Below are 71695 nucleotides of genomic sequence, written 5' to 3' on the forward strand. Positions count from 1 at the left end.
TATTTACATGTACTGCCAATACCCATCTAATTCATCATTACAGGGTTCGAATCCCGGTTCGCCCCGATTATGTTTGTTATATAAGGTTTGTCAGCACCATACCCGGGCTCGTGGGTTTTAACTGAAGTGGCAAACGTCTGAGACCTGCATCACTTTGGACTTTCCTCCCACATTAAGCTGACACGCCGTGATATAACTGGAATACTGTTAAAAGCAGCGTTAAACCCAACTCACTCACTCACTCGTCTTTACATATTGCACCCGATAATCCTATAGTTAATCTTTGCGTACCCTGGCTGATATTTGTGTCGTCTATAAGCCCTGTTTATACAGCGACATTTGCACACGTGTGTATTTTTTGCATATGTGCAAATTCGCTTATGTGAGCAAATTTGACCGTATGGACGCACTTACTCATGTGAGTAAATTTACACCTCGTTGGGACTAGGTGCAAATTTGCTACAACCTGTGAGTATATGCAGTTTAGTTGCGTATTTTTTGCTACCGTGAGCAAATTTGGTCGTATGGACACATAGCAAATTTACATACAGTAAGTATATTTCCCAACTGATTCCCAACTATTGATACTCAACAACAAAAGTTCCTGTGACACCAATATTTTAGTGTATTTTTCAAACAAGTAAAGTTTGGTTTTCAATATTGTAGTACATGCATGGAATCAAGTCACAAAAACGCAACTGCTACAGAAAAGCGTGCATTCCATGCAAAAGTTGACTTTTATGCAAGCCCATGCATTTCACTACCCAAGGATGGGTATAAAAATATGTGCGTTAAAGGGATTCCAATTGCATTGTTTAGCATCTTGCTGACAACAACCACTCAGAAAAACAACAAAATTACGCAATTATTCAACATTACGAGATGCCAAGCCTGTCCGAAAATGAGCCTCTGCGAGCGATTGGTATGCTTGAAGCAGGATCGAGTCAACGTGATGTTGCAAGACAATTTAACGTCCACAGAAACACCATTTGGTGTTTATGGCAACGTTGGCAACAGACGAATGCAGCCAGAGACCATCCTCGGAGTGGCAGGCAGTGTAACCAATAATCGACAAGACAGCTGGATTCGAACAACACAGCTACGAAATCGATTCCAGCCAGCAACAGTGGCTGCAAGAAGCATCCCTGGCCTTCGACGAATATCTTCACAAACCGTACGTCGTCGCCTTGGATGTGCAGGGATTGTCGCCAGAAGACCCGCCAGACGTCCCATTTTGACAGGAAACCACCGTCAAGCACGTCTACAGTGGTGCAGACAGCGTCTACGCTGGACGGCCATACAGTGGGGACAAGTTCTATTCACTGACGAGTCTCGTTTTCACCTCTGCCACAGCGATCGACGGATTCGAGTGTACCGTTCGAGGTGAACGTTCCGTCAATCATTGTGTCATGGAAGAAGATCGGTTCAGGGGCGGCAGCCTTATGGTATGGGGTGGGATTACAGCAAGACAGACGTTTGATAGTGGTAGAGGGAAATCTCAATGGACAGCGCTACCGCGAAGAGATCATCGGTCCTGTTGTTCTACCGTTTTGCGTCGTCATGGCCCAGGCATTACCTTTCAACGTGACAACGCCTGGCCTCATATTGCTCGACTTATTCAGGATTCTCTTCAACAAAACAACGTGAATGTCATCCCCTTGCCGGCTCGCTCCCCTGATCTCTCACCAATCGAGTATATGTGGGATGAGATGGATCGGCGCCTTCGACGTCAACCACGTGTTCCACAGGCCCTCCAGGAACTTCGAAACATGCTCCAGCAGATTCAGGATTCTCTTCAACAAAACAACGTGAATGTCATCCCCTTGCCGGCTCGCTCCCCTGATCTCTCACCAATCGAATACATGTGGGATGAGATGGATCGGCGCCTTCGACGTCAACCACGTGTTCCACAAGCCCTCCAGGAACTTCGAAACATGCTCCAGCAGATATGGACAGATATCCCACAGGACTTTGTGCGACGCCTGGTCCATTCCTTGAGACGAAGATGTGTTGCTTGTTAGCATGAGTCCTATGCCCCCTGGTGAAGGTCAAGTTTACAGAGGTCAAGGTCCTTCCTCACTCTTGTATTCAAGTCATGGTCAGTCGTCTGGCTGTACCTTAATGGCCATCTACAGACACGGATAAGCAGGAAGAAGGCACTTTTTCCCAATTTGTGAACTGTATTCCTGTGAAGAATTAAGGACACAGCATGCATTTACATGCTGAACAGTAAAGAAACAAATTTTATTTTAATTTGTGAAAACGTTTGATATTTGTTGATTTACACTTCGCGTTCGAAGTCAAGAGATATAATTCACTCAAGCAAACAATTTTAAAACTTTAATTTTTTTACGGTTTCTTTAATTGCACAAGGCTGTGCGAGATGATCATGTCAAAATTACATGAAAGCAAATACAATTAAAAAGGTTGAAAACGTGTAACTCTCTGTCATTCTATTTGTTAGACGTAACTTTGAAATGTTTTAGGCAATAAACAAATTAAAGAAAGAATCTGTTCAGTTGAATAAAATATTATTTCCTTCAGTTAAGTAGCTAAAATGGCTGCCAAGTTTAATGTTTCACACACAACAAATTGCTCAAAGTTCGTTGTTCAAGAAAGTCTGTGCAGTATCATCCCTAAGGGTCTTTGCACACGGAAAGGTTCGTCACCTCCATCCTGTATGCCCACTTGTTCATCATCTGTGTCATCATCTGTGTCTTCATTCCACTCATCCCTGTAGGTTTCATTGACACTCTCACATATGTTATGCAAGACAATGCAACAACCAATCACTATGCAAGCAAACTACACATCGACATGTTCACGTCGGTAAACATGTATCGATGGTCACAAACTCCCTGTAGGATCAGTGAATAAAAACCCTTCCTGTTCGAGTACATGTAATCACCATGTGACTGTTTGGGGGCGATGATGGGAATGTGACAACCATCAATGGACCCTGCACAGTTAGGAAAATCCCATCTTTCCTCATATCCTCTTATCACATCCTTCAGGGCTTCCCCCTCAGGGAATTTGACATACTCATCCAATAGGACTTTCAAAATTGCCTCACACACCTGATGGACACAAACACACACAGTAGCCTTCCCAACACCAAAGCGATTACCGACTGTCCTGTACTCTGACGAAGATGCAAACCAGTACAATTGCTACCTTCTTTTGGACACCCAATGGTTCTTCAACGGTGTCTTGGGAAGGAGAGAGTTCATCTTCAAGTCTTCTGCAAATGAAATCCAATATTTCCTTCCTCATTCTGAAGCTTTCTAGCCAGTCTGTCTCTTCAAAGTGCTGCAGAACAACCATGTCATACCACCCCTTTGACCGGGGTTTTCTTATTTCTCTAACATTTGAACAACCCAGAGCTAGAGCTACACAAAGGAAATAAGGAAATTTTCTGCGCTTGCGGAAACTTTCCAGTCTGATCTGTTCCATTGATATGACAGAAATGGATGGTTTTGACAATTTACTCCAAATTTACTTTATGGGATTTATACTTCGTATTAATGCACAGCAAATATACTCTTGCTCACATGTGTAAATTTGCATATGTGTGCAAATTTGCAAATATGCCATTTTTTGCCATATAAACAGAGTTTATATATAGTTTTATCCTTGACATCATTTAGTGATGTTGAAGTAAATTTCACTTTGTGTCATCATGTCATAGCTAAAGTACTGCAGAACAACCATGTCATACCCCCCTTTCGACCGGGGTTTTCTTCTTATTTCTCTAACATTTGAACAACTCAGAGCTAGAGCTACACTAAGGAAATAGGAAAATTTTCTGCGCTTGCGGAAACTTTCCAGTCAGATCTTTTTTTTTTATGACAGAATTTACTTATGGGATTTATACTTCGTATTAATGCACAGCGAATATACTTTTGCTCACGTGTGTAAATTTGCATATGTGTGCAAATTTGCAAATATGCAATTTTTTGCCGTATGAACAGAGTTTTAGACGACTGGTCCACCCGTGCCCCCTAATCACCTTTTACGACAAGCATGGTCGCCTCTTACGGCAACCATGGGTTGCTGAAGACCTATTCTAACCCGGTTGTTGGAAGACTGTTATGCTTCTTTCCCTAATGGTGCCAGTAGTATTGCATGCATCAACTACGACAGCGAGCCTGACCATCGGACCCCGTAAGTCGCTTCACAAGTGTGGATGGCAGTAGACCAGTTCTAACCCGGATTTTCAAGGGTTAAGAGAAAAAAAAGCAGTCTCGTTATATAGGTGAATCACTAACATATGGTACTTTTGAAGATCCGGGTCAGAACAGGTCTTCAGCAACCCATGCTTGCCTTAAAAGGCGACCATGCTTGTCGTATGAGGTGACAAACGGGATCGGGTAGTCAGGCTTGGAAGTCGCTTCACAAGTATGGATGGCAGTAGACCAGTTCTAACCCGGATTTTCAAGGGTTAAGAGAAAAAAAAGCAGTCTCGTTATATATGTGAATCACTAACATATGGTACCTTTGAAGATCCGGGTCAGAACAGGTCTTCAGCAACCCATGCTTGCCTTAAAAGGCGACCATGCTTGTCGTATGAGGTGACAAACGGGATCGGGTAGTCAGGCTTGTAAGTCGCTTCACAAGTGTGGATGGCAGTAGACCAGTTCTAACCCGGATTTTCAAGGGTTAAGAGAAAAAAAAGCAGTCTCGTTATATATGTGAATCACTAACATATGGTACCTTTGAAGATCCGGGTCAGAACAGGTCTTCAGCAACCCATGCTTGCCTTAAAAGGCGACCATGCTTGTCGTATGAGGTGACAAACGGGATCGGGTAGTCAAGCTTGCTGACTTGATTGATGCATGTCATCGTATCCCACTTGCGTAGATCGATGCTCATGATGACAATCTCTGGATGGTCTTGTCCAGGCTCAAGTTTATAAAGACCGCCGTTATATAGCTGGAATATTGCTGAGTGCGGCGTCAAACAAGAAACAAACAAAGAACTAATATTTGGTTCGTGATATATTTATTGACAATTGTATAGACAAGATGATAAACTATAACTGTAAAATGTAACAACTGTTGGCTATTTCTATTAATACAACATCGTTAGTTGTTCCTCAAGTTGTTCCTCAAGTACTATTCCAACAGCTGACATTACTTTGAACGTATGATTTTTCAAAAAAAGATACATTAGAAAATGACATAATAAATCCTTAAGTTTTAAGGTTTTATATTTACCCCGTGAGAGTGAGTGAGTGAGTTGGGTTTAACGCCGCTTTTAACATTATTCCAGTTTTATCACGGCGTGTAAGCTTAATGTGGGAGGAAAGCCAGAAGTGATGCAGGTCTCAGACGTTTACCACTTCGGTGAAACCCACGAGCACGGGTATAGAGTGCTGACAAACCTAGAAACATAATCGGGGCGAACCGGGATTCGGACCCACAATCATAGGTTTCTGGCATATCCAAGGGACGCAACTCTGCACAGCGAATCGCGGCGCCTCAGACGACTGGGCCACCCGTGCCCCCACCCCGTGAGAGAAGGGTTGGGTGTTGGTGGGGTGCAGAGGTGAAACATACATATCATTTTTCATGTCTTTGAATGGCATTTAGAAGTGATACGCATAAGGAAAAGAAGACAACTTCTTTATTATGAAACACAACGTTTCGGAGTATATGCTTACCCCTGCATCAACTCTACCTTAGCATTTATTATGTTCATACATTGGATGTCATTCTAGAGATCGGATTCACTGAATGTAAAGGTGCTGTGTTTATAAAATGTCGAAAAGACATGATTTTTTTCTCGGTCAGCCATTTATGCATTCACAATCAAGAAAGGGATCGGCAATAAAATAACCTTACATTATAGGTTGGTGTTTGTGTTAAACTGGTTCCATTGTTACAATGTTAGGTAGAGAGGTGCCCAGTCAATGTTTGTGTCCGCAAAGCGCTAAGCTTGCGGCGCGTACAAGCAGTGGAACCAGTTTCGCATTACTTCCCACCGTCAACCCATCTACGCATGCGCGAAGCGGACATTTCAAAACTAAATTGGGGGTAATGGTATTACGAAAGTAAAGTCTGTAAACTTGATATTTGGTACTTGTGGCCTTGTGTAGTCAGGCATTTAACAATGAATCACACAGAGGAATATTCTGATGAATGGGAACTGAGCAAAGAAAATGTGAGACCGCGGAAACAAGGTCGCAATGTCTCCTCGCTGTCAGCTGCACTTCAACCGCAAGATGATCAAATGATGATCATCAAACAACAAAAACAGTAAGTATAAACTATATACATTTATCTTAGACTACATCTGTTGGTACAGTTTTCAGGCTGCCAGCTGTCGGAATGATAGTCAAGGTCCGATCAACCCATGGCTGCCTTTGATCGATGTTTATATATAGAACAAAGTAGTGCTAGTCAAAGGAAAATGTGTCATTTTGAGGGCCTCGTTTTGAGCATCCGCTGAAGCTTAGAGCCATTAACATGATACATGTTTGACTATGTTTATAATCAAGATTTATGATACTGCTTCACATATCTTACGTACCTCTTCGATCTTTGGGGTTAGTTGTGCTTGGGGTAAAGTAGGTTATCCCAAACTCTATCCTTAGGCTTTGAACCCCCCTTTCCAATCAAGCACCCTTTTGTGATCATTAGGGTTTGGTACACCTTTCCAATCAAATGCCCCTTCGCAATCCTTTATTCCTTTACCATCCTTAGGGTTAGCTGTGAGGTAGGGTATGGATTAGCTATCTGTTTTAAAAAAATAATTCAATGTAATTTGAGGAAACTGCATTATCAACTTTTGAGGTTTACAGAGATGGCTACTGCGCATGTGCATAAACGTAAACAATCAGGTGCTGATTACTTGGTAAATGAGAACTAATTATTTGTGACAGCACCCGTGGTGAGGTGTTGGCTAATATTAGATAAACTCAGTTGCCTACCTTAGCTTCAAGCTGTCATCACGAGTTCAATCCGAAATCCGAAAACGTGTGTCAGGTTAAGTGCACTACTCCTGATTTAACAATGTTAATAACATTCCTGGTGATCTTTTGAAAACTATATATACTAAATTGTAATGTCTTTCCTAATTACAGAGTATTTGAAAGTGAGTTGCGGACATATGCAGGTCCTGATCCACTTGACACCTGGGACAGGTAAGCAGCAGCAATTTGATCATGTACATCATTGTACATCATTTTCCGCATCTTTTTGCCATCTCGCATAGCTAGAACATCATGAATCGATAAATTATGCTAACATTTTATAAATGATTAGTTCTGCATCATCTTGGACATGTTGAATGTGATATGGTTTATCAACTGATCAACAATGCTGCATGAAGACGTTGACTCCTTCAGTTTATCATGTCAGAGTATATTTGTCTGTTACTAGTGTTAGCCATGTTTACAAGTTTGTTATCTTATGCTTATCATGCTTATGTTTGTTTTCCATTCAGGTACATTCGCTGGACAGATGAAGTATATCCTAAGGGTGGCAAAGTTGGCAAACTAAGAGCCTTGCTAGAGCGATGTGTTACAATTTTTAAAGATGAAGAGAAATACAAGAATGATCACAGATATGTTGACGCTTGGATAAAATTTGTGAGTTTTTACTATTTTTGTGGTCACGACTCCTTTCCCATCTTTAGTTCACCTTACAGTAATCTTGATTTGTGGAAGGTCTCTGTGGTTGTTAAAATGGTCAGTATTTGAATAGATATAAGTCTTGACCTTGATCATTTTAAAGCACAAATTTGTTGTATCCTTTCTTGATGAATTGATGCAGCTTTAGGCTTGTCATCCCCTGATGTCTAAATGGTAACCTGTGAAGATCAGGGTAGATAATAGGTCTTCAGCAACCCATGCTTGTCGTAAGAGACGTCTAACAGGATTGGGCGGTTCTGCTTGCTGACTTTGTTGATGCATGTCATCATATCCCAATTGCGTAGATCAATAATGCTCATGATGTAAATCACTGGTTTGTCTGGTCCAGGCCCGATTATTTACAGACCGCTTTCAAAGCTGGAATATTACTGAGTGTGGCGTTAAACAACAAACAAACAATGCTAACATGATTTGTAATAACTGACCACTGCAAAACTCATCTACTCAACACTTACATTGAATTATATCTGAACTCTGAATTCCAGGCCAACTTCTGCAATGATCCAGCAGAGATGTTTGCCTTCATGTTTGACCAGAGCATTGGTTGTGAGGTGTCTTTCCTGTACGATGCCTGGGCTACAGTGCTAGAGGATACAGGGAATACAAAGAAGGCAGATGCTATCTATCAAGAAGGGCTGCGAAGAAATGCTCAACCGGCTGAGTTCTTGATAAGAAAACACCAGTAAGTTACACTGATACAACTTAGTAATATACTTGTATGGGAAACAGACTTATTCAACAACAATGTTTTTGGTTAGTTAACAAAGGTAAACTATTTTGCTTGCCATTAAAACTGTTTTCAATATGTTAAAGTGAGTAAGTTGGGTTTAACACCATTTTTAACAGCATTCCTGTTTTATCATGGCATGTCAGCTTTATATGGGAGGAGATCCCGAAGTGATGCAGGTCTCAGATCTTTACCACTTTGGTGAAACCCACAGTCATAGGTTTCTGACATGCCCAAGGGATGCAACTCATCAAAGCGTATTGTGGCACCTTAAATGACTGGGCCAAATATGTATAGAATGCTCATATTCCAATGTAGTTTGGCAGACATTCAAAACCATTTACCCATGGATATTCTGTTGCCAAGTCTCCAGGGTCCGGTTCCACAAATCGATATTAGCACTTCAGCTGTAATAACTCTAGATATTTATCTAGACCTGCTCAGAGACTGTTGTTCTTCCCCAAGGCTGCTGTAAATGTCAGTAAAAATTCCCAACTTAGTCCAGCTAATGTCATTGACTGCCTCTCTAGCTTTGTTCACAGTACATCCAGGTACAAGCAGTTGCTGTGTTTAAGTGCTAACATTTGCACTTAATTGCCAGTTATCACATCACTATTTGCTTAGGTAATCTGCTTATATTTGTTTGGGTAGGTGGATGTTATCAATTTTGTACGACATTGTAATATTTTGAGGTAGTGAATTTTTCCTGTGTTTTATTCAGAGAGTTTCAGGCTCGTGTTGCTCGTGGCCTGATGAGATCAGAGGTGATGGAAACAGAAGATGACCTCCTGGAAGAGGAACAGCGCACAGCTCTAGGCCCACTGAGAACTGTAGGAAGGCGTCACCAAGTTGGCACAGCCAGAACAGGAACTGCCAAGAAATGTTAGTATGGGAATAGGGGCAGTTGGGTAGCCCGGTGGTTAAAGTGTTCGCTCGTCACGCCGAAGACATGGGTTCGATTCCCAACATGGGTACAATGTGTCAAACCCCTTTCTGGTGTCCCCCTTCGTGATATTGCTGGAATATTGCTAAAAGTGGCGTTAAGCCATACTCACTCACTCACTAGTATGGGATTACCAGTATACATCATGCTGTGTTGTCATATGTCCTTCAGAGAGGCTCTCAGCGTAGAATTTAGTTTAAGCATGAGCCGACTAGAAAGGGGACACTCTATTTATTTAATCATATATTTAGAGAGCATGATATTGGTGGCTCGATCATTGTCTACGGAGGATGTGAGAAGATGGTACAGTTATTGTTGTTACACTGCTTGGCTCATGGCAATAGGGGCTAAAACAAGGACAGGCTGGCTCAGAGTCAGTATGCTGTGTATGAGTGTGGAAGCCATGTAGAACTGCGGCATGGTATCTCACTGGGCTAGCAGTATAAAACTGTCATTAATCTGAAGTTGTACAAGCAGCCACACACACATGCATGCATGCACATTGTTATATTAGTGCAATAATCGTGACGTTAAACTCCATTCCATCTTGCCTCATATTTGTAGAAGTGAACACTGTTTGGGACCTTTTCAGCTTCGCATGGAGGTGTGGTAAAGTGTGACGCAAACAAGCCGAAACAGACAAGTGGTTCAGGCTTCCAGATCTACACTGATGAGAATGCAGAGATAGCCTGTAACCCCCAGCAGACAGGGGAGTGGGAGACTGTCCCCAAGACAGGCACCACCAACAGGGAGAATGAGCAGAAACCTGGTGTCTGGACAAAAGCTAGGGTAGGTGTCCTGATCTCATTAACCATTGTTGGAATATGTAGGCAGAATAGGTGACTCGATGCTTGTAGTAAACCTGTATAAAAACCTGTCTCGGAACTCCTCCTCTCCCCCCGTCCCCCACCCCAGGGATGCTACACACTAATATCCCCCAGGTGGTGGCTCTTAGTTGGAGGAACCTGGCTGTGCCTCTTCCTGTCTGGCTATTCCTGACCCCCAGCGGAACTCTGCAGCTGATTCTGCAGATGTATGGCATTCGACACCATGACATCTCGCCAGACACTCATCTCCTATGGCTGACAGGCGATCAGAGCAGGAAGGGCGCTTGAAGCGTGACATGCACTCAGAAGAGGAAGGGCACTTGATGTGTGACAGGCTCTCGGCATTGGGCAAGCTTTACCCAACTGAGAGGCTGTACGATGCTGATCGGGATGTTTGTGTCCTGTTGTGTCCCACGGGCCTGAGGTTGAACCCCAGATGGTACTATCAGTGAAGGATAAATTATCCCCACTCATCTGGGATCACATGCGGTTTTTGAACCACTGCGCTTCAAGAAAGGTTTACCTCCCATCCATGGCATGGAACATGCCACCCATGCTCTACCAGGTTTCTCTGCCCAACGGCTGACAAGTTCTCCTTGGACTTCTGACGTCAACTCAAGAGCTCACCATCAGATGGAGACTCCATGATTGCAAGGTCATCTTCCAGAAGATATGAAAGTCCAGTTTCAACCCTTGTTGAACTTGGCTGGAATTTCGGAGTTATATTTTGGCAGGAATAACAAGTCAATGCATAGTCCAATCAAAATCTCATAACTGCATGGACTGCCATGCAGATTTCGGTTGACTGCGGGGTTTACAAAATGTGTACCACGTGTAGTCATCTGGGCGTGGACAGATATATTCTCAGAAATAATCGAGGGATATTTTTGGAGTTCGAACATTGGGTTCGCCAGCCTTTATCTATGCAACATAGCTGCTGAAGCTCAGTTGGACATATAAGATAACTACGCAATAAATCCCAAGGAACAAAGGAGAATGAGGCATGGTTCGTTTCACAAAAAAAACCCTTGTTCTTTCATGACGTCTTTTCTGGAGATTTGAACATATGCTCGAAACTTGGCTTACAAAACAGAAATAAACTTACTTACTTACACCTGCCTTATTTATTTCTGAAGTACATTGGGGCCATTCTGCCAATGAAATAAAGTAACCATGTCCTAATAAAATCTGTTTACATTTACTATTCAAGTCTGATCATTGTCCACGAAAGGTCTTGACACAGATGTGATAAGGTCTTACATTTGGTGCTCGAGTTTTCCATGAACAATGTTCATAGTGTCAATGAATGTTTTTATCTAGCTCATCTGATATGTTCAGAAGTTTTTACATACTATACTTACCCGTGAAAATCCAGGTTAGAATAGGTCTTCAGCATCCCATACATGTCGTAAGTTGTGACAAACAGGATCGGGTGGTCAGACTCGCTGACTTAGTTGATGCATGTCATCTTTTCCCAGTTTCGTGAATTGATGCTCATGATATCAATCACTGGATTGTCTAGCCCAGACTTGATTATGTACAGTCCGCTGTCATATAGCTGGAATATTGCAGGGTGTGGCTTTAAACAACAAACAAACAAAACATACTAACTTAACAGTATTATCTGTGTGACCCAACATGCCCACTCAGGTTCTGTGAATGTTTATGCTCTTCTTGAAACAGGTTCCCATGAAGAATGCAGCCCTGCTTGCAGCCAATGCCACCCCCAGTTTCACAGTCCATGTTGATGATTGTGTGGACCAACCTATGGTGTAAGCTTGGAACTTTTCCTCTATCCACTATCCACTATCAGAAATCCCCAGAGAAAACATGTTTAGTAAACTATTACTGGTACTGATAAACTAACAATTGCTAAATTATGCTTTAAAACAACCATGTGATAACTAACATGTGTACCATTGTAAAATATTCAACTGCATCTAAATCAAGTTCATGACTAGAAGTACATCCTCTAAGATCATTTTCCCCTATGATGACATAATGTTCTCCTGGGCTATTTCAGGACACCACAGAAAGGATCAGTCCTTGACCCACAGGTGTTGAGGTATGTATAGTGCCTCTAGCTGTTGTGATTGAACTGTCCAAATGTTACCAAGAGACACACGGATATCATGGGATTATTTTCCATGCTTATGAAATTTACTACTCAAAAGAAGTTACAGACTACCTGATTCTTACATATTACTAAGTCTGACAGATTAACTTTAGTAACATGAAGGAATCAGGTGATCTTAACTTCTTTTGAGGAGTGTAGTCGGGATTTATAAAGATCCAGGTTAGAATGCTTGCTGTAACAGGCAACTATGCTTGTCTTAAGAGGCGACTAACAGGATCGGGCGGCCAGGGTTGTTGGCTTGGTTGATGCATGTCATCGTATCCCAACTGCGTAGATCAATGCTCACATTATCATTGGATTGATTATTTACAGACCACCATCATATAGCTGTTATACTGCTGAGTGTGGTGTTAAACAACAAACAAATAGTAGGGATTTCTTATGATTATGGAAATGGTTATGTCGCTGTACTTTGTATAATGTAACTACTTGCATTGTGTTGGTGTATACTGTATCTGCTTGTACTGTGTTGGTGTAGTGCTCGGAAGCCTGAGAAGCATGTCAACCCCCTAGCCCCCATGCAGCAGACCGCTCCGGCAGGGGGCCTGGAGATGAGGCCCATGTACAATAAGGGCAAGATCTACCGCGGCCTGGAGGAGTTCTCCTTCGAGGAGCTGCGAGGTGCACGCTGGCTGACCAAACAGAAGGCGAAGGAAGACCAGGACAGAAAGCTAGCAGAGGAGAGACAGAAAATAGAAGGTAAGACAGCTTGAACTCAGTAATACAGTGTGTGCTAGGACTTTTCTATTGTTTCTGCAATTATTGACAATGAAGGGTTGAAAGTGGAGAAGTGTTTTTAACATATGATAATATACTATGGGTAACTATCACTGACAAATGTTGAAGCTGACTTTAGCATTAATCTTCGCTCTCAAAATGATGCACTACACCTAAATGGGCAATCATTATCTGGGAAATGGCAAGTTTGTCCCTCATACCAGTTTCAGTATTCAGGGGTAACACATTTTCAAAGCCTTTTGTCATACTGATCAGTGGATTTTACTTGTAGAGGAGGCCATTCGTCTGAAGCAAGCAAGGGAAGAGCTGGTGAATTATCATCGCTCTATCCGTGAACAGCTACAGGCGGAGAAAGAGAAGATGATGGAGGATCTACGCAAGCAGATGGCATTGCAGCAGGAGCACCTAGAGAACCAGAGGTGGGGGATATTTCCTCCTTATACATGTGTTTAAACATACATGATGAAGCTGTTAAGAAAATTTAAGTCATGTCAATTATTAGTTCTTGAAATTTGTTTCCAATACATAGGATGATTTTATTGCAGGGATTTACCTGGGTTATTTATTTTGGGGATCCTGGGGACACAAAGCCTTTAATTGTAGGGTCCCAAGTCCCAGAGAAATGTAAAAACTTTGAATACAGTACTCTACCACAAGTGACGTAAGATTGTGCATCCTGTGAGGCTATTAATAAGAAATAGATATGGAGTTAACCAACTGAAACAAATTTACAGACCCGTGAAGATCCGGGGTAGAATAGGTCTTCAGCAACCCATGTTTGCTGTAAAAGGCAATTATGCTTGTTGTAAGAGGCGACGAACGGGATGGGGTTGTCAGCCTCAATGACTTGGTTGATGCATGTCATCAATCCCAATTGCATGGATCGATGCTCATGATATCAATCACTGGATTGTCTGGTCCAGACTTGATTATTTACAGACTGCCGTCATATAGCTGGAATATTGCCGAGTGCGGCGTAAAACAACCAAACAACAAATTTACAAGTACTTGTGCTAGAAGATCGTGAAGTATTCAACTGTGTGTTTTATTTTTATATGATTACAGACGGAAATAGATTTAAATGGTATCAAATAATGAAATAGCAGCATTCATTCCTACTCATGCTTACAAATTTCCTGCATCCTGTGGCTGCAATTTTTATTTAGGACGGACTAATTCTATTGTTTTCTGTTTTTAAAGTTCTGGCCAGAGGCAAAAACTGGGTTCTGTGTTTTCTTGGTATGCAGAATTCTGTAACACAGCTCTTGATCCTAAAGCAATGTTAATGTAATAACATGTATCAATTTGGATTTCCACCAAACTTCAGTTGATATGCTGTGATATAACTGAAATATTGTTCGAAGCAATGATAAATCCAACTCGTTCATTCACTTATGCTTTGTGTAGGCTCACACAGACGCAGCAGGCCCAGTGTGCCGTGGATCAGGATATTCAGCAGCATCTGCAGAGACAACTCAATATTAGCCACACACCAGATACACAGGAGAACAGCAGGTAAATACTGACACTCACGACAGATACACGGGACAACAGCAGGTAAATACTGACACTCACGACAGATACACAGGAGAACAGCAGGTAAATACTGACACTCACGACAGATACACACGAGAACAGCAGGTAAATGTCCCCCTCACACACAAAAAATACACAGAACAACAGCAGGTAAATATACCCCTCACACTCAGCAGCTATTTACTGCCCTCACAGACAAGATGCACAAAACAGCAGGTAAATACTGCCCCTCACACTCCAGATACACAGGACAACAGCAGGTAAATGCTGCCACTCACCCTCCAGATACACAGGACAACAGCAGGTAAATCCTGCCACTCACACTCCAGATACACAGGACAACAGCAGGTAAATCCTGCCACTCACACTCCAGATACACACGAGAACAGCAGGTAAATGTCCCCCTCACACACAAAAAATACACAGAACAACAGCAGGTAAATATACCCCTCACACTCAGCAGCTATTTACTGCCCTCACAGACAAGATGCACAAAACAGCAGGTAAATACTGCCCCTCACACTCCAGATACACAGGACAACAGCAGGTAAATGCTGCCACTCACCCTCCAGATACACAGGACAACAGCAGGTAAATCCTGCCACTCACACTCCAGATACACAAGACAACAGCAGGTAAATGCTGCCCCTCACGCTCCAGATACACAGGACAACAGCAGGTAAATGCTGCCCCTCACGCTCCAGATACACAGGACAACAGCAGGTAAATGCTGCCCCTCACGCTCCAGATACACAGGACAACAGCAGGTAAATCCTGCCACTCACACTCCAGATACACAGGACAACAGCAGGTAAATGCTGCCCCTCACGCTCCAGATACACAGGACAACAGCAGGTAAATCCTGCCCCTCACGCTCCAGATACACAGGACAACAGCAGGTAAATGCTGCCCCTCACACTCCAGATACACAGGACAACAGCAGGTAAATGCTGCCCCTCACGCTCCAGATACATAGGACAACAGCAGGTAAATCCTGCCCCTCACGCTCCAGATACACAGGACAACAGCAGGTAAATGCTGCCCCTCACGCTCCAGATACACAGGACAACAGCAGGTAAATGCTGCCCCTCACACTCCAGATACACAGGACAACAGCAGGTAAATGCTGCCCCTCACGCTCCAGATACATAGGACAACAGCAGGTAAATGCTGCCCCTCACACTCCAGATACACAGGACAACAGCAGGTAAATGCTGCCCCTCACGCTCCAGATACATAGGACAACAGCAGGTAAATGCTGCCCCTCACACTCCAGATGCACAGGACAACAGCAGGTAAATCCTGCCCCTCACACTCCAGATACACAGGACAACAGCAGGTAAATGCTGCCCCTCACACTCCAGATACACAGGACAACAGCAGGTAAATGCTGCCCCTCACGCTCCAGATACACAGGACAACAGCAGGTAAATGCTGCCACTCACACTCCAGATACACAAGACAACAGCAGGTAAATGCTGCCCCTCACACTCCAGATACACAGGACAACAGCAGGTAAATGCTGCCCCTCACACTCCAGATACACAGGACAACAGCAGGTAAATGCTGCCCCTCACGCTCCAGATACACAGGACAACAGCAGGTAAATGCTGCCCCTCACGCTCCAGATGCACAAGACAACAGCAGGTAAATCCTGCCCCACACAAATTAGTTTATATCTAGACAAAAGCAGATATTGAGATCCAAAATCGACTTTCCAGTGAACGACTGACTCGCCAGCTCACCTTTGATGACATGACTTCCCATGGCAACACAGAGAATGTGCCCCCTGGTCTGTCAGCACAGTTGCTGGCATCGCGAGATGCATGGAGGAAGAAGGAAGCCCACACGGACCCCTCCACCAGTCTCAACTCCAGCCAGAGGACACCAGTCTTCAATACTTCAGTCAGCTCCTGTCACTCTTCCTCGGGGGCCAGGCCCAAGTCTCGGGGACCCACGCCAGACAGCAACAGTTTTTCACATGGACGGGGGGTCAGTGGTCTTGCAAAACTGTTATTCATCATGATGCTCAAAAATTCATCAAATGCACAAATGTTTGGAACATTTTGGAACAAGTTTGTCTGAAACTATGTGTATGTGTACCCTTGATAATTTCTATTGGTTTCTTGCCCCCAAATCTTTTCTTTCATATTTACAGAGTCACAATAAACTTATGGTCAATAAATTAATGTGAGTGACGACCCATGGCCTAAAATGTTTATGAAATTAATGTGAGTAGATTACCTTTGAACTTGAAAACCTACTAAGCAAACAATAACATCAAGACTGCAGAATTAGAATACCACGATATAGTGTGAGAACTTCAACTGCTTGACATGTGATCCAAATCAATTAAATAAATAAAAACAATTTCAAGTAAGGCATTTTTGAATGGGATAGATGAGAACGACTAAGCTACATGTCCGAAGAGTTGTTTCATGAGTTAGCCTAATACTTTGAGCATCTTGAGCAATGTTATGTATTCACGACTGCTGTTACAGTGCTGTTTTCACTTCGTGGGTGAGCAGTGTTTTTTCTTGTAATCATAAGATTTTTTTATAGGTTTCCAAAGACGCTGTCATACACTGTTGGCAACTGTTGGCAACTGACATAACTGCTTGATCAACTTGTGTGAAAGAAATGAACACACTTGCCACTGAACTTTGTTGGAAGCACCTTCTAAATCTGGCTCTATTACCTCTTTTGTATTGTCATTGTTTCAGTCCATGTGTAGTGAATATGACTTGACAGTGTACTCCAATATTTCCAGATAAAAATGTGTCACTTTATTATGCAATAAAGGCACACACATCTTTTGCATTAATTTCATGAATCATGAATTACATTACAGGATTTTTTTCTTTATGTGCAAATTCTAATGTCCATTTGCTTGTTTCCATGATGAACGTTGCTGTTTCAGAGTTTAGTTGCCCCATCTCCTACTGTGAACACACAGGAAGCGCTGAAGGTTGTCCGGGGAATGTTCAACGCCTCTCTGGACTGTGAGAAACAGTATGGCTGGCCTGGTGAGGAACCCATGGGAGAAGTCAGTGGAGGTGAGATAGATCCTGCCTTGTCATGGGGATCTGGGGCAGATAAGGTCCAGAGTACCATGCTTGTCATTCGACTAAACTGACGATTCAGTGTTTACAATACATGGCCTGGTTTAATGTCATTGGATATAGGTTGTTGGTCTTGCAGTTAAAGTTTGATATGTATATTTATCATTTAACTTAAGCATTTATCCATGACATAAGCTTATGACATAAAAACATGTATGTTATACCCCAATGACATAAGTATGCAAATTAGATATGCAAATTAGATAACCGGAAGAGGGAGCGGTTTGATTTGAAACTATATATTAGTGAAGTTACACCAGAGATATAATCAGATTACACAGAATCGTTGTTGTTACCGTTATTAAAGTTTCAATTATTCTGCAAAAGTCTGTTCAAGTATTTTGTTTAAAATAATCCGAGGAACTTTTTTTCTCAGCGAATTGTTTATTTTGGTTTACATGGCTATGGAAAACATGTATCACTACGCACGATCTATATGTAAGATTTCGACAAGTTGCTGATGTTAATGTTTAATGCAATTATTCCTTAATTTGGAAGCAAAAATGTGAAAATGATAAATAGAATTCATCACTCGTGTTTTTTAATATGGGAAATATCAAACTCGTCCCGTTAATCGGTATTTGCCTCGCCAAAGGCTCGGCAAATACCGATTAACTAAGACTCGGTTGATATTTCCCATATTAAAAAACACTCGTGATGAATCCTCTATATATGTATCATGTGTCATTTGTTATACCTCTAAAAAGAATCTTGCAATTCCATTTGTTAATTCATACAACATAATGAAACAATACATTTCAATGTGGACACCAAATTGGGTGACTGACACTGCCCTCAAATATTGACTCATCACAATATCAATATTGTCCTGTCATGCGTCTGCTAGAAAACAAGATGGCGTCTGGTACTAACATTTCATGGTTCACAGCTAAGTTACTGTTATGAAACAGAGACTTCATGAACTTTAAAATGAATTTTTAAATAACAAAATAAAAGATTACTATTTACAAGGTTAATAAGCGATAACAAGGACCCTCGGGACGCCTTTGGCGGTCAGACTGACTCAGGGGTCGGGACCTTGTTTTCATATAAATATTTGTAGTATCATGTATCGCAATACAGGTGTGTATGTAACGTGTATTGTAAAGAAGGCCACATATTGTAGTGCATCAGATTTTGTGTATCGTTTCACCCTTATTACTTACTGTGACTTAAAACAACATTCTCTTACCAATTTTCTCGGAATTCATCTTCTGGTTCAGAACATGTATGGGTTTATACAGTCAGTGTTTATGTTTTTTTTAGCTCCTGCTGCAGTGATAGCCCCTGTTGGCAGTCAGCCCTTCGCCATCTATGATGAATCAGAAGAGCAAGCTGTGCCAATGATTGCTCAACAGGATCCAGCTGTTGACAAAGAGAACACGTGAGTGATTGTCAGTTTGTAATGACTTGGCCTCCCTCTTGTTGACCCTTCACATTTTGATATATCTGATGCAACACTTGGCTGATCAAGTTTCATTGATAATCCAATCAATGTTTTGTTTAAGCAGTGAAGAATATACATGAAAGGTACACTGTTGTGACAAGATTTAATGGGCTGAAAGGGTAGCCTTGAGGTTAAAGCGTTTGCTTTTCATGCCCGAAGACTCGAGTTCGATTACCCACATAGGTACAATGTAGGAATCCTGAAAACCATGAAATCATGTAAAACCATACTCACTCAATCACTCACTTGAGAATGGTAGTGATATTGTTTGATGTTAACTTCCAGGCCCCCAAAAGATTACAGACCTGCTCCTCGGCGCCACAACTTGTCTGGTTACCTGCAGCCATCAAAAGGTCTCCCTGTTGACCCTGAGGGGGAGCAGGATATAGTCATGGTGGAAACTGTCAAGGTAGGCACATCTCTCCACCCCTCAGTGAAGCCATCTCTGTCTTCATCCCCAGCGACCGATATGAAAGGGAATAGGTTGTTCTGATGGCTTGGCTTGCTGACATGAAACAACATTCACTCAGCCCTACCATGTTCAACGAAGGGCTCTCTTCAAAGTCCATTTACACTGTGCCAAATCCCATCACCAAGTGAATGCTCATGGTGCTACACTATCATTACCCCGATCAATGGATCAATGTGCTGTCAATTTTCATTCTCAGACCCCAGGAATAGACAACCCAAGCTGCCTGTGAGGCGCTAGAATGTTAACAGTTACCTTACAATCCCATCCTACTTTTACCTTCCCTAGCTTGAACTTATTTCTGAAGCAATAAATGTTTCACACTATGCATTTGTCTTTCTTCTTCGATCCTAAGAAAACGTGCTTCAAGTTAAATGAAGGTTCTAAACAACAATTCACCCGAACATACCTCCCATCACCATGGTCACCTCTCAACAACCTAGGTCATACACATCTGTATGCTGATTGACCAACACACGCTGAACACGTGATTTCCCCGGCCAACTCATTCTCTTCCTAACTGCCACTTAGGATAGAAGAAGGAGAAATGCATAGTGTGAGATAAGATAAGTGTATGAATATACAATTTATTGTAAAATTAACTGAAAATGTCTCTAACTCGTGTTGGAGGTCCAAAACCCAAAATTAAGAAAGTCTGTTTGTTCAGGTTATGTCAGGAGACGATTCTCCCGAAGACTACATCGAACACATGCCCATGACTGACATGACACTGGCGACCGTTGGATCTAGTGAGAGCTTTGCTTCTGCTGCCTGTCTTGCATCCACCCCTTATTTTTCAATGGGGAAGTTACCACAGCTGCCGAACCCCCCACTCAGCCAGATCAAGGCACCCCAGGAACATCCTGACGACAGGTCACCTAAGACTCTGCAGAACACACAGCAGCCAAGCTTTGATGTTAGTATTGCACCACCATCTAAAACGTCTCTCAGGTGAGTACTCAGCATTAGTCCTAAACTGGAACAATATAGAATTATTTTGTTACACCTCTATTAAGAATCTTTCAGTTCAATTGGTCAATCTGTGTTACAGGACGAAACAATACATTTCAATGTAGACCCCGAAATCATTGATTCGTCACATGAGTGGTATTGACCTGTCATTTGATGAATATTGACTTGTCTGCTGGAAAACAAGATGGCATCTGGTACAAACATTTCACTGTTTGCAGCTGAGTTACTGTTATGAGGATGGTTTAAAGACTTCATAAAGTTAAAAGTGAATTTCAATATAACAAAACGAATGATTACTCTTGACGAGGTAAATATGCGAAAACAAGGACCCTCGGACCCGACCCCTGCTGCAGTCAGACTTGATCTCGGCCAGCAGACTAAGTCCGGTCAGAACACCTCAGGGGTGGGGTCCTCAGGACCTTGTTTTCACATATTGACCTCGTCAAGAGTAATTATATTTAAAATGATGTGTGTATGCCAATAGTAAAGTATGTTAGCCTTTGTAGTGAAGCATGTCAGTTCAGAAACTGTCTTTGTTTTAGTCCTATCTTTGAGGGGAGTACCGAGGGCAGTGGGGAAGAGTCCAGGTGTCATCCCAGCCACCTCACCTCTAAACACCATGTGACCACCACAGAACTTTGTCCCGGCACCATCTCGGACAATCACATGCATCACGAAATTGACATTGCTGACTATGTGGCACCTGAGCCGGATGAGAAGACAGAAGCACTGCTGTCTATGTCCATAATGATCAACCCTCATGACCCTTTTGACCAAGCCGAGATTGATGAAGTCTTGTCCAGCCTGGAACGCCCTTTAGAAGAATACAGGAACTACTATCGTATCAATGCACCCTTGCCTCATATGATCACTTCATTTGTTCTTCTAGGTAAGCGTTCCTGGGATTTAATATTTACCTATCTCACAAATAATGTACCCTGTTATTAAAGGTTTCTTTGAGAGTGAAACTACTTAAGTCACGAAGAACAATTTCAACATGCACTCAAGTTGATATGTCAAGTCCAGACTAGCATTTTCCCCCAAAATATATGTGTGATAGCAAGTGATAACGGCATGAATCGTTAGAAACTCTGCACTGTTGACAATAGATTTGAATGAGCGAATGATTTGTCTCTTTCCAGGAACAGAGACCTACAACATCTCAAAATGTATTGGTGAAGGTGGTTTTGGCAGTGTGTACAGGGGAAGATTATTTGACATGGACAACTTGGATGATTTATGTGACATGGAGGGGGAGGAAAAAGCTCTCAAGGTAGGCAATAGCTCTCAAGGTAGGCAATACAATGAGGTCTTAACCTTGGTTCAACATAAGCAATACATTAACTTTCTGTCAGCATAAGCAATTCAATGAGGTCATAACCTGTCAAAATAAGCAATTCAATGAGGTCATAACCTTCTGTCAACATAAGCAATACAATAAGATCTTAACCTTCTGTCAGCATAAGCAATACAATGAGGTCATAACCTTTTGTCAACATAAGCAATACAATAAGATCTTAACCTGTCATCATAAGTGATACAATGAGGTCATAAACTGTCAAAATAAGCAATACAATGAGGTCATAACCTTCTGTCAACATACGCAATACAATGAGATCATAACCTTCTGTCATCATAAGCAATACAATGTCATACCTTCTGGCAACATAAGAAATACAATGAGGTCTTAACCTGTCAATATTGCAATACAATGAGGTCATAACTTTTCAATGTAAGCAATACATAGAGGATATTTAATGTGTTTTCTCAAATACCACTTTTTATCTCATCGAGTGAAGTGGGGAGAGTCTCATATTTACGCAGTCACTCGTGAAAATATTAGACTCTCCCCACTTCACTCGATGAGATAAAAGTGGTATTTGAGAAAACACATTGAATTTTCTATTTATTATATACATGTTTTATTTTTATTACTTGCAATTTATATATTTTTTCGAAAACAGTGTCTGATAAATTACTAAGTTCTCCCTGTCGCCCCTTTACCACCGCCGTATATAGGGGGTTTGCGAAAAGAATATAGTTCGTGAATAAAACTAGCCCTGTTAATATATGTTATGCGAAATATATTATTTCATATCAAGTATTAAGTTCCGTGGACATTTTTGTTTGTCATAATTAAACATTCCTGTTTAAAATGAAAACAGAAAATGAGAAATCATTTTCAAACAGCTATTATTTTAATGGCGTAGGAATACATAAACATTTAGTACTGTGACCATGTCAAACGATCAGCTGAGCGCTCTCCAGGCTTACAAAATCCGCCAAATTTGATCAAATTTTCTCACAGATAAGTATGAAAGTTGACATAAACACATTTATAGAACCCCAAACATTTTAACTGAAACATTGTTGCTTGCTGTCATGAATTAAATTAGGATATTCAATTCTCAGAAAATTCAAGCAGGCGCTTCTCCCCTCGGCGGTACGTCCGCACCTTGTTTATATCAGTCACTAGTGACTGATAACTTGATCTATCGTCACTTATAAATTCCAGTATTTCATTCATATGTATATAATAAAAAGAGATCTTAACCTTCTTTCAGTGTAAGCAAAAGCATGAGGTCATAACCTTCTGTCCATGTAAGCAAAACAATGAGGCCATAATATCCACTTAGTCCATGTAAGCAATATTGTGAGGCCCCAATTACCACTTCTCTCAATTTAAGCAATATCATATATATAGCAATATTTGTCTTGGTCTCCTTTTTATCCCCTGCCAGGCCAGAATGGCCGAAGGGGGATAATGTCGTGGCACAGTCCGTCCGTCTGTCAGTCTGTCCGTCAGTCCGTCCCACAGAGGGTACTAAGCTTGTGAAATGAACTCATCCTACAGTTTCCAGAGAATATCCCTGAAACTCTACACACAAGATGTCGACACGTTGATGATACGCATATCGCAGTCCCGTTTCATTTTGACTAATTTTGACAGAGTTACTGCCCGTTTTACGGAGCTTCATTTGCCTTATTGTGAGAGAGGTACTAAGCTTGTGAAATCAACTCCTCCTCCAGCTTTTAGAGAATATCCCTGACACTCTACACACAAGATGTCGACATGTTGATGATACCGTATCGCAGTCCCGTTTCATTTCAACAAATTTTGACAGAGTTACTGCCCCTGTTTTACGGAGCTTCATTTGCCTAATTGTGAGAGAGGTACTAAGCTTGTGAAATCAACTCCTCCACCAACTTTTAGAGAATATCCCTGACACTCTACACACAAGATGTCGACATGTTGATGATACCGTATCGCAGTCCCGTTTCATTTCGACAAATTTTGACAGAGTTACTGCCCCTGTTTTACGGAGCTTCATTTGCCTAATTGTGAGAGAGGTACTAAGCTTGTGAAATCAACTCCTCCACCAGCTTTTAGAGAATATCCCTGACACTCTACACACAAGATGTCGACATGTTGATGATACGCATATCGCTGTAGTGTTCTTTCAATAACCAAGAGACAACCTGCCAACTTCCCACTTCGTTTATTTCTCAGACGACAAGTGACAATCGGTAGCCAAGCCTGAGCACGCATTGCACGTGCGTTATGTAACAACGTTTTCCGAACCACTGATTACATTACATGAACGACTTCTGTTTACCATCAGAATTTATCAAACAAAACCCTAATATTTTACACTTTTCCCCCTGAAAAATATACAAACATAACGTAACCTGAAATAATAGTACGATCTTACTGCCGTTTCATAAGCAAAGTATCCAAATCAATGTTTATCGTTGAAACACAAATGTCACACTGACCTAAAATGTGGTCAGTAGGTCAATTCCTCAATCCAGTGTCAACACACGAATTCACTATACGAGGTCACTATGACAGGAATGGTACAAGGTCTGTGATTCAGGTATGTAAGATCCCAGCAGTGTTAAGGTAACACTAACTATTCAATAAGACAGTCTATCTGGTTTCTTCCTCTCCCTAACAGGATATCTTCGGGTCGCTGTTTCTGTAACAGGTACAATGTCAGCCTCCGGGGGCCTTGTCCCAGGTGGAACACTCTCCACCCCGATTTCCCAAGGAAATGACCCCTTGGTACTTTCAACTGGAATCTTCTCTACCCCAGACATTGGCGCACTTTCAGACCTATCAGGGATTGTTATGTCCTCAGTGGTGGATGTTACTGATAGATCAGGCGTACCTGGCATAGTTATCAGCTGATCAACATGGCGCTTCCACTCAAAGTTCTCTACCTGAACCTTGTAAGTCACAGGACCTAATGCTTTTAGTACAACCCCCTGGAGCCATTGTTCGGTACGTCCCCTGTAGTCCCTCACCAGGACTGGGTCGCCAACTTCAAAACGCCTCCCAGCATCCACTTTCGGAGACACTTTTCTTTGAACTGAAGAAGCAAGATCTGGTCTCAGCAAGTCGAGTCGAGTACGAATACGCCTCCCCATGAACAGTTCTGCAGGGGTCGTTTTCGTTGTACTGTGAGGTGTGGTTCGGTAGGACAGCAGAAATCTGCACAGTCGCTGTTGAAGAGTAGACGTAGATGCCCTCATGGATTTCATAGTAGTCTTAAACGTTCTGACGAATCGTTCTGCCTCACCATTAGAGCTTGGGTGGTACGTCGAGGACAGAATAGGTTTTACTCCATTTTTCTTCAGAAATGTCTTGAACTCGTGAGAGGTAAACTGAGGCCCATTGTCAGAGATTAGCTGATCGGGAAGGCCATAAGAAGAAAAGAGCTTTCTCAAAACATTTATGGTACTTATTGTTGTTGTTGATTTCATCTGAACTACTTCAGGCCATTTGGACATAGCATCCACCACAATAAGAAAGTTCTCACCCATAAAGGGGCCAGCAAAGTCAACGTGAATCCGTTGATAAGGACGGGAAGGCCAGATCCAGGGATTCTGTCTGGTTGTAGGTGGGACCGGTTGTACACTTTGACAAGATGCACAGTTTCTAACTAGCTGCTCTATGTCCGTATCCAAATTAGGCCACCACACATGAAGTAACAACGTTTTCCGAACCACTGATTACATTACATGAACGACTTCTGTTTACCATCAAAATTTATCAAACAAAACCCTAATATTTTACAGCAGTCCCATTTCATTTTGACAAATTTTGACAGAGTTACTGCCCCTGTTTTACGGAGCTTCATGAAATCTACTCCACCTCCAGTTTCCAGAGAATATCACAATATCTAACTATAACTAGAACTTTAGTAAGTTCCCTTGTATAAGGCTTTTGTGGGTGAGCTACATCCTTATGGCATTAGCATTCAGACTGGATTACTCCCAACAAAATGTTCTGCACAATTTGGTTCAAATGCAGTGCCATCTACTGTTGTTATTTCATAAAATACAAAGAAAATATAAACTCGTTCAAACAATTCATGCAGGAGATGTTGTGCTCTCAGAGCACTCTTGTCTGTCTATGTAAGCAATATCATGAGGCCTTGTTGATTAAGTAGCTGATCTGTTTTATGTATAAAATCTGACAGATTTAAACTGACATGGAAATAGCTTTAAAACCGCCGAAGGAACATCCCCATGTTACCAAGCATTACTGTTTTAGAAATAACTAGGAAGACAAACCCTGTCTCATGTTTACCCTTTTTGTACCTCTTGACTTGAGACCATCAGCTAGGGCAATCAATGTCAGACAATGTAAGGTTTGCAGGTAGTTCACTGAGGAATTCCTTCCTACAGCGTCAACCATTAAGCTTCCTGGCTGTTATTTCTTTATTCATGCCATCTTCACTTTCTTGAATGAAATGGAGATTTTTGTTGGCAGGTTCAGAAGCCGGCTTGTCCCTGGGAGTTCTACATCTGCAATCAGATCAAAGAGCGCTTGAAGGAAATCTGTGACCCCATGGATGTGGTAAGCTCCATCATTCTGTTCTAGGTGCTATTAGTGATAGAGGTAACACCGGCTGTAAGTGGTACAGGTAACACCTGCTGTAATTGGTACAGGTAACACCGGCTGTAAGTGGTACAGGTAACACCTGCTGTAAGTGGTACAGGCAACACCTGCTGTAAGTGGTACAGGCAACACCTGCTGTAAGTGGTAAAGGTAACACCTGTTGTAAGTGGTACAGGTAACACCTGCTGTAAGTGGTACAGGTAACACCTGCTGTAAGTGGTACAGGCAACACCTGCTGTAATTGGTAAAGGTAACACCTGTTGTAAGTGGTAAAGGTAACACCTGCTGTAATTGGCACAGGTAACACCTGTTGTAAGTGGTAAAGGTAACACCTGCTGTAATTGGCACAGGTAACACCTGCTGTAAGTGGTACAGGCAACACCTGCTGTAAGTGGTACATACAACACCTGCTGTAAGTGGTAAAGGTAGCACCTGTTGTAAGTGGTACAGGTAACACCTGCTGTAAGTGGTACAGGCAACACCTGCTGTAAGTGGTAAAGGTAACACCGGCTGTAAGTGGTACAGGCAACACCTGCTGTAAGTGGTACAGGCAACACCTGCTGTAGGTGGTACATACAACACCTGCTGTAAGTGGTACAGGTAACACCTGCTGTATGTCACATTTTTTTTTCAGAGTGATTCCCTGATGACTATCGACAAGGGTTATTTCTATGATGATGGCAGCTGTCTCATCAGCACCTTACACACCAAAGGTTCCCTGCTGGTAGGTAACACCCTATGGTTTCTTCTGTCTCTGCTTTTGTCTAAGGGTAAACTTTCTGAACAGAAATGTTTCTAGACATCCGGCGCCTTCCTACGTTGTATATGAAATAGTAATAAATGGCTTTGTTCTTTGTAGTCGCTGGTGAACTATGTCCGCTTACAGTCGACGCTGCGGAACGACATGGAGCCGCTTGTGATGTTCATGACGATTGAGATGATGCATATGTTGGAGAAACTGCACAAATGTCACATCATTCATGGAGACATCAAACCTGATAACTTCCTCATCAGAGACATGTAAGGTTACCCTAGGCATAGACTGGGCATGACTGATTCTGCTCAGGCATGCTACTATAGGACTTAAATAAATTCATAAATAATCCTCTGATATGAGCTCCCTCGGCGACTGAGGCACCAGTGGTGGGACAGTATGATTTGGATTCATGCCCTATTCAGTATGGTAACATTTAAGTGTAGGTATGTCTTGTAATGGATCCATCTCTGCTTGTATTGTAAAACAGTTTAGTGTAGGTATGTCTTTTAATTGATCAAAACAATTTAGTGTAGGTATGTATTGTGCTGGATCCAGCCCTGCTTGTATGGTGAGAGAGTTTAGTGTAGGTATGTATTGTGCTTGCTTCAGACCCTGCCTGTTTGGTGAGACTACAAAGGAAGAAGTATTTGGCCACTCTACTCAAACTCTGAAGCTGATCGACTTTGGGCGCAGCATTGACATGACCAGATACCCTCCTGGCACCACCTTCCTGGCAAAGAACACAACGACTGGCTTCCAGTGTATTGAGATGAGGACCGACATGCCCTGGACATATCAGGTTTGAACTCAACTCCAATCTTCGTCATGTTTATTATCTGTGGCTCATAGGCTCATTTCACCTGACTAAGAGTCAAGTGAGCTTATGTCCACATCCTCTCTTTTCTAATAGTGATCTGCATGTTTTTGCATGATGATTTTACTTTGGTTAGAAAGTAGAAATGGAATGGAACAAGACCCAGGCATTAAGAATTCTTTGTGATGCAAATACTTGTATAAATACCAGTCCATGTTTGCAGATGCAAAATATGTCACATTGAAAATAAGATTAGCCAATATTATGTACACCATGCTATGACAATTTGTGTCATGAAGGAAATGTTATTTCTAATTGGATACATTTATCATGTTTATAGTGTTATACAGTACAGTTGTCCCATTCATTTTATGTTAACAAGTGATCTATGTAAGCACTCATTTCGTTTTCACCTTTGGGATTTTCAGGTTAGAATATGTCCCCCCAGCAACCTTTGCTGGTCATGGGAGGGAACTTAATGAATTGGGTGGTCAGGCTCTGTTTTGCGTACAATATCGGTCACTGTATTGTCTGGTTCGGTTGGTTCAGTCTTGTTATTTACAAGCAGTGCTGGGTTCGGCATTAAACAGCAAACAAAATGTTTCCTTTTCATTGCCTTTTGAAATGACTGTGACAGTAGTTGATTGTTTTTCAGACTGACCTGTTTGGTTTGATTGGTACGATACATGTTCTGGTGTTCTGTGACTACATGAAGGTGTACCAGTCACAAGGCGTGTGGTACATGACAAGCAACTTCCAGAGGTAGGATTTCATTATGTTTTTATTTCCCCAAATGGAGTGGAGACACATTGTTTTTGGATTGGTTCCTGTTGGTGTTGGTATATTTTTTACGTATCCTGCATTACTCCTTAATGCATTCACTGCTTACCTTACGACAACAAGAAGGACAGCGTAACTGCGATGGTCCTTGGCGAAGAGATAAAGTTGTTGTTCTGAAGTCCCACAGGCAGGGATGTGAAGAAGGTGACCTTAGGTGTCATCAAGGTCACATGACAGCGAGGGTGGTCAGTAAAAGTGGGATTTCAGAACAACTTAACCCTTCACCCACGACCATCGCTGTTACGCTGTCCTTCTTGTTGTCGTAAGGTAAGCAGTGAATGCATTAAAGAATAATGCAGGATAAGTATACAAATGTAAAAAATATTTAGATTTTACTAAGTTTTGTATTAAACTATACATGTGCAATGACCACATTGCTCAATAAAATTAAAATTTGAAAAACATGGAAAGGCAATATTTCTTCAGGGATTTGGGGGGTTTATCTTTGCAAATGGACACATTCTAGTCTTGTGTGTTATTTGGAGTGACTGGTGAGCAGATCAAGTTTTATTAGGGACCTATACTTATTGCCTAGAACACATCTAGGTCTTTGAGTGGCATTTAAGAATTGGCTATGCAACTTATAACAAAATAGTATGGACGATCACATTCTTTATTATAATACAATTGTAGCAATTGTTGATTCTAACACTTGCTTAAATATGGTGTTTGAATCTATTGTCTCGTCTCTCCTCAGGAAGTGGAATGTTGGTCTTTGGAAGAGTGTGTTCCATCGACTCCTCAACATACCCAGCTGTGATGAGTTGCCGGACCTGGCTGCCATCCGCTGTGAGCTGGAGGACTACTTCATGGCAAATCTTGTTACTAAGTACAACCAGGTGGCGCTCCACATCACCACTCAACTAGGTGAAAAAGTGAAAAACTGAGTGATGCCTACAACCACTTGGCTCTAAGTGTTGCCATGTGTGACTATGCTTGTTGTAAGAGGCGACTAACGGGATTGGGTGGTCAGACTCGCTGACTTGGTCGATACATGTCATCGTATCCTAATTGGGTGGACCGATGCTCATGATGTCAATCATTGGATTGTATGGTCCAGACTCGATTATTTACAGACCGCTGTCATATAGCTGGAATATTGCTGAGTGCGGAGCAAAACAACAAACAAACAATTAAACCACAGGTTCATTTATCACCATAGAAACAAGTATTCTAAAACACAGTACCAGTTCTCTAAAGCATGGGTGGATGTATCACCATGGAAACAGTGTACCAGTATTCTACGACACGGATATAGATCTCCATGAAAACATTGTATAGTGCTTCAAAATACCTTTGTGTGTATCTCCATGGAAACAGCATACCAGTTCTCTACAACACAGGTGGATGTATCACCTTGTAAACGGTGTACCAGTGCTCTACAACACATGTATGTATATCTCCATGGAAACATTGTACCAGTACTTCAAAAAGACCTCCATGGAAACAGCATACAGGTACTTTAAACAGGTGCATGTATCTCTGTGGGACGTATCTCTAGAATGCAAGGAATATATGTAATTCAGGGAGAAAGCTTACTTTAGAACTCACTATATTTCCATGGAAACTTCTTCCTCTTGAATCAAGGGGCATGTTTATCCAAGGAAAATGGCTTGCTCTAAGTTGAAAACAGAGCCATGAACCTCCAAGAAAATGGTTACTCAAAAACACATCCATGTCACTCAGAGAGACAGTTTCTGAACACAAATACCTGTATTACCAAGGAAACAGCTTTTTCTGGAATGCAAGGACATGTATTGTGGAGATTACAGCGGTAGAAACTAACATTTTTAGTCCACTAGTCCTTATAATGATAACATATAGCAAAACCCTTAAAATGGCAAATTTCTACTAGTCCTCATGATACCTCAACTATTGGTCAGTTTTGCAAGAACTACAGGACTAGTGCCAATTTCTAACGCTGGATTACCTTATAGAAGATCAACTCCTGCTGACTGGGCATCCTCTATCTGGATACTGAGTGTGCAGGCATGTAGGGGAGTATATATGTGAACTGGTGGGATTGGCTGCAGAGTATATATGTGAACTGGTGGGATTGGCTGCAGAGTATATATGTGAACTGGTGGGATTGGCTGCAGAGTATATATGTGAACTGGTGGGATTGGCTGCAGAGTATATATGTGAACTGGTGGCTGCACAGCATTATGCTACTGGCATGTTGCAAGGATGACTTCATGTAAAATAGCTCATACAAATGCTGAGACTATATCTGTTGGATGACTTTGAAGACATAATTTCCAACATGTGTGAGGAACCATTTTCCAACATGACTAAATAGCAGGTGCCCTCTCACCAGCTCTCTTCTCTCTGAGTATATGGTGTGTGAGAGTGTGTACCCCCAATATGTCAGTCAATGTGTAAAAATTACTGAAATTTCCAATTATCATGCCAAAGGCAATTTAATAATATATTTCAGTCATTTTACAAAAATTAACTGAAAAATCTGTCCATTTATTTTATTATGACATTGAATTCCAAATATGTTGACGTTGAATTTCATCACCCAGTGACTGAAAATGATAGGATCTTAAGAACATGAAAGTGTGTGTGTGTTGTAAATTTCTTCTTATCCAATTAGTCTATTGTGATGTTTGAAAGCCCTTTTGAAATTCTTAATAATTTGTAGTCAATGAAATGGACAAATTTTTCAGGCATTTTGTAAATTGTCTAAGTGAATCACATTGACTGTAACACACACCTATATATAGTATACACATTTACTCAGGACTACCTAGTTTAGAAGAGCCAACATTTAGCCTGAACCATGCAGAGACAGGCATCACCCTGCTTGGACAGACTGATCATCAGTTTGTTGGCAACAGATGTGGACTACACTGTATCTGCCTTGTATATATTCCTTCTGATTATGTGCACACAGCTGCATGCTATCATCTCCATCTAATCTTTTCTGTCAATATTGTAATGTTAAAGGCCTAGGAGTTGTACATAGTTTCCTCATCAAACTGTACAGAATAAACCAATACCATGCAAGTTTTTATGACTTATTGTATAATATTGTTTTGTTTTATTTCTATATATTATGATAACATTTGTAAATGGTGCATTTTCAAAATATTGTGAAATGTTCAATTGACATTTTTGCAGTGTTATTTGATATGTAGAGATATCGGTCAAAGTAAATCTTTCCATATGATGACCTGGACACAAGCATCACAAATTCACAATAGGTGTTGCATGGAATCTCTCGGACTTGATTTGAATAAACATTCAAAGCGAAAGTCAGGGCGACATGTAATGTCAAACATTTGTGGCACTGAACCAGTATTTTGTTTCTCTATGGCCATTATTTTTGTATTTGTTACATCATGGATCCAGTGACCATATTTTCTTGAAAAATTGGGGTGAAAAAAACTCCATAAATCCATATTTACAACCTTTCTATTTTTCACCCCAACGCATCATAACAGCAAATTATTTTGAGATTGCTGTTTAAATAAAAAATCATCTATAAAATTAATTATGCTCAAATTTGACATAATAATGGCCTGATCATTCAGTCAAAGAGTCATGATGAAATTCCTTGCATAATATCCACCCGGAGAGCGGAAGGTCCGGTGTTCGATCCCCGTCCGCGTCATACCAAATTACGTTAAAAAATGGTACTTGTTGTTACCATGTCTGGCGCTCGGCCTTAAGGGGCTATAAAACAAGGCCTGGTCGGCTTGGAGTCTGTATACTGTGTCTGAGTGGGGTATTCATGTTAAACTGCGGCATGGCATCTCAGTGGGCTAGTATTATAAATCAGCATCAGTCCGGACTAGTACAAGCAGCCACACACACGTGTATGCACATCGCTATATAAGTGCAATAATCTTGGACGTGACGTTAAACCCCATTTCACCTCACCACCTTCCATAATAAATCAAGAGCATTGTTCCTTGTCCTTGATATGCAGACTTTGCTGAAACTAACTCCCTTTGTCTTCCAAAGAAAATCAACAAAATACAAAGCTTCCAGCAGATGGTGGCGGTAAACATGAGTTCATCATTTTCTTCTTCTAATTTGTCCCCTCCTGCTGGAAATATTTGTAAAGCTTTATGTGATCCATTTTTTAAAAAAGAGCTTTTAAAATAAATAATATATTCCCTCCTCCGACTTCTAACTATGACAAAAACAATCTGTGATCCAAAAAATCAAAACATAAAGGCCTATCATGACTTGGTGTAAAAACATATGAACCTTGCACAGAATCTGCTGTCATAGCCCCTGACCGTGAACCTTATCCTAAGGAAGTCTTTATGCTGCATGGGCAGATCAAATCAAATCATAGGATTTCCTGGGCATTTTGAGAACACCATTGATAACATTCTCAGATGACTTAGATCTTCTCAGCTGAGATAAAGAGGTACAACAACTGTATTATGTGGCAACCAGTAGTTCAATTGACAGAAATTCCCTGAGACCGATGGACACTAAAATCTGAAGGTAAGAGGATGAATGAGATTCAGTCTGTGCAACTGAGAGATTCATTGTGAGACATGTACTGTTAAGTGCATCCTATCTTCCCTGCTAAATATATAGACTGAAGTGGCACTGGCAGACGGATATTATATTTCTGGTTAATCATTTTTAGAAAGTGCAATGGTAATATTGAATCGTGGTGTACAGCCAGGGCAGATGAAGTGTCAGTCATTCAGTGCCTCACTCGAGCTAGTCTGCAGCTTGTATGGCACCGATGTCCACAAGGGTAGCCTTGTGATCCACTGCCTCAAGGAACTTGTTCAGATCTGAAGGCGAGATGCCAGTGCTGGCTGCATTGGTCATTGGATGGAAGTAGAGTCTGGTGTAGTTGTCTCCTACGAAACGCGAATCCATGAGTAACTGCACATCTTTTGCTTTATCATTGATCAGCCCAAATATAGTGACGCTACCTTGCCGCAGTCCAAGCTTGTCCGACAGAACACTCTCGTCCGCAAATCGCAGCCCACCTGGTGCCTTCACAGCTTTAGCCAAGTCATTTAATTTAATGTCGGCATCATGTGCAGCACAGAATAAATACAGTTTCTTCTTCTTGTCTCTGAGAAACAGATTCTTGGCAAACATTCCCTCTAGATGAGCCACATGAGGAATTGCCTGCTCTACGGTATACACCTGGAACAGATATAAACACTTAGTACATTTACAAAATAACTATCAGCAACCTAATTACCAATGATGGCTAAGAGAATTAATTTTGTCTGGCAATGGATTTTCTACACAGCTCCAGATAACTTTTTGAGCAACTGAGTTTTTACTCGAAGGTTCTATTTTAATTGGGTTATTACATTTTTCATTGGGTTACCCATATTTTTTAATTCATCTATTCATCACTCTGTTGGGTTTTTCCCAAAATGGTTAAGCATTTTGGGATTTAAAAAAATAAACAAATTATGTTTTAGATGTATATAACAGTTCTTATTATAGGCTTGACTTGGAAAGTAAATTAGCAAGTAATCGTGTTTGGAAATTAGTTCTGTTGTATGCATGCTGAAAAAGTTTCAATGCGTATTTACGCATGGTGTTTTCAAACAATTGAGTTTTCCATTTAATGCATGCGTTTCAGTACGCAAGTTAATTGAAAGTAATTGGGTTTTGAATAATTTTGGGGTGTATTTTACGCAAATACATAGCTTATCTGTAGCTTTCTACATTAACTTTACTATGGCATTGGAGGATGACCTAATTTAATTGGTTAATTTTACTAAATTTAAAATAGTTAATGAGTGATATCCACTTCTGACTGCACCAATGCACTGAACATGTGTGCAAGAAAAGGAGTGTTTTAGGAAATGCATTTTAGTCATTGTTGAGTGGAGATGAATCTATTCTGTTTTTAAATTTTGAGTTGGTTCATCGTTGATTAAACACGTCACATAAACCTGAATGCATCATGTCTGCCATGAATTTATCTTACCGACATGTTTTAATTTGACATTGTAAAAGAATTAACAAAATTCAAAATTGATAGAAAACAGCTGTTTGAGCTGAGGTTAACATTGCTAAGTCACGTGACGTGACTTTCATCAACCTAGAAAGCGTGTGCGGCTTTTGCTTTGAAGCGAGGTATAAGGGATTTATTCTGCCTATCATAAATCCAGGTGCAGTCTGTATTTCTCGTGGAGGGGTATAAGAGATTTATTCCCCTGCTGAGAAATTTATTACCATCCAATACACAGTATTTTATCAAGAATACGTGGATCAATCATATCTCTTCAGTCTGACATGGAGGCAAGATAAAACCAATTATGCAGTCTTATACATGTCATAACTATAGAACATCATCAGCATGGATATTACATCCCAAAATTTATCCATAATGAGTCTGTTGAAAGATATGTACTCAATAATGACCAACTAGGTAAAGATGACAAGCAATGGGTTGCAGATATGATAAAAATCGAAATATCTTAGTCTAACATTTCATGCGAATTTGAACCTAATATCCACTTGCTTGTATTGTCCAACTATAAGTCTTGAATTATCTCCCTTGCGCCAACCACATCTTGCCAGGGTGTTCGAGGCGAACAAGTTACTGTGTCAATGTATGAACAACACGTGGCATTCTTCATTATTTGCACACAATCCCGCTCCAGTATTCTCTGTGTTTGCTCCCTGTAGTAAATAATGCTTGTAGAATACAAGGAACAAAAAATGTTGTAATTGCATTTCTCGTCAGCAGGGAGTTGCATCACCCGTGCACTCGCTCAGAAGCTATCCCTTCGAACATGCACTAGAGTAATTTAAAGGACAGAAATTTGATGTACACTGTATACAACTGATCCTCGTACCTCAGGGTGTTCATGGGTATCACAGTCAAGTCCCATCTCCGCTAGCTTGGCCAGCAATTCTTCCTTTCCAACACGCGGCGTTTCGATTGACGCCATGGCTGCTGGACTGGTAAAGCGCGGCAAATACAAATCTCAAAATCATAATGGAATATATCGTCAAGCCGAAACCTCGGGTTTCGGATTGATGGTTATGGAGGTTAGAGACTACCCTGGCCTAATTGGCGAAAAGGACGAGGTATGTACTATAATCAAGGACGGGTCCAGCATTTTAAAAAGGGAGGGGACAACACTCACCTTCCACCCATCCTCCCACCCTCTCTGGATCAGCCTATGATAATTGAGGTAAGTATATTTGGATTGGATCTGCACAATTAGAGAAATGGGCTACACATTCATAAAATATTACAAAGGTTATATTAAATATGTTTATGTGCATAAGAGTGGACTTTCTTTTCAACACTAACATGCTTTGGACGTATGGCTGACTACAAATGTAGAGGTTAATCTAAATTGTGTCAAAAGAACGACGAAAGGTTTTTGTAAATGTTTTAGTAAATGTAATAACATGAAACGGTATAAGGTCTCAGACGTTTAAAAGGCTAGTTAATGAACATGTTAAAGTTGTCAGTTACTTTAAAATAAAATTTTCAGTATACCCAAAACGAGCCTCTTTCTTAATGATGTTACAACGGTGTGTCATTTGCTCACTGCATCTAGAGTTGCGTCCCTTGGGCATCTTCCCGCGGCAAGTGTGTCCACTTGCCACTTGCCTGTATCAAAGCTGAGGGAAAACAAAACTTTGATTAATAGGCTAGTGAACGCTCTTGCCTCGGGAAGATGAGCACGCCAGAAACCTGTCATTGTGTGTTCGAATCACGGTTCGCGCCGTCAGCACTTTCACCAAAGTCTGAGACCTGCGCCACCACTTCGGGCTTTCCTCCCACATGGCTGACACGCCGTTATATTACTGGAATACTGTTCAACAGTGGCGTTAAATCAACTCACTCACTCATTGCTATAGCTCACTGAATCTTATCCTACCTCGATCGTTCTTTGTCCACGTTAATGTTTGTTTGTTTTACACCGCACTCAGCAATATTCCAGCTATATGATGGCGGTCTGTAAATAATCGAGTCTGGACCAGACAATCCAGTGATTTACATCATGAACATCGATCCACGCAATTGGGATCGATAACATGCATCAACCAAGTCAGCGAGCCTGACCACCCGATCCCATTAGTCGCCTTTTACCACAAGCATAGTCGCCTTTTATGGCAAGCATGGGTTGCTGAAGACCTATTTTACACCAGATCTTCACGGGTATGGAATCCCCAAGGGAGCAATAGATTCATGATAAGGGGAGCTAGTTGATAAGTGAGTGAGTTAGGTTTAAGGCTGCTTTCAGCAGTATTCCAGTTACATCATGGCATGTCAGCTTAATGTGGGAGGAAAGCCTGAAGGGATGCAGGTCTCTGATGTTTACCACTTCGGTGAAACCCATGAGCACTGGTAAGGTGCTGACAAACCTAGAAACATAATGGGGGAAACGGGATTCAAACCCACCATCATAGGTTTCTGGCACGCCCAAAGTAAGCAGTTGCGAATTGCAGTGACTGGGCCACTGGTGAAGATACTTGATGAATATTACTAGTACAAGGAATCATTAATCAGGAGCGTCAGATTCTTTATTGGTGAGGTGAAATGGGGTTTTAAGGTTGTGTTCAAGATAATTGCACTTATATAGTGACCTGCATGCACGTGTGTTTGTGTGTGTCTGCTTGTACTAGTCCGGACTAATGCTGATTTATAGTGCTAGCCCAATGAGATACCATGCCGCAGTTTAACAGTCCTTGTTTTAGCCCCTTAATGACGAGCAACAGACAAGATAACAAGAAGTATGATCTCTTAACATCTTTTGGTATGACGCGGCCGGGGATCGAACCCACAACTTTCACTCTCCGTGCAGACGCTTTACCACTAGACCACGGAGGCAGTCAGGTTCTTTATATTTTATGCAGTGACTGGTGAACAGAGAAGAGACCAGGCCAGGCAGCGGACAGCTATGAGCCTGACATGTGAACAACAGATGCTAGAAGTAAAAACAGCTGTTTATTACAAAAGTGTAAGCATAGTACAAAATACATCCAGCAGATCTGCATACAGCAATTGCATAATCAATGCTCATAAATGCAACAATGGCATGTTGTGGAAACAAAGCTATACACAACCAGGATGAGGGCTGCCTCCTTCCGCTAGTGTAAAGGAATGCTTGAACAAGTGAGTGAGTTAGTTTTAACACTGCTTTTAACAGTATTCCAGTTATATCGCAGCCTGTCAGGAAAGCCCCAAATGAAGCAGGTCTCGGACAATTACCACTCACGAGCGGTATGGTGCTGACAAACCTAGAAACATAATTTGAGATTCGAACCCATGACCATAACTTTCTGGGACTCAACTCTGCACTGTGAATTGTGGCGCCTTAGATGACTGGGCCACTCCTTCAACAAGTCAACTGAAGCTGGTTTACATGAGTCAAGATGATTGAGCACTGATCATCATAACCAGTGAAGCTGGATATGGAGCATTTGAGTGAGTAAGTGTAGTTTTACACAACTGTCATCAACATTTGTGCTTTATCAGTCAACATGTAAATAATCAAATTTGGGCCTGGGCAACCAGTGGTTGAAAGCATGAGCAATGATCCTAGACAAGGATGACAGTCAGGTCACACATATTTAACACCTGATCATGATGATAACAATCATATAACTGGGTACCTACTTGCAGACTGAGTATTCACATTAATCACCACATGCCATGGTGATAACGCAGACATTATAAAGGTAAGGAAAACAATAAGTGGAATTTACTTCTGAATGAAAAGTTATAAAACATTGTACAATTGTACTATCAGTATATCACCAGTATTGGTTAGCCTCAATGAGACATGTGACATAAGCCAAACCAATATGTAGCATCCTGTCCAGTTGCCGCAGCAATAAATACCAGTCAATATTGGTTAAACAATCAGTGAAAGAGAAATTATCCAGGGTTGTATAAATGATTCACCTAAATAAAGGACATATTTGCATCAACAATCACAACCATTCACAATGGGGTGGGTGGTATTAGGGGTGAAATGATACAGCAAGGTCACCATACCATACGTATCATGATACGTATCGCGATACACGTTTGCATCAAATTGCATGGAAACTCCTTGACTAAATATTTTGGAGCATGTTCTAAAGGAACAGCTAGCTGCAGATAGGTCTGTAGCTGCTACTTTTAGTAGTGAACTTGGAATGCTAATCACAACACATTTTGAGATATTTGACTGACAAAATTGCTGGGGGTCATTAAATGAGAAGTAAGTAATATATTTTAGCAAGTGTATCGTCTTGTATCTATACAGAAGAAAACGTATCGTGTACCATATCATTGCATGAAAACGTTACGATGCACCGGTACACCGATTTATTGTTTCACCCCTAGGTGGTATATGAGTGTGTGAGAGAGAGAGGAGGGGGAGGAGATTCACCGAACCAGCAGTACAGTACAAGAAGTGCAGGATAAGGAAAGATGTACTCAAATATATTGTAAAAAGGTTCAAAATTTACTAGTCATGAGGCTTGATTTTCAAAAAAACTCTTGCTGGCCATTGTGAAGTTTATGTCCACTGCAATAAAAATATACTCATCCAAGGGAGAAATGATTGCCCTTTTTCTTTTAGCAAAGGTTTGCTAATGTGAAGTTTAGACCTCCAGTGGACATCAACATGCAGCACTACTGGTTTATCTGGTTCAGAATCAAAGCCATTTTTATTAGAACCAAGCACTGAATAAATATCTTAGTAAAACAACAACTACACAACATGCACATGCATGTAGTAAGTGTCTCACTTTCCATGAATGAAGATGTACATTGCAAGTTCAGGGTGCCATTGTACAAAACAATCTTAGCACTAGGATGACCGTAAGCCTATATTAAAGTAGTGGAGTTACGATCACCTTAGCGCTATGATGAGTGTAAGCCTATATTAATGTAGTGGAATTAGGATCACCTTAGTGCTATGATGATCATAAGCCTATGTTAAAGTTGTGGAGTTACGATCACCTTAGCGCTAAGACCCCTTTGTACTACAGCATCCAGATTCTGAATCCAAGGATGTTTCATTTACAAGTGGATTACTGCCCTTCCTTCAAGGTCATACAAATCCCTTTACCATGAATCAAATGATATGTCTGTATAATATATATGAGTGTCTGAAAATACATGATGTCAAACCATAAAGAAAAATGAATTTGGATGTGAGAATGTGAAACAAACTTCAATACAAGACGCATGGAGTGCAGAGTTCCTGGAAACAGAACAGTTGGAACTGACTATTGAACAAATGCTTTTGACATTTTTGGACATGATGTAGACCCGTCATTTTATGACCAATGTAATGAAGTATTTACTGTAAGCACAGAAGGCAGTTACAGAACAAAGGATGGCAAGGTTGTTGCTTCGTTTGAAATCATCACACAACATGTCTTACAAGGAACATGGATCTATTTTGTCATGACAGCTTAGGGACTGGTCATTTCTTACATGGTGGATGGGTCAGAGGCTTTTGATGCACTAATGTACTGAAAACACTGACCCTCCCCTCATGCTTGACATATTTTTGGATAACATTCCCATGTCCTGGTATGTTTTTTCATGACCCTCCCCAAATATGTGTATTATTTTTTGGTGACCTCCCCAGATTCCATCGGACCCAAGCTCTTCCTAGTGGGTGACACTATCGGTAACATCGCTGCAGTCAGTGTGGAAGCAGCCATTACAAAATCTTGAAATTTGAGCTTACCCCAAATGTAGTGACCTTTATACTTTTGCTTATGTCTTTGTGAATGCCATCATAGTGAATTTTGAAAAGGTTTACGACTGACCATACTTCCCAGATGAATTTAACTTATTGTTTGTTTAATCAGATTGGTCAGATTGCAGACGAACCGAAAATCACCCAACTTCTCCCTTACATTCTTACTATACCAATTCCATGATAGTTGAAATGAAATAGAAATTCAAATTGACAAACAAAATAATTTAACTGGGATAAGGGTATTCAGCATCAAGACTGTCATCACTTGTTTGTAAAGAATAATGGTCAGCCGGTTGTGAGTTTAACTCCAAGCATTGTTGTAGCCACCTGTCACAGTGGGGAGCTTTGACTGGCGGCAGCGATAGTATAGAGAGCTCTGTCAATGGGCTTTCGGTGTGAGGAGCTTGCCAATCCCTACAACAAATGACTGGTCCCTTTGTATGCTCATGCAATGGCAGATTTAAATGAAGGATTTTTTCAGTCATTTCTTCATCACAGTTACTTCAAAAGGAAGCCAAACTTTCTTCGAGCTTGTTAAAAAAAATACTTGATCAGACTATGTGAAACCGAAAAATAAAAGATGACACCCTGACTTATGTATAATAACACTACACATCCTACACAGAACTAAAGCTGAGGTCTAAACACAAACTTGCTAGTTGATGTGCTACCAGACTGTTCCACAATCTTTATTTTACATTTCCCCATTAGTAAACACCACTACCAGACTCTGTTCCATAATCATTGTTCTATATTTCCCTAAAAACATTCAATGCCACTACCAGAGGAACTATTCCTGAAACTATTATCAACTGTCTGATCAGTAAGAACAAACCTTAACTCTTTTTAGTGAAAATGTTTAGTGAAAGCCGCTCTTTTGATATTTCTGAACTCTGTAATAACACTACATGGGTACAGAAGACAGACAAGCATTTATTGTGTCTTCTTCACAAGGCCCGTCCATTTCACAGACTCCTTGTATAACTTCTCCTGGAGCTCTTCATCCAGAGACTTGCCCGTCAGCTCACTCAAAGTGCAGTCTCTGAAAAACAGTGGGAGTTAGTGGGGTCTCGCAAGGTAGAGAAAAAAACTAATGTGCCCTTTGTTGCAGACAAGAATACAGTTCACTATTTTTATTCATTAAGATACAAATAAGTGAGTACCTGTTTTATTCTGGATAAAACAGATTTCAGTTGTTGATAAATGAACGAAGTGAATTTAGGAGTATAAATTTGGTCTGGTATTAACAGTGATCTGGATTAGTCAGATACCAGGTTAGACATTCCACTGTAAATAGTTGGTGATTTCATGAAGATTTCATGTCTATCAAAATGATGAGGTTGTCAAGGTTTCAGTCAAATTAAAAAGTGAGATTTTCTTGCTCTGTTATCATGGTTATGAACCTGATGGATTTCAAGATGATCTAAAATATTCACTTGATTTTCAATAAAAACATTCTATTCTTTTTTCACTTCTTTCATATATGTTTATTCACAAGCCTCTGTTACAGTATGGAGATCTATGCCCAGAGTACACTTGAACCTCCATTAACTAATTATTTTATACAAACAATTTTATCATCTAAAAGCCAGGAAAACATAGTTTTCACCTTGGTGATGACCAACAAAGGATGATGATCAGGACAAATTTGGGATTCCAACCCATGAAAATAGGATCCTGGTATGCCTGAGGGACATAACTCTTCACTACTGACTGTGACACCTAAGACAACGAGGCCTCCTGTTCCCTCACAGTCTTGTATTCATAGTGTTATATGTAAGTAATGTTAGTGGCAGTGGGAACTCAAATCTGTCACTATCATGTAGGTACAGCAAGTCTTCTAGAAACTGCCCCATCCCGAGTCTAAAGCAACCAAGGGCAGATAACTCAAATCACTTCCTGTCAAAATCACCACAGCAGACGTTTCATTTGCTGTCACCAACATTTGCTACAAATATATTAAGAGTTTCCACTGCCACTAATATTATATATGTCAATGGTGAGGTGCACTTAACTCGTGGTTATGCACCCTACATAACTTAACTAGCATACAGTGCCATACCCTGTGCACTCAAAAGAACCCTCTCATCCGATGGTAGATGACCAGATGGTGGAAACACGAATACCTACATTCACCCAAAACACAAGTGTCAATAACTTGTGGTGTCACCCTGGGCAAATGTGCCTCTGTTCACCCATCAGGGAATGGGTACCCAAAATGTGTTAAAAACATCTAGCGCCCATAGGCAGCTTGGGTTGTATACTCCCCAGGGAGTTGAGAATGATAAAACTGAAATGCAAACGGATCCACTGGTCGGGGAACAAATGAAACCGCATTTGAGCAGATACTATTACGTGGATACCGGTGATATTATTATTATCATTATTAATATAATACATTTATATAACTCATTCATGTCACTCAGAGAAATCTAAAACCATGTAAATATGTCAACATGAAGAAGAACAATGTCCAAGGATTTTCGAGATGCCATAACAATGTGCTACAAAGACTACTTACTTGTAGTATTTTCCGGACACGCCATCTATAGATTTTGAACATGCCAGAAGGAGTGTGGTTTGAGCGCCATCTGCTGGTGTCTTCATGACAAACCACACAATCGGGGAGAAGCTGACACGCAGGAAACTGTTGTTCTTGAAGGGGAGATGGCGATGTCCATTAGAGTTGACAATTCCAGGGTTGGTCACATTCACGATTACCTTGGTGTCTGGAATATCAATAACCATCATTGATAAGTCTTAATGAGCGAAAAACAATATCATACAGCACACAAATAATAGACTTCCAAATCACTCCCATAAGAAAGTATGTATTCAGAGCTCCAGATAAGCTTTTGGTGTTGTGGGTAATTTACCCATGCATTTTAAAATCATTGGGTATCAGTAATTCTATCTGGGTATTCAACTTTCTGTTACCCACTAGTTTTTACACATGTGGGTATTTAAGTTAAATATTTAAAAACACTATTCATCTAGTCCCTGCAAACTGGTGTTGTGTGGGTTCGAGAGCTTTGTAGGACTCAAAAATACCACGATACTTCCACAAGAAAGTGTGATGGCAAATGATCGTGATATAACTGTCATCGTGGAGTTTGGCAAGGTTGACGGAATGCACGTTTATAATTTCAAAATAAGTTGCTGATTTGCTAATCGAATATGCAGGGTTACTTCACAATATTTTGATGATACTCACAAGTTTTATTTTTGGAGCTTATCCGTAATGTTCGTTGCGTATTTGATACGCTTGGATTTTATTTTACTGCGTATTTCTGCATTTATGATGCGTATTTTACGCAGATACACAGCTTATCTGGAGCTCTGTGTATTGCAGAGGTGGATCAAGGATTTTGGAAAAAGATCCCCCTTAGTTATAAACTCTGCTTATGTGAGTGAGTGAGTGAGTTGGGTTTTACATAACTTTGAACAGTATTCCAGTTATATCATGGTATGTAAGCACAATGAGGAAGAAAAGCCCAAAGTGATGCAGGTCTAAGACGTTTACTACTTTGGTGAAATCCAGGAGCTCGTGTATAGTGCTGACAAACCTAGAAACATAATCAATGCGAACCATGATTCAAACCTTCGATCATAGATTTCTGGGATGCAACTCTGCACAGTGACTGGGCCATCCATGCCCCAACGCTTATATCCTACATGCAGTGAAAATGAGGGAAACAATGAATGACTGACTACACATAGACATACCATACTAGCTACCTAATCAAGCTGACATTCCTTGAGAGACTCCACTCGTTACAAAGCCCAATCTAGGAAGTATTGCTCAAGTGTCTGACAGTACACATTAAATAATGGAGAAACTAATGTATTGTAGCTTGAAAAATGCTGATCAGGCAAAGATTTCTTTGTTGTTTAATTCTAAACAAAGAAATATTCCAGCTATCCTTTGACAGCCAGTAAATAATCAAGTCTGGTGCAAACAAATATGAATACAATGGCTCAGTATCTAAACAGAATACTGCAAACAATTCTGAATCTTAATGACCTCTCTCCTTGAATCAAAGCTTATCCAATCTACCGCGTGTTAAGCCTGCAGGCCTAGCAATATAAAAAGGTAAATGGGTACCAACTTGCAGGCCAAAATCTAGTATTCAAAAGTACACATGGACCTTCCTTTAAACCAGTGTTTGACGTGAAGTGTAAACAAGTAAATTTACCTAGCTTTAAGCCAGCGATCCACATTTAGTATAAACATACCTACCTTTAAGCTAGCAGTCACAGTGTAGTGTAAAGAAGTAAATAAGTACCAACCTTTAAGCCAGCAGTCCACTTGAAGTGTAAACAAGTAAACATGTACCAACCTTCAAGCCAGCGGTCCACTTGTAGGGTAAAGAAGTAAATAAGTACCAACCTTCAAGCCAGCAGTCCACTTGAAGTGTAAACAAGTAAACATGTACCAACCTTCAAGCCAGCAGTCCACTTGTAGGGTAAAGAAGTAAACATGTACCAACCTTTAAGCCAGCGGTCAACATGTAAAGAAGTAAACATGTACTAACCTTTAAGCCGTCGTGCCAAGTGTAATGAGTACAAGTTGACGGCCAGTTTACTCTGCGCATATGCTTGTCCAGGACTGTAGTCCTCCGCCATGTTGATGTCATCAAAGTTGATCTCTCCGAGGTTACTAGCAGCTGCAGAAGTGTTGACGATACGACTTGAACCGGACGCCTTCAGGACATCCAACAGTAGCTCCGTCAGCAGAAATGTACCTGAAACCAGACAGCAATGGGTGAAACCTACCAAACAAATGTTTTTTGTTGCACATAGCATTCATCTACAAACTCTAGATTACATTTCTTAACAACAACAACAACAATAATAATAATAAACTTCCATCGCACATTACTCCCTGCACAATGGTTTGCCAGCACGGTACCCATGCTCATGGGTTTCACCAAAGTGGTAAACACCCGAGACCTGCATGAATTCAGGCTTTCCTCTCACATCAAGCTGAGTGAGTGAGTGAGTGAGTTTGGTTTTACGCCGCTTTTAGCAATATTCCAGCAATATCACGGCGGGGGACACCAGAAATGGGCTTCACACATTGCACCCATGTCGGGAATCGAACCCGGGTCTTCGGCGTGACGAGCGAACGCTTTAACCACTAGGCTACCCGACCGCCCCTCACATCAAGCTGACATGCAGTGACAACTGGAATACTGCTCAAAGCGGCGTTAAAACCAAACAACTCACTCCAGAAACATCCCACTGGGGGAACCAGAATCAGCTTTACACATTGATGAGAATCGAACCCAGACTGTTGGTGTGACATACGAACACTTCCACTACCAGGTTCTCTCCTTCTCCCCCCCCTCTCCCTCCTCCCCCCCATGGAGGGCATAAGTAGAAAACAAACAGAAACTACAATATCTACCTAGATAGTTGACACCAAACTGCATCTCAAACTTCTCCTCTGTTAGAGTCTGGGGGCTCATCATCACGCCTGCATTGTTGATCAAAATGTCAAGCTTCTTTTCCTCTGCAAAAAAAACCCATCATGTTAATTTGCAGCCAGGTAAATGAGGTACTACTTGACACAGGTTTCATTCTCGCTACCCCTAAACAAAGATCTGGGGACATCCAATTACAGGTCACGTCAGACCGACCTTTGCGAACTTTGACTGAGCAATGTGATGACTGACAATAAGTCGACATTAGCCAATCAGAAGGCACCTTTCTTGGGCTGTATGGCACTAGTTTCAAACTGGTGAATATGCTTCAAAACATATTCTCGATTACAAATTTGAAAACTGAACAATAGAACATTCTGGAATGGCTAATAGATGGCCTAAATTGTATGGAATCAGTCATAAAACCTGTAACTGTTGTTCAGAATACAGTGTTATATTTTTCGAGGTTGCATGACGAGAAAACACATTCCGACTGTCACTTCCTGATCTGGTAAGCGACGCTCTGATTAGTCGGATGAAAGGTTGTTCTGACGTGACCGGTAATAGGATGTCCTCAGATCTTTGTTTAGCAGTAGCGGTAGCAAGAACTAGGATCTGATTTCAATAAGATTGATCCGTTCAAACTTCTGACAAATGTAAAATGCATTTGTGGTTTTATGTGTCCTATGTTAGATTTTATACCTTGAGTCTGAAGGGACGTATAAACTTAACGACGGACACTTAAAACCATATATACCCCTCGTGATACTGCCACAATGAATTTATCTTACCGACATGTTTCAATCTGCAATTGTCAAATAATTAATACAAATTGAAAATCAATAGAAAACAGCTGTTTCACTGAGCTTAGGTTAACTTGGTGCTGTGTCACATGACTTATATTGACCTGTAAGCAACGCACCCTTTTGGTTTGTAGCGGGCCATAACAGAACTATTCTCCCGCTCAGAAATCCACATGCAGTCAGTATTCTTTGTGATGGGGTATAAGGAATTTATTCTCATGCTCAGACATATATTTTCCTACCAGACAGGATACGTAGTTTGTATCAAGATCACGTGAATCAGGTCTCAATGTTCTGACACAGAGGTAAGATAATGGTCTGTCAGTGGTTTGAACCAGGTTACAATGGGTCTTACCACTTACAGAGGTGAGGTGAGGTGAAATGGGGTTTAACGTTGTGTCCAAGATTATTGCACTTATATAGCGACATGCATGTACGTTTGTGTGGCTGCTTGTACTAGTCCGGACTGATGCCGATTTATAGTGCTAGCTCACTGAGATACCATGCCGCAGTTTAACACGAATACCTCACTCAGACACAGTATACTGACTCCGAGCCGACCAGTCCTTGTTTTAGCCCCTTAATGCCGAGCGCCAGACAGAGTAACAACAAGTACCATCTTTTAACATCTTTTGGTCTGACATGGCTTGGGATCGAACCCCAGTGCTTCCACTCTCCGGGCGGACGCTCTACCACTAGACCAAGGAGGCGGTCTACCACTTACAGACCCCACAAGATTACAGTAAATACTACTGCTGTTAACAAAACCTTTTTATGGATATAACCATGACCCATCATAAAGAAATAATCCTCATATACATGGAACTGCTTGGTAACAAATATTTAGACAGAGTTGGTTTCTCACTCTTCTTGAAAGCTTCCACAAACTCCCTGATAGACTTGAAGGAGCCCAGGTCACACTTCATGACGGTCACCTCCTGCTTGTGGAGCGTCTTCATCTCATCCGCAGCCTCCTGGCCTCGAGCCTCATCCCGGCATGCTATGATCACCTTCGCACCTGCATGGACAACACAGAAACAAGCTACATTACAACTTCCCATCATTTCAATCTCATCCGCAGCCTCCTGACCTCGAGCCTCATCCCGGCATGCTATGATCACCTTCACACCTGCATGGACAACACAGAAACAAGCTACATTACAACTTCCCATCATTTCAATCTCATCCGCAGCCTCCTGACCTCAAGCTTCATCCCAGCATGCTATGATCACCTTCGCACCTGCATGGACAACACAGAAACAAGCTACATTGGTATATCATCTTCACGGGGGTTCACAACGTCACTGACGTTGACATGTTACAACCATGATACCAAACAGATATGAAAAGAAGCATGCTGATCTAGAGATCAAATAACCGAAACATAACAACTTGTCCTTCTCCAACCCTTCTGATATAATAAAATGTGCATTCAATAAAGGTTTTTTTCTGATAGCACCTTGACGTTTCTAAGCCCCTACCCATGATTAAACCATAGGTGTGGATTTATCACTATCAACAGGTAGATTTAACAACAAATGTGCACGTAGCCAGCAGGGTTTGCTTCTTTTAAAAGCTACTGGCCCTTCTCCAAACTAACCGGCCTACAACTAAATGGTGGAGGCCACAAAGTGGCCGGACATGACGTCGCATAGCAACCTAGCAGGGCTCTGAAAATTGTAGAGAACTCCTCACCCCTAAAACCTTTTTTCCTGAACTCTGAGATTAAGTCTTGGCTTCCATTTGCCTCGTTTCGTGGCAATTTATGAGCAAATAAAGAAGTTGTTGTACACAACATTACAAAATGGCAACCGGTTGTCATTCCACCAAGATGATCAACCCCTGTATCAACCAAAATTGATCAAAATTATACAGTCTAAAATTTGCAATCTTGCACAACACTTAAAGTCAATCCGAGCTTGTGCTTGAAATGCTTGGCATCTATCTTATCAAACATTCTATTTCAGACCAACTTGCAGACTTGCAGTAATATACCATACACATGAATTATAAGTTGGCCAGGTAGTGGTCACTTTTTAAAAAATAATCACGGTTAATGCTGACCATCCTGATAATGAGATAAACCAGTGAAAATATCTGTCATAAAATTCATTCTGAAACCCACAAGTACAGGTAGGTGCTGACAGACCAAGGACCATAAGGTGACACTTACAATCAGTAGATCCTGGTACAGCTAGGGGATGCAACTCTGCACATTAGGAATGTTGGTAGCTCAGACCACTGTGGCACCATAGGAAAGTTAGGCAGTACTTGTACACTAGACATGCTTAGTATGTTCAACAACACAAGGCTCATGACCCAACAGTTAGGAGTCGACCTACCTCTCCTGGCCATATATAACGCTGCAGCATTGCCGATGCCTGAGTTGCCACCAGTGACAATAACAACCTTCCCTTCCAGTTTTACTTCCTCCACAAACTGTGCGCCCCGCAACCATTGTCTGCAGATAATATGTGGATTAAGTTCATCATAAACACAAATGAATAAAGACATAATCACTCATTGCGTTATAACTACTCCATAAACAACACTAAACATTTCAACATTCCTGAGACTTGTAAGAAATGTAAGTAAAAATTCCCAAAATGGAAATAAACATTTCCCAATTCATATAGTTATAACTAGTGTTATGGCTTTGTAGAGATGACTTGTATTTCACTGATAACAGGATCAAGATAGATGAAGAGGCTTTAATGCTTACTTTAACATTATTTCATTGGATGTACTGTTAAAATATGTCTGAATTAAAGAAAACATGAACTTCAAAACAAATTCCAATTTTGAACAAAATAATGATTCTTCCCAATTTGGCTGCCAAGGGCACTTAGTTTGGAATCATGGATAAATCCCTGTGTTTTGTTCATTATGATGTGTTATCAGCTTGCTCAGACTTCCACAGATATGAAACAAATGATCATATAACAAGTGATTTTCCATCAGGAGAATTTATTAATTTTTACAGGGATAGAACTTAGAATCAGAAAAGTTGGCTTAGTTCGAATGACAAATAAGGTTAAACTTTTCAACATGTTTAAATGACCATGGACTTCTTACAGCTTGATTGAACGCATACATAGGTCTTTGGGTTGGCTAGCTACAAAATTGTAGTAATGTACTACAGGAATGCATCAAGTTTACCAGGTTTACTGCCTCGAGTGTGGGGAAATTTGACTTGTTCATCCGAAAATCACTGTAGAAGTGATTGGGTCAACTGTATATGATGTAGCTAAGTGCTGACCAGACAACATTTTTACAAGGCTACCACACAGACCCTTGTGGTAAAGAAAAAACCCACATGTTTTTCTTTTTATCATTACATAATCACGATAATTTAAGTTGCCTGACAATTGATGGTGCCTGTTTTTCAAAACTAAATGAAACCTTTCTGCCTCTGATCAGGAAAAGTGTAGTCTGTGCGCCTTGCTTAACAAGACCTTGGAGATTCTTTATGATAGGTATTTAACTTGTTTAACAAGATTACATTTCTACAATTTTCAAGTTGTACAATCCCACTTCTAACAATATTGCTTTGGTTTTTTTTCGAGTTATGGTGCAGCGTTCATAGAAAAGCAAAAACATTAATGTGCACAACACTTTAAAAAGGAGTGAATGAAATGAACTAATAGCTGGTTTCATGGAACCATAAGGCATAACCAATAACATGCATAATGCATGAGCATTTGTGATCGAAATTAGAACAATGGTTCGTCAGTTTAGTCTGAATTAGAACTATACCTTGCTGCATAAAATATTCCGACAGTAACACCGATGATAATTGGCCACCAAGAGGTAAAAATCTTCTCGGGGTCAGGGAATGGCAGCTGTGGTGAAGACATGATGAAGGATCAATGAAAACACGCCCAGTAATGCACAACCGGTCCGGAACTCGTTTCGTGTAGAAAAAGGGGGAGGTCACTCTAATTTACTAATTCTCACGTTGACTTGCTGAGTTCCATATTAATTCTTCTGTGTTAGTACTTTTGAGTATTTATTAGTTAGTTTTGTTATGTTTGCGTCATAAAATGATGGTCTACAGCGGGATCACCTTATTACTGCGGGACTAATGTCGGTAGCTTGTGTTTGATGATCTTTGTTATTGATGAACAGGCTTCTCTGGAGGACCGGTCCAACTTTGGCTTGACGGAAAGGTCAGCACGGGACAGTGAGTAAGTTCACAGGTTTATGTTATGTCCGCCAGTCAGGGAGTCACCTTTTTAACTTCTAAAATTAAAGAAGGTGTTCCTCCTCCCATTTCCCTGTTGCTAATGACAAATTGTACAGTATGTCCCATAGATCAATTTGTTTTCAAAATAATGATTAGTTTTTACGATTTTTTTCCATTGCGTCCATGTGCCACAACAAATTTAACAATTATGCATCAGATTTGTTTGAGTGATTTAATATTAAGATTTTTTTGGTTTTGCATTGACATAATGTTACTAATTTACCATCACATTTCAAACCAGGAGACAACTTCTTATACCTGCTGACCTGACCGATATTACAATGTCTTATGAATAAAATGTGACTTTTAAATTGTTGTGTAGAAGTTAAATTAACATATATGGAAAATCAACCTCCATACCAGCTATCACACAAACCTGCAATCTCCTTACCCATGGTGTGAGATTTTGCTAATAATATCAACCACTGGTTAATGTAATTGTTATAGATAAATCATAATAATTTATATTACCTGAAGGGATTGAACAAAACACCTTGACTTTCTTATATCAATCATGTTAATAATATTCTGTTTTGTAGACAATGGGTTCCTACAGAATGCCGAAGTATGCTGTTCCTTTAAGTGCTCTTGGTACATTCATGGGAGGAATATATCTCTTGAAGTGAGTGCAGATAGGCCAATGTGTGGGCGCCATTCGGTAAAAAAATACAAAGTTGATAAAACAAATGATAAAGGACAAAAGTAAGCAATAATAGTCAAATGTTACAAAAGAAATGAATGTTACCAAAAAAGGTACATACAAAAAATGAATTAAAAATACAAAACAATGAACAACTAGCAAACCCATGACTTTATATGTAAAGAAGGAACAATGTGTACTAAAGAACGTCAGTGCACAAAAAGGACACTAAACTGCTAAAGGACAATGTTGACAATAAAGAAGGCCAATGGCACACCATTTTGTAAAACATTCCGAGTTTATATAGCTTGTTCTGCCAAGAACATGATAAATGCATGCCAAATGATGTTGATTTCTCAGGTTCTTAACATTTTTTTATGAATTAATATTGTGCTGAATATTTTTGTGTAAACTTTAATCCCCTACCTGATGTGTTGTATACAGAGACTACATGGGCGGAGGGAAGTACACCGGTGAGGAGAGGTTGCCTGGACGGACTGCCATCATCACTGGCGCCAACACTGGCATAGGGAAGGAAACGGCAAGAGATTTGGCCAGGAGAGGTATGTGACACTGGTCTGGATGGAGGTAATCTGAATGATGGATGGTCAGGCTGAAACGATACAGCAAGGTCTTGACACGATAGATACATAGATCACGATATGAATTGTATCACAATAAGCATACTGTATTCGATGTAATAAGCACCCAGGGCGCTCTCAAAATTAGAAATAGGGGACGCTTATTGGAATTATTTGTTCCAAACAGGAAGTGCCGGTAATCAGCAGGTAAAGTTGAAAAATGAAATATAAACATACGCTCTGTGTTTGTGATTTTCAAATATTACCTTTTATTACTTACCTTTTTTTTCGGTGAGAATGATGATGTATTGATCAGGTCGCCAGTTTAACAATCAATATATACAGGTTGTGAATAAAAATACTTCAACCACCTACCCAAGATTAAATTTTTAAATACAAAGATCCTAAAAAGTACATCTAGTTTTTAATTAATCATCGTTTTCAGAAGTAACCTAACTTCGCATAACAGCACTGTCACAGGCTAATTTGCTTATCATGTAACTGGACTTTTCTCTCGTTTTCATACAAACACTGAAATCGGAACAGACTGATGCTTTACATATTGTTTTGAGTATTTTTTTGCTACTAAAACTATGACTGTGAGGTTCACGATAATACATATTTATGCATCAAAGTGACCTTACGCTATCTCTCCATATGGCTTTGATGACACCATCAAATGGAAACTACGCAAATGGAAATAGTTCTTCAGGTTTTGAGATATTTTCTCACTGAAAGTTAACCTTGACAAATGTTTTTCTTGATGTTTAGACTCGTAAAATAACGAAACAGAAGAAAATAAGATCATTGTTCATGCATTGATAAATATGAGTTAGGCTGTCGCAGTATGTGATAAAGCAGGTTTCATTGAACGTGTTGAACGGAAGTTGTAAGTATTGTAGGGACATGATTTCTCCGAAATTATTATGTAAACACTCTTGAATGAAATTTTTAATAAAATTAATAAAATAGATTGTAAACATAAGTCCAGATATACAATGAACACTTAAACATAGTAAGAAAGGGGTTAACTTGCTTAATTCAATGCGGATTTGTTGATATTCTATTTCCGATGACGGATCATGACAGTTATTTATACGACCGCCTGAAATGATACTAAAGAAAAGGTTGGTGCATTTTATATATGAGAGATATATTTTTCCAGAATTTAATTGCCCATTATTAAGGGTGCGCATAACACACGAGTGCGTATTATACTCATAATAAGTAAGTTTTGTGTACACTGATCAATCGGAAGGGGCGCTTATTGGTATTGTTTTAATATATTAGCAAATACTAGAGTGGGGCGCTTATTATGTCGAATACAGTATTTACGTCAAATTGTGTGACTAAAAATATGTCAGAGTTGGTTCAAAAGGAAAAGCTAGCTGTAGAATCATTGTTTCGTACTGGCTATTTTTAGTATTGAACTTGAAATGATAATTACAACAGATACAAGGACTGGTTAACTCGGAGTCAGTTTACTGTGTTTGAGTGGGGTCTCCATGTTTTATTTCGGGATGGTATTTGTAAAACACTATCCTTTTACTTTTGCAATATTGTTTATCTGTAAAACAAGAAATGAATTGGCCTTGCCAAATTTTCAGTGAGTGTGTGAGTTGGGTTGAATGCCTCTTTTTTAACAGAATTACAGTTTTATCAGATATATATATGGGAGGTAAGCCCGGAGTGATGACGGTTTGAAAACAAATTTGTCTTAGTCAATATGGATTAGTGATTAGTGTACATAAATGTATTTGTATGGCAGGAGGTCGGATCATCATGGCATGCCGGGATCTAGACAAGTGTGAGCGTGCCCGGGCGGAGATCGTGTTGGAGACGGCAAACCGCAACATCAAATGTCAGCTGCTCGACCTTGCTTCAGTCGGGTCAATCAAGGCTTTCGCAAAGGCAGTCAATCAAAGTGAGGAATAGTTTCTGTAACATCTGGTCAGTGGTTCTGCATATTCCAGTATGGCAATGTTTAGTGGGATTCTATTACATGTGACCATGTTCCATCATTTGGTGTACAGAGTTACTTCCCTTTGATGTGCCAGGATCCGCTGATGTGCAACGTCTTAGATTCGCCTTGATTATGACCCTTGGTCTGTTGCCTGCTTTCCTAATAGTGGTACAAGTTTCTGACTTAATATCAAAAGCAGCAGTAGAGCCAATTCAATTCACTCAATCAGTTGAAACTCCAATCTTAAATCATGAGCATTGTAACAGTCTCATGTGTCTCAACCCACTGTGTCTTGAATGTCTTGAAACAGGCTGACCGCCTTTGTGGTCCAGTGGTAGAGCGTCTGCCTGGAGAGCAAAAGGTCAGGGTTCAAAGCCGCGTCACAGCAGAGGTGTTAAGAGATGGTACTTGTTGTTACTCTGCCTGGCACTCGGCATAAAAGTGAATAAAATAAAGATCAATTTGCTTATCAGTTGTGTGTGATATATCTAACAAATATAATGAACTTTTCAGATGAGAAGCGTCTGGACATTCTAATCAACAATGCTGGCATCATGAGATGTCCAAAACTCCTGACTGAAGACGGTTTTGAGATGCAGTTAGGCGTCAACCATCTAGGTATGTTTGAGATGCAGTTAGGCATCAACCATCTAGGTGTGTTTGAGATGCAGTTTGGTGTCAACCATCTAGGTATGTTTGAGATGCAGTTAGGCGTCAACCATCTAGGTATGTTTGAGATGCAGTTGGGTGTCAACCATCTAGGTATGTTTGAGATGCAGTTTGGTGTCAACCATCTAGGTATGTTTGAGATGCAGTTAGGCGTCAACCATCTAGGTATGTTTGAGATGCAGTTTGGTGTCAACCATCTAGGTGTGTTTGAGATGCAGTTGGGTGTCAACCATCTAGGTATGTTTGAGATGCAGTTTGGTGTCAACCATCTAGGTATGTTTGAGATGCAGTTTGGTGTCAACCATCTAGGTATGTTTGAGATGCAGTTGGGTGTCAACCATCTAGGTATGTTTGAGATGTAAGTAAGTAGGTAAGTTTTTAATGCAGCGACAGTAAATCATCCAAGCAGTTTTGAGATTTGTTCATTATTAACCATCCTTGTAGGTCTGAGATGCAAAAATCTAGGTAGGTTTGTGAAAAAGAGAGCTATAAATCATCTATATAGGTTTGAGTTAAAACTTGTCCTCCAATGAAATGCATATACTCTTTGTGTTTATCATATGATGAGTCACCAGTTTTTTTGACAATCAGGACATTTTCTGCTGACACATCTGCTGTTGGACAAGCTCAAAGCATCTGCTCCTAGTCGTATCATCAACGTATCCAGCCTGGCCCACAGCAGGGGTCGAATCAACTTTGAGGACTTGAACAGTGCAAACAGCTATGCCCCAGCTGCTGCTTATGAACAGAGCAAACTCGCCAATGTGCTGTTTACGGTGGAACTGGCAAAACGATTGAAAGGTTTCACAGCCAGTTTCATTAAAATCAGATCTCAGTGCTCGCTACCACTACTCAAAGATCTTAGGACTTCCCATAAGGGATCACGTCAGAACGACCTTTCGCAAACGTTGACCGACCAATGACATGACTTACAAGAAGCCAACATTAGCCAATCAGGGAGCAGCTTCCTCAAGATTTATGGCATTGATTTCAAACTGGCGACTTTCATTTCAGAGTATTTGACAAATTTCTCAATGAAATCTGAAAACCGAACAACAGAAAATTGTGGAATGTCTAATGGATGCCTGAGATTGTATGACAGTGCTTGCAACGGACTATGGAAAATCTCTTTCGTTGCAAATGTTATCTCATTGAAGGGAGAGATAGACTATGACTCAGACAGAATCAGTCATACAGCCTGTAGCTGTCATTCAGAATGCCCTGTGTTAACCTTATTCAAGGTTGCATGATTAGAAAACACATTCCGACTGTCACTCTCCCAATCTGGTAAGCAATGCTCTGATTGGTTGGATAAATGGTCATTTTGACGTGACCCGTAAACATGGTAAAGAGATGTCCTTAGATCTTTGTTTAGCGGTAGCGAGAACTAATGAGATTGGTATCACAGCCTATATTGTTAAACCATCCTAGTTCATATGTTTCATGGTGACATGTTTGTGTCAGGGTTAATCTTTCCCAGTTGGCCACTTTTAAAAGGGGAGACACACTTGTATCTTAAAAGCATCTGTCTATCCGAGTATTACCTGAAACATGATGAGTTCTTCATACCATCAAAAAGATGTTTACCTGGTAACCAGGATCGCTGTAAGGACTATTGGTGTTTTTTGACAGACACTGGCGTAACTTGTAATGCTGTCAACCCTGGGCTTGTGAAGACGGAGATCGGCCGGCACCTGAGTGTCACCAAGTCCTACATTTCAAGCTTCCTGTTGTTCCCCTTCCTGTGGCTGATGCTGAAGACTCCACGGCAGGGAGCTCAGACAACACTGTACGCTGCACTAGACCCAAGGCTGGCTGCAGTCACAGGGAAATATTTCAGGTACTGTATGTCAGGACATGATTTAGTTTTACTATCAGACAACACTGTACGCTGCACTAGACCCCAGGCTGGCTGCAGTCACAGGGAAATATTTCAGGTACTGTATGTCAGGACATTTAGTTTTACTATCAGACAACACTGTACGCTGCACTAGACCCCAGGCTGGCCGCAGTCACAGGGAAATATTTCAGGTACTGTATGTCAGGACATTTAGTTTTACTATCAGACAACACTGTACGCTGCACTAGACCCCAGGCTAGCCAAATAATCTCACCCAACACTGCAGTTTCAGCGTACATGTGCAGAAGCCAGATATCAATGGACGTTTTTACTTTGGTGATGTTGACCGATTTTGTTTAATATTAAATGTCCCCTGTGTCTACAATACTACATTACATTTGGAAGAAATCCTTCGATATCAGATTCTGTCAAAGTTCTCTTGAAACTCATCCTACACTGGGTTTTTGGGCCAAATGTGGCTGCTTTGAAGGCCTTATTGAAAATCAAATTACTGTTTTGTGAACAGCTTCTAGAGATATCTCCGAATGGATCTTCCAATCCAAATTTTAGACTTTGTGCTTTCAAATAAAATAAAGAATATTCTAATCATGATTACCATAGACATGCCTAAAGCCTCAGTTTCAGGACTTTAAAAGTCAAGTTTCCACCCTTGCCGAACTAAGCTGGAATTTCCAGACTCAATCGTAGCGCCACTAGTGGCTATCACTATCTAGTTATATCCCTTCTATGTCCCTGCTATTGACCAATCAGATTCCATCTCTCATATCACTTGCATTTGCTTCAAACAAAATGGCAGCACCCAGTCAAGAATGATCAGTTGACGGAAATCTGCACGTTGAGATCCATGTTGTTTACGAACCGGATGTCTAGTTCGTTGCGCGATTGTGATTGGACTATGCATAGACTCGTAAGACTCGTAAGAATTCCAGCCTAGTTCGGCAAGGGTTGAAACTGGACCTTTGCAGCCTCTTCTGGGCCTTATTGCACAAAGTGATCTTAGTGCTAAGGCTATGATAACTGTATGTAAAAGTATATGAGTCTGATCGTCATACCACTAAGATCGCTTTGTACAAGTGGGCCCTGGTGATCTTAAAGTCGCAGAAGAAAATTAGACAAAGTTCTTTGTTCAGTAAAAATGAACCTTCCTCAAAAACACTGATTCCAAAATGGTAGTCCTATATTGAGCATTATATGTTCCTGTTGCAGTGACTGTGAAGAGCAGGCCCTGTCCCAGCAGGTGGTGGATGAGGCGGTCATCAAGAGATTGTGGGCGATCAGTGAAAAATGGACTCGAATCACATGACAAACCACACCATTGAGAGTGATACTGTCAGGAGTATTGAGAACATTTTCTGGAAATTTGACTCATGCTCTGAACCTAGACTGCAATGACAGACGAAGAGGTTGTGCACTTTCACCCTGTCATGTGTGGGGTTGTGTTTTTATGTAGATACAGTAACCTACATTTATGACGAACACGCTTATAACAAACTGACGGATATAACAAACTGTTTGTTTGGTCCTGGCCATTTGCTGTATATTTCATCATATAAAATTGATGGATATAGCGAACATGCTTATAACGAAATAACGGATATAGCAACTCACCTTCTGGTCCTGTGTGTACTCTGTCAACGATAATGTTTAAGTGTATCACAAGCTGTTAATCCCTGAGCTGAGGTCCTCACCTGTTATACCCATCTGCCTATCAAAACATCCGTGGCCAAGCGCAGCTGTTCAAAGCAGCAATAAACAATTGAAGGCATTTATTTACACTTGCGTACTGACACCTTGTCCTCAAATTACATCCTCAATTAAAAATAGTAACAGTGATTTGGCTATAGCCTTTGAAATGGATATATTCTGTGTATAAAATTCGATGACTGGAGTAAGGAAATCCGTCTGTCAACAAATGTTCAAAGCAAGATCGCAGAAACATGTTTTTATTTATGTTATGTATTATGAATAAACATAATACATGTACAGTGCACACTTTTGTTATTTATCAAGTAACTTGATGTGGTCACATGACTTGATCAAAGATGTCTGACGGTCAAAATGCCTATAACGAACAACGGATACAATGAATTAAAACTAGTGGTCCCTTTGAGTTCATTATAATCGTAGTTTACTGTATCTGGAAATGGGGGTGAATAAAGAATCAAAGAGATATCAACTTTATTTCAAGTAGTTGCCGTGAGAACATGTGAACTTCAAGTCTTAGTAGTTCTCATAGGGGTTGAGGAGCACTGCTCATCCATCAGGGCCCACTTGTACAGAGCAATCTTAGTGCTAAGGTGATCGTAATTCCCATATTTTAACATAGGCTTACAATAGTCATAGCGCTAAGATGGCTTTGTGCAAGTGAGCCCAGGTGCTCGCCAGTACACACAAGTTGAGCACAATGTAATGAACCATTTCATCTACGTGATCTAGTGAAGTTAGGCAAGGTGAAATGGGGTTTAACGTTAAGATTTTTGCACTTGTAACGATGTGTGTGGATGCATGCCTTTATGTGTGCTGCTTGTACTAGGTCAGATTAATGCTGCTTTTAAACAAGGGTTACTTGAAACGTTCTGAGCCTCACATCAAAGGAATTGTTTAATAGTGAAATCGTATGTTACATAATGTCATAGAGGTGAAGTGGAAAATTGTTTTCTTGAGACAAGTCCGTGAAAATATGCGGGGGTCTGTGACCTTTGGAAAATGGACAAAACATGCAGTGATCATACCATTGCCAAGTAACAATTATTGAAAAAGGTTTAGTTTAGTTGACATGTGAACTATAAAGTTGTTTTGTACCCATCTGTGTACATTTGTAAACTCAGTTATAGGATATAGATCCTTAAGGCTCTGTAGCTCACCTATGTTTCTCTGATATATTAGGGGCGGTCTGTTGCCTAGTGGTTAAAGCGTTCGGTCGTCACGCCGAAGACCTGGGTTCGATTCCTGACATGGGTACAATGTGTGAAGCCCATTTCTGGTGTTCCCCGGTGTGATATTGCTGGAATATTGCTAAAAGCGGCGTAAAACCAAACTCACTCACTCACTCACTCACTCTGGAATATTGCAATAGTTCAGAAAGGTCACACACTGGCAAGGAAAAATAAGCACAAGAAGAAAACTCTAAAAAACAGACATCCCCACAACTTGTTAATTAAATAACACAATGATACATGCATAACTGGCTTTGCAGGGGCCAACATTGCATGTTCACCATGACTGCCATTGCACTGTCGGCAGCCACTACCCTACATTTCTTGTCAAATTTTACATTTTGAAAATATCATCACAGCAATATGTAACATGTAATTGTTGTGCACACCTCATGATTACAGTATATATAATGTACAGGAGAGCAGTTGCTGAGCAAAGGGTGTTAATGACATTTTCTTTACGACAGGGGGGCACGGGTGGCCCAGTCGTCTAAGGCGCCGGGATTCGCTGTGCAGAGTTGCGTCCCTTGGGCACGCCAGAAACCTATGATTGTGGGTTCGTATCGGGCAAAATAAGTTTCTAGGTTTGTCAGCACCATACCCGTGCTCGTGGATTTCACCGAAGTGGTAAATGTCTGAGACCTGCATGACTTCGGGCTTTCCTCCCACATTAAGCTGACACGCTGCGATATGACTGGAATACTGTTAAAAGCAGCGTTAAACCCAACTCACTCGTTATGACAGACATTTTAAGTCGGATCAGAGCTCCGTGAGCAGATTTAGAGACAACATTCCTGGGTTCACATACATAAATTGCCAGGTTAATAAACGCTTAGGTTTCAGAGGAGATGACGAAAAAGCAGTCAAGACAGAGGCAGAGGTTTGGGCTGGATCAACATAAACATTTGCTAAAAAATGAATTGGAATGTTATTTAGCATACCACATACTCTTCATATAAAAAAAAGGGGACCTGTGAAGATGTGGGGTTGAATAGGTCTTCAGCAACCCATGCTTCCTGAGAGGCCACTAGCGGGATCGGGTGGTCAGACTCGCTGACTTTGGTTGATGCATGTCATCATATCCCAATTGCGTGGATCGATGCTCATGATGTCAGTCACTGGATTGTCTGGTCCAGACTCGATTATTTACAGACTGCCGTCATATAGTTTGAATATTGCTGAGAGCAGCGTTATACAACAAATAAACAAACAAACAAACAAAGCATATAAAAGGGACAATGAAAGGTTTATTTCTACATCATAATAGAATGTTAGCAAACTAGTAAATATGATGAATAAAAAAATGTACATGGTCACAAAACGAAAGCAATATAGATGAAAAGATGTTTTTTTGTGTGTGAATTTAACTAGATCAGAACAAATGCCCCAGGATTTCAATAATTTCAATTTTATAGGTTCAAAGACGACTTTATTCTTAAACCTCCTCACTCTTCTCAAGGATGGCCTAGTCTTCTGAGGCATGCAATTAGATGTATATAGTTGCGACCATATGATCCCAGTTAGCCCTGATTATGTTTCTGGGTTTGTTTTCATACCTGCGCTCGCGGTTTCACCAAAGTGGTAAACGTCTGAGACCTGCATCACTTCGGGTTTTCTTCCTACATTATGCTGACACGCCGTGATATAACTGATATAGTGTTCAAAGCGGTGTTGAACCAAACTCGCTCGCTCTACTTTAGAAGTTGGCCGTTAGAGATCACTCGACGTTGGGGCTATCAAGAAGGATCCTTATGGTCGGTGGACCTACGACGAAGAGGGACAGGTCCAGTCCTTGCCGGGGAGAAGGTCTGGGGAATGGACAAGTCTTGCAAGAGGAAAGGGCAAGTCCCTGACACCAAAGTGGTATGCTATAGATAGTAAAGGAAGTTGAAAGTAGAGGACAGAATTATGTTTGGGAAATAAGTGTATTGGTTAGGGTCTGGTAGAAAAATTGATGCAAATTTATGGAAAGACAGCTCAAGAACACATGGAGGCTATTGGAGATAAAGGTATAGAATTTGAGCTTGTGGTGGACACAATAATATATTTATCTCAGAAGTGCAGAACAAGAATATTTAAGAATTGACATATTTTATGGAGGTATTAACGTGAAAACCCAGTGTGCAAACTAAATCCGGGTAACGTATTCCGTTTTATACATAAGCAAAAAACACATTGAAGATTACTCTTATAAATATATACGTCCACTTTAATAATTTCACAGACTGCTTATTTTATTGTTAACACGACAAAAAGAATTGCAACACAAGTGTCACCCATTGCATCATAAGTCAACCAGGAAACAGTAATCCGTTACTGGGCTTGACCTTAAAAAATCGGTCATGGAAACGAGCGCAAAAAAGTGTTTGCTTCGCCAATCACAAGGAATCAGATGCAATTGGTTTTTTTATTGTAGAATAAATTACTCAGAAGCTTAAGTGACAGGCTAAGAGAAATGTAAGCATGGATACAAGAACGTATCTCTGTTCCATGAGGCAGAATTCGTCCCCAATCTTCCTCTACATTTCCATTGGTTAAATAGGTTGCTGCTATCGGTTAATAGGACCCAGAGTGCAAGGGCTCAACTACACAGACAGTGTGTGAGTTGGGTATAACGCCGCTTTAAACAGTATTCCGGTTATATCACGACATCTCAGCTTGATGTGGGAGGAAAGCCCGAAGTTATGGAGATCTCAGATGTTTACCATTTTAGTGAACCACACTAGCACGGGTGTGGTACTGAGAAACCAAGAAACATACTCAGGGCGAACCGGGATTCATAGGTTTCTGGAAAGCCTAGGGACGAAATTGCACAGTGTGGGTTCGACCACAGTACCAATGGGTATACGTTTGCAGTATGATCTACAACGCGTGGTGTTCAGTGTCGCTCACGAAGCTTCCAACTAATTGCGGTGTGGTGGGGTAACCTAGTGGTTAAAGCGCTCGCTCGTCACGCCGAAGACCAGTGTTCGATTCCCCATTCAGTGTGTGATGCCCATTTTTGGTGTCCCCTGCTGTGATATAGCTTGAATATTGCGTAAAACCACATTCATTCACTTACCAACAGATAGTTTTGAAAAAAACTGAATGTGCGAAAACGTATGGCCGGCTGACAACTCGTTAGGAATTAGATAGGCGGACTTTTTAGGTCCAGATAATGTAATTTGACCAAGGATCGTAATCGGAGTCCACCTGGGATTCGAACAACGAAAAGCTGATTCTTACAAGGCTTAGGGACAAAGTACTGCACAGCGACTGATGTAACATTGTGGTGTGAAATAGGATCTCCATAAACACATTGCCAGGTTTGTCTGGCTTGTTTTGCAGCGTGGATATCGGCCAGGCGCTGGCACAGATAGACAACTTGTCTTGCAGTCGACATGCAACTCTATACTTGACTGCAGCCAGGCTTATTCTAGACGGTCAGCACAGATACCGGCATACGGTCTCTGGTCAGTACAATCATTACAATGATAGGTTTATATATATATATATATACATCGTTTCTGTACAACATAGACGAAGAACGCAATAGTATACAATGCTACTGTCCTATTCACAGCATGTTTCCGTGGAAACGCAAAGATATGTATTCTAAAATTGTTAACACATTATCTGAATCGCAAAATGCACAACTGGAGGACTTGTTGCCCAAACGTCGTAAAGTGGTTTGTAGACAAACATACATACAGGCAGTTATTTGCTAATTGGTAGCAAATCAAGGTCATATCAGAGTAATTTAATTTTTACACGCTTTTATTATGGACAAGCGTCGGTCCGTAATTCGTTATACCGTTATCTTTTCGGCTTCTGATATAGGTCCAATCAGTGCTTCTTATAAAAATGGCATGTTTATATACCTCTTATAAAGTGCATTGGATAGCGCGCTGTATTTTATGACCAGCAACTTCGTCATGTTTCAACAGTTGAACCGATCACGCCTTATAGCGGGGACGGAAGGGGGCGTGACTACCGATGCTGAGGCACATGCTGCTCCAGATACGGGATCCATATGGTATGTATCTTAGATTAACCTAGGGGCAAAGGTCACGACCACCTTGTTGTGAGGGTGGACAGCTGGGGTGTATGTCTAACCACTTACTGACAACTATCAATAGTGTAAGAACAGAGTGCGGTTTGAATATAAGGTAGGTGTAACATAGGTTCTATTGACAGTAATGTGTGCACAACCTCGCGTGTATTTTCCGACCATATATTACTAAATATAGGATCTAGAATCGTGATGGGAGGCAAAATATAACATATATTCATCATGGTTTCGGAGGCCAGGACCTGGCTGGACTGGTGTGTCATCGTACCCAAATGTGTGGATTTAAGAGTCCCGTTAGCAATAACGGGATCGAGTGGTGAGACTTGGTTGAATCGTGTCATCGTATCAGAATTGCGTAGATCGATGCTCATGATGTCAATCACTGGATTGTCTGGTCCATACTGGATTTTTTACGGATCGCCGTCATATAGCAGCAATAATGCAGGGCGTGGCGTTAAACAACATACACGCACACACGTACGCAATCACGCACGCACGCACGCACGTACACACGCACGCACGCACGCACGTACACACACACCACCGTATCTTGTCGCCATGCTGGGCTATTGTAACCGCTGGATACTGTATATAGCTGAAATATCACTGATTACGTGATGCAGCAGCCGAAATATACCACTAGCTATATAAGATTGGAAAATGAGGATTTTCCCGTCGTTATATGGTCGAAAATATTGCCACGCGATTAGCAGTCGTAACATCACACATTTCAAGATAAGTATAATTAGTTCCTTAGGAAAACACTTAACATCATGATGAGGAAATATAGGTCAACGGCAGATGTCAAGCTCTGATTTGGATTATATTAATTGCGACATCTAGCCTGAAATTGGGGTGACATCTAGCCTTGAAGCAGTTTCCGAGATACATTTTTTGTTTCTTATCAAAGGTGTGTTCCGAATGTAACTTCAATATAACATTAAAACAGCATTTCAGTTGTTTGTTGACTGTAAATTTTATCATGACTAAGCGAGACTAGGGTTGCGAATGGAGATCGTTACTGGAATGTAAGAAGGAATGTTGTATACATTAAAATGGGTGGTGCAATAAGAGCTACTCCGGCACAACAGACAGCTTCATGTCCTCATCAGTGATGAATGGTACAAATATGCGGCAATTATTCAATCCAGGTTTCCATCCAGGGCGTCATGATGGCGGGTTTCCTGACACTTGTCGTCACCACAATGATGCTGCTTCTTCACACCTACGGACACAGAGACACGGGCAACGTCGTGTCGTGGATGGATTCCCGTAAAAGTCCAGATGTCCATTTAATAGGGTCGTTCGGTCAGTCTGCTGGAGTCACCACGCCTCATGGACATGGGTCATCAGACAGGATATGTACGAATCGTCATGGTGACACGCGTTACAGAGTGTCCTGTGACGCTGACAAGGCCCCGCCTTCCCCTCTTCCCCAAGACGCAACCGTGTTTGAGTTCGATGAGTAAGTTGCACCCACATATTGATGTGGAGGGAGGCAAGATTCTATGGCCTTTGTGTTAACTGTGGCCATTGTCGTGAAATATCACGAGGGGAATAGTTTGTTTATCTAGATTGACTTAGAAAAAACTTGAGTTAAACAGATAATATAACAGCTGTCCTGGCCTGCGGATATTGATCACCTCCGAAGCCTCCCTTAAGGTCCTTGATAGAATTGGTCTTCAGCAATCAATGCTTGTCGTAAGAATCGAATAACGGGTTCCGTAGGTCTGGGTCGCTGACTTTGTTGATGCATGCTACTGCATACCAATTGCGTGGATTAATGCTCATGATGTCAATCACTGGGTACTTTGTCCAGACTCGGTTATTTACAGACTGCCGTTATACTGGTGTATTGCTGAGTACGCCGTTTAACAACAAACAAATATCTTCGAGGGTAACTTCTTTACTAAAGTGACATTTAGAAGTTAGTATGGTGTACAAGGGAGATAGTTCTCTGGATATACGTGTGCTTCATAACGGTGTTAGGACCCGTGAAGATCCAGGATAGAATAGGTCTTCAGCAACCCACACTTGCCTTAAAAAGCAACTGCTTGTCGGAAGAGGCGAGTACGTGATCGGGTGGTCAGGCTCGCTGACTTTTTTGTTTCATGTCATCGTTTCCCATTTGCGTACATCGATGCTCATGATGTCAATCACTGGATTGTCTAGTACAGCCCCGATTATTTTAAGACCGCCGTCATATAGCTGGAATATTGCGGCGTTAAACAACAAACAAACAAACAAAACAAACATAACGGTGTAAGTATATATCTACACTGAAATCCATTGTAATAAAAAAGTTGTACATCCATAGAACTATCTCCCTTGTTCATCTTCGAGGATTCTGTCACATTTCATGACCTCGGTTGTCTCTCTTGACCGTCAATAAATCGAGGATGGCTACGAATATCGCACTTATAAAGGAGAAAGGACAATCCAAGTTCCTGATTTCCATTATCACTGCAAGGCAAAAATTGAGACATTGAAATTGGATGTGGAGTATTGAGTTAGTGATCATGATCAAGGCCACTTAACGCTTGATTTGGAACACGGTAAATTCAAACTTGATGGGGTTATTGTCTTCGCACGAGTATACGTAGTAGAGTACTGGTATATCATAATAGGTACATACCCTTTTCTCAGTCTTCGTGTCATGTACATCTAGCTCCAAGACGTTTACATATCTTTCAAAGATCGATCAAACTGTACAAATGTCGATTAGACAAAGACCATGTATTTTTCGACCTTATATTTCTAGATATAGGATAAGAGGCAATATAACATATTCCTTATGATTTTGGAGGCCAGGACCTAGCTGGACTGGTGTGTTTTCGTACCCATATGTGTGGATATAAGGGTCCCGTTGACCGCCTCCGTTGTCTAGTGGTAGAGCGTCCGCCCGGATAGCGAGTGGTCCGGGGTTAGATCCCGGCGGCGTCATACCAAAAGACGTTAAAATATGGTACTTGTTGTTACCCTGCCTGGCGCTCAGCATTAAGGAGCTGGTCGGCTCGAAGTCAGTATACTGTGTCTGAGTGGGGTATTCCTGTTAAATTGCAGCATGGTATCTCAGTGGGCTAGCACTATAAAATCGGCATCAGTCAGAACTAGTACATGCAGCGAAAAACACACTCGTGCTATACAAGTGCGGTAATCTGGGGCGACGTTCAACCACATTTTACCTCACCTGTTCGATACACAAGACTGAAAAGGTTAGCTGCAGAACCTTTGGTCCTATCTTCTGGTCTAGGTTAATTCTCCCCACGGGAAAAGAATATCTTCATGCTATCTATGTATGTGTCTATACAGAAATATTCAATATTAAAATGAACATTCCAGCATACCTTTATACATGGTCTCACCGATAGGTACCCGAAAGATGAACGCCTATGGCCCGAGATCGGCAATGGCCACGTGGCCACAGTCGTCAAGGGCGACTCCATGTTCATGAATGGTCTGTATAACGGCAAGGAACGGGACAGTCACAGAGCCCGACTTCCGTCCACCGTGGCCGTCTCCATCACCTCCATTACCCCTAGCAACGTCACTAAGAAATTCGCCCTTGACATTGGCAGAGGTGAGATTCCACAGACGTATTTAAATATCATATTTATAAAATGGGACCCTTGAAGATCCGGGGTAGAATAGGTCTTCAGCAACCCATGCTTGTCGTTAGAGGCGACTAACGGGATCGGGTGGTCAGGCTCGCTGACTTGGTTGATGCATGTCATCGTATCCCAATTGCGTAGATCGATGATCGTGATATACATCCAGGGTTGTCTAGTCCAGAATCGATTATTTACAGACCGCCGTCATATAGCTGGAATATTGCTGAGAAGGGCGTTAAACAACAAACAAAAATCAAATAAAACGGACCCATTTTGAAATAGATGTTTATACATGTTAGCTAGATTACGTCGATTAGGTTTCTTCAGCATCAAGATGAATCCAAGACATTTCTGATGAGGACTCGATGAGCAGTAGACGCCCATCTATAGATTAAGGCTCTATTTATGAGTGAGTGGGTGAGTTTACCCATATGGGGAATCGAACCCGGACGTTCGCGTGATGAGTTGACGCTTAACACAAGGCTACCCGACCGCCCCTTATACTGATACATCAACATAAAACTATTACTAGTAAGAGTCGAACGGCGACTAAAATAGACATCGTTGGTCAAAATGGCTGCCTTGTCTCGATGACGCCTGAATGGTGAACTCCCGGGTAATGTCAAGCGGAGTTGAGTTTATGAAAATGTATATACGAAAACACACATAACGTCTCGATGCATAAATGTGTATACACATGAAAGAGGGACTTTTTCCTTCTTATTTTTTAAAGAAATAAAAAAATATTATTTTTTTTAATGAAGGATTTTGTGCCACGATCTGGTGCCTCTTTCCAGCCCCGGTTTTAAAGATAGTAATTAGTGCCTTGTGTGAACCTCTGACATTATCTTTATCTAATCAGGGAAGATTACTATAGATGTACACATAAAGTTGGGGTAGCAGACAAAGTGGTGTTTGGACAACTTAAATAACACATTCTAGAAGTGCCAATTCCTGAGCCACGTCTCTCTATTAATATCATAGTGTATATCAACAAGAAATCGGCGATATAACATTATTCCTAAACGAATTGCACCAAAAACCATCATATAGTCTGTATTCAAACTGACATCTTCCCGAGTCAAGGGAGTTAACCGACTGCAAAAGTCCAGTTTCCACATAGTCGGTTAATTCCCTTGCCTCGGGAAAATGCAAAACTGGAAATATCTTCGAAATGTAAAGATTGTTCAGTAAAAATCTATGTTGTACACAGAACGTTATTGAACAAACGACTTTCCACATTACATTATGATATATATTTCAAAGTTTACGTGTAATAGTTTCCGTTTACATGTGGAAATTAGAAGACACAGCTACACTTCCCATAATGAACGATTTTGAGATTTTTGTTTGCCCCCAAACTGTAAATATATTGAAGATGAAAAACATGTGATGTCTATATGTGAAAAATATGCCACTATAACAAGTATGTATAAAACGCCATATTACACTGCAGATCTATCCCTAATACAATTCACACAGATAATGCAAACAGGCGATAATCTTGCCCTTCAAAATGTGGGTTTATACTTAGCAAAAAGCTACAAATAAAGAAATGAAATTGTTACTGAAATATATTGTCTGTCTGTATATCACAGGTGTATACTATGAGCGCTATGACGGAGATGGGTTCTACGTTGAACTACGTATGTATGCACACAGAGTGGTGACGAGCGTGATCGCCATAGAGCTGATCATAGCCGACACGTCCGACAACCGCAACAGTGACGTCGCGGTGACCTTACACGTCAACAACGGCACAGCCAGTGACGACATCACTTGGACGAAGGTTGACGACAGCGGTCAGATCACGTGAGTTTAACTTAAAATGTTTATATCTACAATGAATACACATAAACAATATTTATATATAAACGATGGGGTAATTAACTTGAGTTGGGCAGCTTGTTGACGATGGAGATGCAAAGACGTCCACCTGTTCGGCAATATTCGTGTTGGATGAAGATCAGTATTGACGAACGTTTGATAATGTTTTGTTATGGTGGGTGTGAGTGAGTGAGTTTAACGCCGCTTTGATCAGTATTCCAGTTATATCAAGACGTGTCAGCTTAATGTGGGAGGAAAGCCCGGAGTGATGCAGGTATGAGACATTTACCATTTTCTGTGAAACCCACGAGCACGGTTATAGTGCTGACAGACTATGTGGGAAACAACGGTGATATACACAAGCTTCCTATGGAAATGAATCGCCAAACAAAAAAGGAAATGAGTGAATGGTGTTAAAACGCCGTAGTCTCAAATATTCGATGTATTTCACGGCGGCATGTACATAATGGAGTCGGGACCAGGCAAATGACGAAATCGAGATGGGATGACGCCCATTCAGCCAAATCACACAGCCTGTCCCGATCAAAAATAGTTGCTTTTAACAACATGCCTATCTTAACCCGGGTGGGCCTATTTTGACTCAAGGCCAAACGGGTCTCAAGGAACCCCGGCACGAATAGGGACACAGAGAAGTGCTACACCCTAGACGTCCGGAGAAGCCATGACCTCACATGTACAGTAATAGACACGGTGGTGATCAGCCATTTTGTATTCCACTAGTTCAAAGAGCGGCTACACCAAAGAAGCTGAGTACTTTGCGGTGGCACCGGTGACGCCGGTGACAGTTTTTTCCAGCAACATCCCCAGCAGAGCGTCACTTCCGGGAGGCATCTCCAAGGAGGATGTTGTTTTCTTCACGTCTATCAGCACAGACAAAAGCAAGGCCATCGACGGCTTCAACCAAGGTCAGAGACAAGAAACCGTCATCAAATTAATCTGTCATCTAACTTGCTGTACTGATAATGGTGATAATGCCGTATTGGCATCTGGCTACTATGTGGTTACTATGTTACTTTCTAGTGTACACATAGGTACTGGTTTTCAGAAGGGAATCGCCAAACTTTCTGTCTGAAATTTCTGTCTGTAAGTCTAGACAGTCGTCTCCCTTTCTGTAAGTTCAGACAGTCGTCTGGCTTTCCGTACGTTCAGACAGTCGTCTCACTTTCTGAACGTTCAGACAGTCGTCTCACTTTCTGTAAGTTCAGACAGTCGTCTCACTTTCTGTAAGTTCAGACAGTCGTCTGGCTTTTTGTAAATTCAGACAGTCGTCTCACTTTCTGTAAGTTCAGACAGTCGTCTCACTTTCTGTAAGTTCAGACAGTCGTCTGGCTTTCTGTAAGTTCAGACAGTCGTCTGGCTTTCTGTAAGTTCAGACAGTCGTCTCACTTTCTGTAAGGGCAGACAGTCGTCTGGCTTTCTGTAAGTTCAGAGAGTCGTCTCACTTTCTGTAATATCATAGATTAGTTCAGACAGCCACACGCCTTTCTGTAATGAATGAAAATCTGAATGAAAATCTGAATGAAAATCACGATTTAATAGCTACAGCAGGATAGTGCAGGATAAAAGCTATTGTCATAAAAAAAAATCAGATGTTGATATAAAAGTTACATTTAAAATCATTTGGTAATGAAAATGGTACAGCAAGGCGTGCAACTGTTTGAACTAATATATAATGTAACAGAAACCAGACGACTGTCAGCACCTATATACAGTCACCTGCCTGTTCGAAATATTATAATAATTTCGGACAGTCGTCTGGGTTTCTGTAATGCAATCTGCGTTTAAAGACATCCATATGGTTTCTATAATTTTACATACCGGTTCAATCAGTCACCTATATACTGTGTATGGCAAGTTTACAGATTTACGTGGCGTTCTGTAACGTAAAATATAATGAGAAGATCGGACAACAAACAAAGTGTACACTGCAAGGGCGGATACAACATTTTTAAAAGGGAGGGGTACAAAATATCAAAAATCCCATTTCCCCACCACATCCCTCCAGATCCACCTATGTACACTGCTAATAAAATACGCTCATGTCTAAATGTAACTTATTCTTTGTTAGCTATGGCGTTAATGTCGAATGGGACGCTATACTCCTCCCACGTGGCTGCTTGGGGGGATCTTTGGGAGAAGGGTCGCGTGGATGTGGAGGGGAACCTCACCCTTGCCAGAATCAACTATGCCTGTCTCTACTACCTCACCAGTTCTCTCCCTTTGAAGGAGGATGCCGCCTGGCCATTCGTTGGCCTGTCGCCAGGAGGACTAGCCCACGGCGCCCGTGGGAAGGTAATGCATTTTCGTAATGAACTGGACTTAGGTTGTTTGATTACGAAAGCCCATTAGAAAGCCCATCAGGACCATATTGGTATTTTTTTTTTTTCTCTTTTAAAACTCGTTATTACGACTTCAAAAACTTGACATACGAGAATAAAGTCGTAATTACGAGGAAAAAATCGTAATTACGTTTACAATGATGATGATG

At 41.0% G+C, this 71695-nt stretch overlaps 5 protein-coding genes across 10 annotated transcripts in view; 3 read left to right on the forward strand and 2 right to left on the reverse strand.

Annotated features, from left to right (window-relative positions):
• The first annotated feature begins 6000 nt into the window (after positions 1 to 6000).
• LOC124122866 (mitotic checkpoint serine/threonine-protein kinase BUB1-like) lies at positions 6001 to 31906 on the forward strand. Its single transcript, XM_048402951.1, has 24 exons — positions 6001 to 6257; positions 7085 to 7144; positions 7447 to 7591; positions 8140 to 8336; positions 9103 to 9263; positions 9917 to 10113; positions 11835 to 11923; positions 12175 to 12216; positions 12767 to 12987; positions 13298 to 13445; positions 14434 to 14541; positions 16284 to 16554; positions 17483 to 17618; positions 18951 to 19068; positions 19417 to 19540; positions 20268 to 20551; positions 21115 to 21461; positions 21715 to 21845; positions 26352 to 26438; positions 27115 to 27204; positions 27340 to 27500; positions 27847 to 28036; positions 28707 to 28813; positions 29589 to 31906. The coding sequence occupies exons 1-24, from the start codon at positions 6112 to 6114 to the stop codon at positions 29776 to 29778; spliced, it is 3750 nt and encodes a 1249-aa protein (XP_048258908.1). The 5' UTR covers positions 6001 to 6111; the 3' UTR covers positions 29779 to 31906.
• A 1365-nt stretch (positions 31907 to 33271) lies between these two features.
• Positions 33272 to 35835, reverse strand: LOC124122874 (prolyl-tRNA synthetase associated domain-containing protein 1-like). The gene is made up of 2 exons (XM_046486064.2): positions 35701 to 35835; positions 33272 to 34024 (listed from the first exon to the last, which is right to left on the reverse strand). The coding sequence occupies exons 1-2, from the start codon at positions 35794 to 35796 to the stop codon at positions 33584 to 33586; spliced, it is 537 nt and encodes a 178-aa protein (XP_046342020.2). The 5' UTR covers positions 35797 to 35835; the 3' UTR covers positions 33272 to 33583.
• A 1957-nt stretch (positions 35836 to 37792) lies between these two features.
• On the reverse strand, positions 37793 to 50730 carry LOC124122884 (retinol dehydrogenase 14-like). The gene is made up of 7 exons (XM_046486074.2): positions 50558 to 50730; positions 49144 to 49262; positions 47667 to 47819; positions 45983 to 46087; positions 45108 to 45317; positions 43094 to 43301; positions 37793 to 41614 (listed from the first exon to the last, which is right to left on the reverse strand). Exons 1-7 carry the CDS (start codon positions 50656 to 50658, stop codon positions 41506 to 41508), a joined length of 1005 nt encoding a protein of 334 aa, XP_046342030.2. The 5' UTR covers positions 50659 to 50730; the 3' UTR covers positions 37793 to 41505.
• Positions 50731 to 50738: 8 nt separating this feature from the next.
• Positions 50739 to 58743, forward strand: LOC124122895 (retinol dehydrogenase 13-like). Of its 4 annotated transcripts, none has more exons than XM_048402952.1 (9): positions 50739 to 50988; positions 51587 to 51669; positions 52132 to 52250; positions 54037 to 54192; positions 54745 to 54849; positions 55492 to 55701; positions 56533 to 56677; positions 56869 to 56931; positions 57968 to 58743. In XM_048402952.1, the coding sequence occupies exons 2-9, from the start codon at positions 51590 to 51592 to the stop codon at positions 58062 to 58064; spliced, it is 975 nt and encodes a 324-aa protein (XP_048258909.1). In that variant the 5' UTR covers positions 50739 to 50988; positions 51587 to 51589; the 3' UTR covers positions 58065 to 58743. The 4 variants fall into 4 exon arrangements, with proteins under 4 accessions (XP_048258909.1, XP_046342041.1, XP_046342049.1 ...); XM_046486093.2 differs by lacking the exon at positions 56869 to 56931 and having other exon boundaries at positions 50762 to 50792; positions 50930 to 50988; positions 56533 to 56740; XM_048402953.1 differs by lacking the exon at positions 56869 to 56931 and having other exon boundaries at positions 50777 to 50792; positions 50930 to 50984; positions 56533 to 56740.
• Positions 58744 to 63010: 4267 nt separating this feature from the next.
• Positions 63011 to 71695, forward strand: part of LOC124122908 (protein-glucosylgalactosylhydroxylysine glucosidase-like) — a 15396-nt gene continuing 6711 nt past the window's right edge. The window contains exons 1-7 of one of the 3 annotated variants that reach the window (XM_046486106.2): positions 63011 to 63149; positions 63624 to 63712; positions 64900 to 65213; positions 67120 to 67328; positions 68958 to 69171; positions 69928 to 70112; positions 71276 to 71499. In XM_046486106.2, the coding sequence (XP_046342062.2) occupies positions 63710 to 63712; positions 64900 to 65213; positions 67120 to 67328; positions 68958 to 69171; positions 69928 to 70112; positions 71276 to 71499 (1149 nt within the window). In that variant the 5' untranslated portion in view covers positions 63011 to 63149; positions 63624 to 63709. The other 2 variants (XM_048402954.1, XM_046486113.2) reach the window with 2 other exon arrangements.

The sequence above is a fragment of the Haliotis rufescens genome, unplaced genomic scaffold, assembly GCF_023055435.1.
Source record: "Haliotis rufescens isolate VD_foot unplaced genomic scaffold, xgHalRufe1.0.p SCAF_3, whole genome shotgun sequence".
Classification (NCBI taxonomy): Eukaryota; Metazoa; Mollusca; class Gastropoda; order Lepetellida; family Haliotidae; genus Haliotis; species Haliotis rufescens.

What these genes read in the sequence shown, in the direction of transcription:
- LOC124122895 (XM_048402952.1), top strand. Translation starts at nt 51,590, where the DNA reads ATGGGTTCCTACAGAATGCCGAAGTATGCTGTTCCTTTAAGTGCTCTT. An exon ending in GTTAGGCGTCAACCATCTAG is followed by an intron (nt 54,850 to 55,491) that starts GTATGTTTGAGA and finishes TTTGACAATCAG; the next exon opens with GACATTTTCTGCTGACACAT. An exon ending in ACTGGCAAAACGATTGAAAG is followed by an intron (nt 55,702 to 56,532) that starts GTTTCACAGCCA and finishes GTTTTTTGACAG; the next exon opens with ACACTGGCGTAACTTGTAAT.
- LOC124122874 (XM_046486064.2), bottom strand. Translation starts at nt 35,796, where the DNA reads ATGGCGTCAATCGAAACGCCGCGTGTTGGAAAGGAAGAATTGCTGGCC. An exon ending in ATACCCATGAACACCCTGAG is followed by an intron (nt 34,025 to 35,700) that starts GTACGAGGATCA and finishes TATCTGTTCCAG; the next exon opens with GTGTATACCGTAGAGCAGGC.
- LOC124122866 (XM_048402951.1), top strand. Translation starts at nt 6,112, where the DNA reads ATGAATCACACAGAGGAATATTCTGATGAATGGGAACTGAGCAAAGAA. An exon ending in CCACTTGACACCTGGGACAG is followed by an intron (nt 7,145 to 7,446) that starts GTAAGCAGCAGC and finishes TTTTCCATTCAG; the next exon opens with GTACATTCGCTGGACAGATG. An exon ending in TCTGTGACCCCATGGATGTG is followed by an intron (nt 26,439 to 27,114) that starts GTAAGCTCCATC and finishes TTTTTTTTTCAG; the next exon opens with AGTGATTCCCTGATGACTAT.
- LOC124122884 (XM_046486074.2), bottom strand. Translation starts at nt 50,658, where the DNA reads ATGTCTTCACCACAGCTGCCATTCCCTGACCCCGAGAAGATTTTTACC. An exon ending in TGTGGAAGCTTTCAAGAAGA is followed by an intron (nt 46,088 to 47,666) that starts GTGAGAAACCAA and finishes TTTTTTTTGCAG; the next exon opens with AGGAAAAGAAGCTTGACATT. An exon ending in GTTTGGTGTCAACTATCTAG is followed by an intron (nt 45,318 to 45,982) that starts GTAGATATTGTA and finishes GTCTGGTTTCAG; the next exon opens with GTACATTTCTGCTGACGGAG.